The sequence below is a fragment of the Nipponia nippon genome, unplaced genomic scaffold (genome assembly GCF_047370975.1).
Source record: "Nipponia nippon isolate SJK-2023a ecotype South Korea unplaced genomic scaffold, ASM4737097v1 scaffold_8, whole genome shotgun sequence".
NCBI classification, from domain to species: domain Eukaryota; kingdom Metazoa; phylum Chordata; class Aves; order Pelecaniformes; family Threskiornithidae; genus Nipponia; species Nipponia nippon.
The window spans coordinates 38232781-38295019 of record NW_028262402.1 but is presented as its reverse complement, the minus strand read 5'-3'; the positions used below and the strand labels follow the sequence as shown (position 1 = coordinate 38295019).

The 62239-nt window shown below is 39.3% G+C and overlaps 3 protein-coding genes across 10 annotated transcripts; 2 read left to right on the top strand and 1 right to left on the bottom strand.

Moving 5' to 3' along the window:
- Positions 1-7095: 7095 nt before the first annotated feature.
- Positions 7096-28135, bottom strand: OSTF1 (osteoclast stimulating factor 1). The gene is made up of 10 exons (XM_087741359.1): positions 27954-28135; positions 17757-17803; positions 17065-17115; positions 16918-16981; positions 13918-13971; positions 13354-13461; positions 12809-12858; positions 12615-12693; positions 12054-12152; positions 7096-9158 (listed from the first exon to the last, which is right to left on the bottom strand). Exons 1-10 carry the CDS (start codon positions 27985-27987, stop codon positions 9100-9102), a joined length of 645 nt encoding a protein of 214 aa, XP_087597485.1. The 5' UTR covers positions 27988-28135; the 3' UTR covers positions 7096-9099.
- On the top strand, positions 27889-36679 carry NMRK1 (nicotinamide riboside kinase 1). Of its 5 annotated transcripts, none has more exons than XM_087741362.1 (9): positions 27889-27903; positions 30435-30494; positions 30912-31002; positions 31667-31715; positions 33164-33335; positions 33414-33485; positions 34502-34608; positions 35583-35672; positions 36028-36679. In XM_087741362.1, the coding sequence occupies exons 2-9, from the start codon at positions 30466-30468 to the stop codon at positions 36042-36044; spliced, it is 627 nt and encodes a 208-aa protein (XP_087597488.1). In that variant the 5' UTR covers positions 27889-27903; positions 30435-30465; the 3' UTR covers positions 36045-36679. The 5 variants fall into 5 exon arrangements, with proteins under 5 accessions (XP_087597488.1, XP_087597487.1, XP_087597486.1 ...); XM_087741361.1 differs by lacking the exon at positions 27889-27903 and adding an exon at positions 28155-28485; XM_087741360.1 differs by lacking the exon at positions 27889-27903 and adding an exon at positions 28155-28485 and having other exon boundaries at positions 30406-30494.
- Positions 36680-41253: 4574 nt separating this feature from the next.
- Positions 41254-61529, top strand: CARNMT1 (carnosine N-methyltransferase 1). 4 transcript variants are annotated; one of them, XR_015700922.1, is made up of 10 exons: positions 41254-41701; positions 44460-44655; positions 45649-45812; positions 52974-53114; positions 57831-58009; positions 59216-59297; positions 59710-59819; positions 60346-60501; positions 60738-60841; positions 61122-61136. XR_015700922.1 is itself a non-coding variant. In XM_009463628.2 (8 exons), exons 1-8 carry the CDS (start codon positions 41352-41354, stop codon positions 61227-61229), a joined length of 1356 nt encoding a protein of 451 aa, XP_009461903.2. In that variant the 5' UTR covers positions 41254-41351; the 3' UTR covers positions 61230-61529. The 4 variants fall into 4 exon arrangements, 2 of the variants coding, with proteins under 2 accessions (XP_009461903.2, XP_087597484.1); XR_015700921.1 differs by lacking the exons at positions 59216-59297; positions 60346-60501 and having other exon boundaries at positions 61122-61529; XM_009463628.2 differs by lacking the exons at positions 59216-59297; positions 60346-60501 and having other exon boundaries at positions 59710-59823; positions 61122-61529.
- Positions 61530-62239: the final 710 nt, after the last annotated feature.

Below are 62239 nucleotides of genomic sequence, written 5' to 3'. Positions count from 1 at the left end.
TTTACACTGCTGCCCTTTATTGGTGAACTCCATTGTATCAAATTTCTGCAGGCTTACTGCAGCTGTGCTGCTTTTGCTTCCTGTGTATGGATACAACATTAGTTTTCTTCTGTCTGCCTGGAATTTTCTAGTATTCAGGGTTATGCTTCAGCTTTAAATACTCATCCTTAACAATGGTAATAATAGTCTTTCATACTAAGGAACTGGAAAATATTTCTTCGTGATATATATTAATGGATGATAACATTAATGAATTATAATATTCATATTATCATTCTTCCTTTATTAACTCTCCTGGTTTTCCTGCATCTTGTGCTGTGCTTACTCTAAGCCAGCCAACCTTGATATGGTTCCTTAGAACAATTCACATTTGCCGTGGTCTACTCTCTTTCTTGAAAGACCTCTGGATGAGAATACAAATATTGACATGACCTTAAGAGAAGTACAGCAGATAGGAATGTTTTTTCTAGACCTGTGGTGGAGCATAGCTGTGTATTACATCATGTGAAGGGGATGTCTGTGTGCATCGTCCTGACGGTGGGTAAGCAGAAGAGTGCATGTAGAACCTATATGGCCTGCCCTTATCAGATTTTTGATGCCTGAAAAAGAAATCAGCCAAACTCTCCTTTTCACTTAGTCCTATTACAATCTCTATTTATCCACTCTAGTGTAGAATTGAACATGATAACTGTCTGCTGCATTAGGTCTGTGGCAAACGGTTGCATTTGCAAAAGCAAATAAAATAAAGGTAACTGAGAATGCAGTGACTTGGCTTGCCTATAAATTATATTTGTTCTGCCTTTAAAAGTGAGAATTAAGCCATCTTTCCAAGTAATTGGTAGAAGGCTCGGAAATTAAATTAACAGAAAAAACATTTTTAAGGGGACAGATACAGCATATTTTGAAGTGCAGGGGAGCAGGAAATGACTAACCACAAACCTAAGCAAGCCTTGGCTGTTCCCTCTCCTTTCTCTTTCCTTCTTCATCCCCCAGGCTAAACAGAAAGGTATTTATATATAACATTATATACTTTAAGAAAAAATAAAGAAAGAATCATGAATGAAACTGGAGGTTAAGTCCACCAGCTGAAAACTGGTGCAAATATGCTGCAGGAATGAGAATTTTACAGTAGAATTCACACATTAATACTTAAACAGGGAAACCATCCTGAAGCCAGAGTTGTCTGCATGTATATCCATGCATCCTTTCTATTAAAAAAATATATATATATTTAATGCTGATTCAGCTAACTTTCCTTTGGATGATCCCTCGCACTCCCAGATGGCCTAATCCCAGCTTCTGGATGTAGTTCCATGACAGCCAATTTCGAGAGTCTTCCTCACTGCAAAACAGCTGAAAATAGCTGTTTCAGAAGAGTAGTAGAAACACTACGATTGACTTCAGATCACGTCTAGACTTCCGTTTTGAGCCTGGAAGTCTTGTGATTGTTAATACACTTAGTTACACATCCTGCTCTGCACCCACTACAAGTTTAGTTCACAGGAATACTACTCAACTAGGCAAAAGAAATATTTGCCTGTCTAGTGAAATGAAAGTAAACTACTGAAGGATTGGGTAACAGAGTTTTGCAAAGTGCCAGGATTTTTTGATCAAAATCAACAAGTTTTACTGCAATCACAGGGTAAGCATTCATGTAAACTGAGACGATTATGTTTAATAAACTGCTCAATACAGGAAAATTTTCCATGTGTTTTTATCAGGAGAACTAATCAGAATGTTCTACAAATCAGGCTTTGTTCTCTAATACATAAATATAGCTCTCATTTTTACATAAGAGAGTTACAAAAAATTCAAGTCAAATAATTCACTCAGTTTATATTAAGTAGTATTTTTGTGCTATCTTATGCTGCATCCATTAACCAGAAATCAAGAGACTGGGCACAGTTCTTTAGCTTCAGTTTGCTTGACTGCAAGTGCAGCTGCATTTTGCAGTCTGTCTGTGTAGTAACCTTGTGCAGACACTAAGTTTGTTTGTACAGCATAATGATTAGGATCTGGTCAACACAGAAAACAGAATTGCATAGAGGATGTAATGAGGTCTGCAGACGTTATACTTCTGATATGGAAAGCAAAAGAATTCAGCTTTGCTCTTTAAACCTAAATGGGAGAACCACTTAGCTCATTAGCAAAGTCCACTTGATAAAGTAATGAAAGTGATGTATTTGGGTCCACCAAGCCATGTATGTGATCAGTTTTCAGAGTGCAGTATGCAGGAAATCATTAGTTTACATAACATTATTTAAAGTAAAATCAAAATGATTGATTGATAATAAAGCTCTGATATACAGGAGCAAAAATCAGTAATACATTAACATACCAGAGTCTGGGTCAAACTGTCTTTTAACCCAAGCGGCAAGAACTTCAGAATTAGTCAATGCTTAGTGGCTCTTAATTACTTTGTAAAAAGCAGAATTTTTCAACTTGTTTCTTAATACATGAAGTATTAAACAGATTTTTTCAACTCATGTCTCAAGGCTTTAAGTCATAGGTATATAAAAACACCAAACATGCGAAAAATATTTTTGATTTCTTTCACGTGAGATTGAAATTCCCCCTTCTGAATTAAGGCCAAAGCAAATGCTTCCTGGAAACCAGAAACTGAGTTTTGACAAATGATCATTTGATCTTAAGAAAGCCCCAAATCAAGCCATAGATATGTGCACACTTTAATTACACAATCAGGTAACAGTAGTTTCAGACTGCCTGCATGGATTTACATAAAAATAATGCTATTATGTTGGTGTGCAGGTACTTAGGTAGCTGGTCTTTCTACCACGTATGCAAAGAGATGCTATACTGCACTAATTCTTACCTTTTCGCATCTGACATGACACAGGAGTTATCACTAACCCATAGGTCAACAAAAATATTAGATATAAAGTCCATGTGCTAGGTTTAGGGTTTTTTTCCTATTCTTTAACTTTCAAGATACATAAAACTGTTGAAGGAAATCCAGTTACTGAGGTAAAGCGAGGGCTACAGTGCACTTTAGTCAATCAACCTGTTTGAGTAACTGGAAAACTAAGACTAGCACAAGAATATCAAACTTCTTTTAAACAGTACCTAGGCTGCAGGCAACTGGTGTCACTAGGAAAAGTGCAAAGCCAGAGCTTAGCTAATAGCCTGTAAAATGGCAATGTAACACTAAACTGGAATTTTCCTAAAATAATATGAGTAAAACTGGAATCTTTTAAGTGGTGAGAAAACTGCTGAAGCTGTGTCTGGTGTAGCCTGGCTTTGAGTAAAACTAGTGGAAATGACTCCTTGTTAAATACAAGCATCACCAGACCCTTTCAACTTATTTTCTCCTATGTAATAATGGCTTTTCATTTCAAACTCATTAACGACCTTGTCACACCTACTGAAGTAATTCAAGCATTTTCAGCACCAGTTAGAAGCAGCATATGTAACCCGTTTGTCTTCAGAGATCTTCCTACTGATGAGAACCTATTTGCAGTGGTGCAGCCGCTGCAGTGGTTCATGCTTTTGAATTATTCTCGTCTGACTAGAGAGCACTTTATAGTGTTTTAACAGGATGAAATTTGGAAGCATTTTGATTACTCCATGTCTTTCCACTGCTGTAACTCCATGTGGAAACTATTTTTTAGAAAAGTACTTACAGCATTATAACTGAATTGGCCATCTTCTCTGATTAGATGAAGTTGTTAAAACCAAAGTAAACACTAGCTCAGGGCTTTAATCAATCTATGTAAGTTTCTCTTAAGTACAATGCTTGCTACTCAACCTGCCTCTTGCACAACTTTTTCATTAACAAAATGCTTACTGCTCTTCCTTTCAGCATAACTGCATGTAGTCCAGACACATTTTTTCTTTGTTCCTCTTCCGTTTTAAACTCATAGCTAGGCAGTAGAATGTCAGATCTCCATGGGATTTTCTAGCAAAATAGCTTGAACAGAAATCTTAGGGAAAAGCATAAATTAGCTTTTGTAGAGAAGTAAAAATTGACAGACTCAGAAAGAAATGTACTATTCTTTTATGAATTTCAGATTATGTGAAATGTGTCATAACTTTACCTACATTAGGGAAATCATATTAAAGATAAAATTAAAACCTTCAGTTAAAAAAGCCTGAGGTAAATTACTAACACTCTGGAACTACTTGTGTTATAAAAGTCTGCTGAACAGGAAAGAAACATTAAAATTTGATGTAAATTTTGAGGATTTAATTCTAATTTTATGTTGAACATCTCTGAAAAGGGTTAAGGACTAATTTCAGTATGTCCTTGCAGACAAGAAGTCATTTGGAGGTGTGACTGCAGTAAAGCTGTGAGCAAAAATATATTATATTAAGCAACACAAATCAAGAAAACAAAAAGACGCTTGTGCTGAGCTTAAAGACAGAGGTCCTCCATTTCCCATGTATCTTCACTGGTTTCCAGACACTTGCTTCAGACCTTCAAATCAGAAATATTATTATAGTATACTTTTAAATGTCCAATTTGCTTGTGGTACTTTACATCTTCACACCTGTTTTATGTTAAATCTCACTAAAGTCCTTTAAGTTAACAGTCAACTTTCAGAGAGAAGAAGAAGAATGAATATGGATTTTCATGCTAAAGAAATAGCATATATTCCAAATAACCCATCTCTGTAAGAAAAAGCAATGGTGGAAAAAAAGTGATGGTGGAAAACAGATACAGGTTCTCTGATGTGTGCTTCAGGATTTCAGTGAAAATTTTAACTTTCAAGGGAACAAGGACCCTTATGGAGCCTTTCCTGGCTGCATTAGCTTAACGCACGTGGAACAGCCAAGCACTGGTACCCTGCCAGGATCTGTGCTGTTCCACGTGCACTAAAAAAAACCCATCTCAATTACCGTCACCTTTGCAACAGACTCCCTCAGCCTCTGACCTCAGGAGTTGCTCACAAACATGGGAAACTGCCCCTGCTTCCATAACTGGGAGGGTGAATGTTGGCTGGACCACACTGATTTTTCCAGTGATGTTGTTTGTGGGCCAGTTGAAGATTGTCTCACAGAAATCTCTCCTCCAGCAGAGTTCTCTGGTGTGCTACAGACCTGCTCTATGGAGCCCAAAGGAAGGCCGCTAAGCTTGGTAGAAGGATAAAGTAGGGATGCAGCTTTCCAGGAAAGGCTGCAGGCTGGACACATCACCTTCAGCACCAATTATCAGCTGGGAAACAGCAGGCATGAGGTAAATTGGTACGTGGTAGTTTTTTCCCTGCCAGAGGCAGGCACTACCACCAGTCCAAATTCTGCCCCAGAACTTCAATGTAAAGTTACATTTTTCTGAACCGCTTTTGTGCTGTTGGCTTATTTTTAGCTTCTCCACCTTTTTTTAATTGTGTAGCTTTTAAAAATCCCAACTGTTGCCTTTTTATATGTTTAGTAAATGAGGATACTGATTTTGCATCAAATTAATTTGGTATAAATTTCTTCTGAAGAATCCTGTTTCCAGTTCTTCAAAACCACTTCTGCTTCCGTCTCCTGATATGATCAAAGTACAGTACAACTAACGTTGTCCTGAAACACTTTTTGTAACTTCAGCTTATGTCTGCCTCAAGAAACATCAGACTGATGGCCCGTTACTTTTTACTCTGCTCTGTGTTCTGTTTCAATGGCTTCATTAGAAGGTGTCAACGGCTGAAAACAAATATTTAATTCAGTGATGTATGCTGCATGCTCAAACACCTGACTTGGTAGCACATAACTGAAATGACCACAAGCTCAGGCTAACTTACTTCCAGCAATCTTCGGTCCTTGATATAAAATTCAAACACAAGAAACACGATGCCGTCTTCAGAAATTAGGATTCAGAGGGCAGGGAGGGTTCAAAACTGGAGAGTGTGTTAGAAAACAGGCCACCAAGTTTAAACATTTAATGTGACCTTAACAGTTTTAAGCAAATTACATTTCAGGTGATGGGACATGCAAGAGCTGAATTCAGTAAGGTGGGTTTCGTCTTAGTAAAACAGCATAATAACTTGAAGATTATCCACATGGACTGCCTAAGAACTATACTAAAGACAGTTGAAGAAATGTCCCATTTTCTTTTCTAGAAAACAGGGTTTAAGCATTTGATTTTTGACAAAGCAGACAGAAAATTTGCTCGTTTAGTTTGAAAAAGCCTCAAATAAATCAGAACAATTTCTATCCCCTAACAGCACAGCACTTCTCACTGGAACATAGCTGGAAAGATGCACACGTAATTCAACCAGAAGCACAAAAGACAGAATATCCTTCAATGTGAAGTTAGGAGACACCATGAGCTTGACAACTTTTATTTTGCTGCTCTTCTTAAAAACCTGTTTTTCTTATTGTTACAAACCTGAATGCAGCTGTCCTTGGAAAGTATTTTAAATTTAACCAAGAGCCTGTAGTGACACATACATTGTAGAAAAGTAAGGGGATAAGCAGGTTTGCATAACTAGTAAGGTATTGTATCATCTTACACCAGCTGTAATTCCTTCTAGCTGTAAGACTTTTGCTCTGTTTTGATTTTTTTTTTGTTTTTTTGTTTTTTTAAATCAAAACTTAACTGCTAGAATTAGGCAGAAAGTATTTATTGCCTGGAAGTTTTCACAGTGATTCGTATTTCACAAGATGAGTGGACAGTTGCATGAGGAAAAACAAAGTTATGGAAAAAAAACCCAACAGTAATTTTGGTCCTAGAAACAAACTACAGCACTAGCTAGCTGCCTCGCGATGTAAATGTGCCTCCTTCAGGACACTCCAGTAAGGACTTCACAGGCAATCTCTGCGCCCAACTTGTACTGCCGTCACCATTCTTCCCTTGCAGCACCTAGATCTGTCTGCAGAAGAACACGGAGTCTTCTGGCAGCAGCTAATACCACAGACATGGTCATATCATTAAATTTTTAAATTTAATGCTGCAATTAACTTGTAGGATATTGAATCCATGGCAGCAGAAGACATCACATTAAGAGTTATTTATGAATACAAACTCTGCCTCCAAAGCTTGACAGAGAAAACGGTGACTTGGAAAGAGCCACTCTCTCCACATCCTGTGACGCTGAAGAATTTTAACCTTGTGAGCTTCATTTAAGCAGGAAAAAGACTCATGTAACAAATACATTAATCTTCTTGCTTCTCTAGTCTTTTACTACAGGTCCTTTTTTGCTTACAGTGTGAAATTGCATCATGTTAATCGACAGCATGCAGCAAAACATGTGGTCTGACTGTGGTAAAAATCTGAGCTAGCAAAAATAGCTGGCTGATACAATGAGAAGCAGGACAGTCTCTGGCTATTATGATACATGTTCAACAATTGTTCTAATGAAAGCTAGAGAGAAAAATTTGGTGGCTTTGGTTTTTATTTCTTCCCCTCTAGGATCTTCCAGTTCACACAAAATAAAACATCACTGTTCAGTTGACCACAGTATTTCATAGGGCTAAAACATTTGTTCTATGATTTTAACACTTTAGAATTAACAGTTTAGAATTATATCTGCAGATGACTATTTGTGCAATGCATCTATCTTACACAGTCCTGGTCAACCAAGCGCTGCCTTCTTTGGTAAGTGCTCATTTAACAAGCTTTACTTGTAGCTAGTTCTTTCCAGGATAATACAAAAACCTGGTTCAATATATTTTTAAAAGTGGGATGTTAAGAGTGCTCTAGACTTCTTTTTACCTGTAAAATACTTAGTGGGATTTTCATTTATCCCCAGTCTTTTGCAAGAGCTTTTCATTTATCCCCAATCTTTCACAAGAGCTTTTCATTTATCCCCAATCTTTCACAAGAGCTTTTCATTTATCCCCAATCTTTCACACAAGCTTTTTTTTTTTTCCTTTTTTTTTTTCCTTTTTTTTTCCTTTTTTTTTTTTTAAGTATCACAGGCTGCTGTGTTAGACTGAATCTGTCAAAGTTGCTAATATGGAAGTTAGCAACAAAAATTGAAAATGAGATTGTATCTCAACTACTTGTAAAATTTTCTTACCATCACAATAAGGAAGTATCCCTCAGTAGGGTATAATATTTGGCTGCAGCTATTTGAGCAATCTGAAGGAAGTACTTAATTTTTAACTCTGCAGGGAAGCTTGAAAGTGGCTCGATTTATTTTTTAGTTCTTTCATTCACATGAAGAAGCAACACATTTAAAAAATGTTTATTCAGCTTCAGATACCTCTTCTAAAGATAGCTGTGGTATATTCGATATACATCTTCCCTCATTCCTTCAAATACACTTAAGCTTTGAGGTAATTTAGGACAAAATATAAGAACACTTTTAAAAAATAAAAGCAAGAGATCAGTAAAAAAATTTTAGGCAGGATAAATAGAAAAATATGCTGTCTTCCTTTCACTACAAATAGTTTCAGCATAATGCACTTCAAAAAGCAAAATAATCAAGTCACTAAGTCCAAAATTAAGTGGATTTCTCAAGCAAAACTGACTTAAGCAAGCATTTCACCTGAGTTTACATTTCAGGGATTGGGCCCATAGCAATAGAGAAGACAAAGCATCCAGAGGGAGATTGTCCCATGTCATTCTACCCCTTACTTAGAGGGGGACAGGAAGGAATGGGATGAAAAAAAATGTCTTAAAAAAAAAATATCAAACCTTGTCTTGCTGGCTCCATGTGGGCAAAAGATGGTTACTACTCTTTATAGCAGCATCTCCATTCATGCCTTTTGGCCCGTACTGACTCTGCCAATATTATTTTATCTGCACAATGGAACGTATATCCAGGGAGATTTTGGGAAATGTCAGCAATGGTGTCCTGCTGTCTCAGAGGGACCTTTCAGTTTCAGGAGTGTATTCCAGAAATCCAAGGCACTTGCTGGGAAGGCCTGCGATGAAACCTGTGAGTTTAGAAGATGGTCCTCTGCCCATTGAATGATAAGGGTATGCCACACTTTCTCTGTGAGACAATTCCAAAGGAATTCTGATTTAAAATGTGGCATCTTCTGGCACACATGAAGATTATTCCTTTGGAAAGCATGATTTCACCCTCTCATTTATACGCTACATTGGAAGACTGGAATACTCTAAGTAAGATATTTTTACAGTTGTAAAGATATGTTTTGGGAATGACATAGGTAACGTAAGTTATAGTACTTTAGGCTGAATGAAAAAAGCTAATCGGAGTCTTCATCATCGAGGTATTCCTCCGCATTACTTAATGTTCGGACTGTACCTGGAAAGAAACAAAACTCTCTCTTAATCCAGGATAAAATCAGAAAAAGCCTCACATTTGCAATGCTTGCAAACCAGCACCTGAGAAACCTGATTCCTCTATCATTTAGAAATGTCAGGGCTACACAGATGGGGCTGTAGGTCTGGATCTCAAGGGTAAGGGCTAAGCCACTCATCACATCTCCTACATATGACATTTAGTCTGTTCATGACCTTCAAGAGCCATCTTCTGGCTCCTTGGAACCTGTACAGCAGAGCTGGAACTCTTTAATTCTATTTTCTGTGTATATTACCTTTAAATCGCAACGGAAAGGACAGCTGAGTTGGTGGAAGAGCCTCTATGGTTTTATTCTGAGTGCCTAGGTAGCTGCCATTATCTGCTTAAAATCGAACGCATTCTATCTATTCTCCCCCCTCCCTCTTTTCTCACCTAGGTTTTTTCCTGAATAAATATTTCTTAGACCTACTTATGAGCTTTTGCTTTTGAAGGATAGTAAGTGGAAAACAGAAGTATTAAAGCATATTCACCAGATGTGCAGCAGTGCCTGGAGAACTACATCTACCTCTGGGACTGTACAAAGAAAAATAGCATGGGCTTTTTGTGATAGATGTTTATTTGTCTACAGATTTTCAAATATATGGGAATAGGAATATGGATTATATATCATGTATATTATATTGTACTAGTGAGAGCCAGGAACCACAAGATGCTAGTCAGTCACACCTTTGCAATAACGTATTAAAACGAAGTATTAGAAATACCAGGTGCAGACATAACAAGACTGATATATCACAGAAGTGATAACCATGTTATCCTATCCTAGAAGAAGAAAAATGAATAAATTTAAAACTGACCTGCTCAACTGTTTTGATAAAAGAAATCTAAGAGGAATTTTTTTTTTTTACTTTTTTTACTTTTTGAGGAGAAGCAGCAGCAAAGGAAGAAAGGAAAGAAAAGACAGAAATTGTAGAGCCCTGTGCTCAAGGGGCCATACTTCAAGAAAGGACAAATCCAATTTCTTCTGTATAACAATTGTTCCCTTGTTCAGGAGCACAAATGACAGAATCTTTTTGCATTTCTATGACAGGATTTTAATAACTTCCATTTCGTAGAATATAATTCAGCAATCATGACATTTGAATATGTGTGTACACACGTAAAACACAAAACTGAACATTTAAGTGGAGGCAAAGTAAGCTTCCTTGGATAAAATAAAGTATTTTATAGACCGACATGAGAGAAGCCATATCTAAACAGGAACAGATTTGAAACTGGGGACAGGAAGACTACTGATATAGGACTGCATCTCTGAAAAAGAACAATTGTTTCACTCACAGACATTGGAAATACTGAAATGTAGACACAGAAGAAAGAAATGAATAAAAGTAACCAAGAAAACACAAAATACAAAAAAAGTATACAGTTCAGTGGTGTCACAGAGATTATAAAAGGCCAAATTAAGACAGAAAAACAAACAAGTAAGCTAATACTGAAATTGCAGTTAGACTGAGAACATCAGCTCTTATATCAAAGTAAACAAGACAATATAGTGTGTGAGAGTACCAGACAGGTGACAGATGAAGTGACTAAGGATGAAAAACCAGTCAGCCATAAAACAAAATTAATTTAGAGGGTGTGAAGCAAATGTACCAGAAATAGAAGATAAGTTACCTAGTATCAGAAAATGAAACATTAATACAATTATTAGGGACATTAGAACAGAGAATACTTCTCTGCTAGGCACCTACAATTGACAGGATAAAGATGAAATAGGTGGTCCTAACAGGGATTAACTTACAACAGAAAAAAATAAGGAAATGGAAGAAATTCTGCCCTTTGTTACAACTCCTTTCTTCAGAGTCAAAACTGATGGAAATAATTTGTCAAGGTTTTCTGCGAAATCCTGATATTACATCTATCAAAAAGCTGGACAGAATTCTGCTGCAACTGCTCCTCTTCGCCTTCTAAAGCTGCAGTCAGCTATTCCACCATTTAATTCCCATAACCACTAACCACCCACAGGTTAGCATTCCCTCTGTTCTCACTAGCCCCGTGACGATACAGTTGCTATACTGCATATACCACTGATACAAGCTGTAACTCTGCCTGTGTTTTTAAGTAATTTCTCATTTCACTTGTAATTCACCTAGGGTTTCCACCCTAACTTCAGCCTCCTGAAACCTGCAGGTAACATTCTTTATGCGATACTGAACAATTCAGTCTTTGTTCAGCTTTTTAAAATAGCCTTGTATCTCTTTAACTATTTTGTACATGGACACTGTGCTATTAGGAGAGATGAATGCAAGTGGGAGGCAGTGAGACTATTTTGATAAATACCTGAAAGCATTCTTTCTTTGTTTCTCTATTACAGACTAACTCAGGGAGACATAGGAATAAGAAATTTTAATAAAATGAACAATAAGAAAATAAAAGAGGAGCGTCTGTTGGGGTTTGTTTGGCTTGGTTTGTTTGGAGGAACAGACAGGCGTAAGGGGGAACATACCACATCGTTTTACTCTCATACCCTGTCTCTTGCGGTATACTTCTTTTAAAGTAGTTTCCATCCTTGCTTTTTGTCTGTCTCTCCACTCTTAAGTGCCTGTCTTCCATTTCCTTCCCTTTCCTTACTACTTCCACATCTTCTGAACTCTTTTGCCTCTTGCTGACACAAGATGGCATTCTGTGTGGAGTCAGCAACAGTGAATATGATAAACCACACATCTCTATCATAGGTCTGCAGAACTAACCCTCTCAAGTGAACCCTTCCAAACACAACTCCTAGACCATGTAGCTCCCCACTGTTTTTTATGTTTATAAACATTTTGATATTTGGTCAAAATATTAAGTGTCCTCTAAAAAGGAAAAAACATATCAGAATAACAAAATCAGAAATACCTGCACTCTGTTTCTTCTTAAGCAGTGAAGCACAAGCTGCATTGGTTGCCATGTCTAAAGCCAGTTTCTTCTCATTGTTCTTCAGATCTGTTCTTGCCCCTTTATAATAGAAAATTTTCATCATGAATCACCATCCCAGCTATTTCTTGAACAATGGTATTATGATACAAGTTTCAGTAGCATGGGTAGAACAGTAAGGGAATCTCATCTGTGGACTGCTCTGAAGCAGACTAAAAAGCTATGGATGCTCTTCCATAAGCTACAGTTGGCTAGGGAACTCGCTGGCTGCTCTCCCTTTCCAGGAAGCAGATGCCATTGCTGTTCTGGGGTTAAGTGCCTAATTTTGTCTGCAAAGCAGGATGAAATTTATCTTGAGCAGGTGAGATGTCTACTTTCCAAACAGCTGCCAGAATTTTCTGCAAGGCTTATAAAGTCAGGCAGGTAAGCTGGCTAAGGACTGTACCTGGGTTATAGGAAAACAGTTAAAAAAATACAGATTAATAAACGTTCGGGAATCTAGTCTGCCACACAGATTGTTGAAACCTTGGTGAAGATCTTTACCCTTTGCCAGCAGCATCTCTACAATATCTGCATAACCTTTCCATGCAGCAGCATGCAAAGCTGTGTCTCCCAATTTGTTCTGTGGAGTTAGAGGGAAAAGCAACAGGATTAAATTACAGCAAAAAAACTTCCAGCTTGTACCAAGGATGAAAAACATCACACCTCTACTGTAAGGGTCTGTTGGTTTAACCTACCTGTTGGTTTAACTCTAGGTTTGCCTGGGTAAACAGAACATCCACTATATCTGCAGAAAACGGGGGGGGGGGGGGGGGGAGGGCGTGGTGTGTAGAAATAAAGAGAATAATTTAGTGGAAACAAAATAGGCTTTTTTACATTCATAGTATAAATTTTGGTTAAGGTTCAATGAAAGAGCGATCCAATCAGCTAATGAAAATCCATAACAGTCAGACTGCATTGACCAAATAACCATTAGTCACAAAGAAATGCGACTGCTTAAAATACCCAAAACAATACAACACTTCTTTTTGGTCTGTCCTTCTTCCCACTCTGCTTCTAACAGTTACACTGATTAAAATGTGTGCTTCAACAGCAACAACAAAACACACAGCATTTGATGGAGCTGAACCTCCCTTCTAGCTTTTAACTTTTCTTCTAAAAAAAATAGAATGACATTAAAAAAGTCCTGGCTTTATTATTTAGTACTGCAATTTTAGCAATCAGTCTAACAAGCAAATCAAGAAAACCAGAGAACAGTCATTTCAAATTAATTCTCTGATACCTTTGTGGCCTCCATGGCATGCCCAGTATAGAGCTGTGTTTCCAGCTTTGTCTAAGCCATTGACCCCAACTCGATTATCCAAACACTCTCTCAACCAGCTTAGGTTGCCTGAAAGACACACATTCAGTTTTGATGATTTATTTTTTTCTTTGAAGATTTAACAGAACCATTAAAGGCATGTAGTTCTCTCTGAAAGGTGTCAGTCCTCCTATGAACTTATGAGGAGAAAAAGCGATTAGCAGCAACACTTATTATTCACAAAACAACCAGTCCAAGTCATACCAAACATCTTTTCTTCCACTCCCAGAAGACCTTTAGATCCCTATGTAGTTAAATGGATGGTACCAAACTCTTCTTCTATGTATACAATCACAGAGTGGCAATTCTACCAGGCTGTAAAGCAGCTCAGCTTCTGAAAGCTGCAAAACTTCCCAGATAACTTGTTCAAGATACCAGACAACCAAAAGAGACAGGACATCTTCACTCTAAATATATTATTATTTCGGCAGAAAACAAACAAATCATCCTTTAGCATTACACAACTAAAACCCAAATCACACTTACCACGTTTGGCAGCTTCATGCAGTGGGTTATCAATAGACTCAGCTTGCTCTGCCACTGAAATGGAACAGAGGGCAAATTCTAACTACATCTGAAACAGAACAGATATTTGACACCTGTGTGGAAATAAAACTTGTATTTATTCTAGAAGAACCAGTAATACATACTTGATTCTACTGTGAAAGGGGATTTGTGAGTGATGGACTAGTTGCTCAACTACGCACTTCAACTTCCTGTGTACAGGAAAGCAATTCAGAGAAGAGCTTGTGAAAACTTCAAAGAACAGCATCAAATTGATCAGCGGTTGCAAGCCATTGGGAATCTGGCAATATTTCATCTCGGTTGTTTCTTCTCTTTCTACACTTGTAAGATTGTTTTGAACAGTTGCATGAGGCTAGGCTTTCAACCTACAGTTTGCTACCTGTAGCTACAAGTGAATTATTTCTGTCTGTGAAGGGTAACTAAGAAAAATCCAGTGTCAACAGGCTTCCCATTTGTTTTACAGACATTTTTTATTTTCCCTGGAACACTTGCAGGAGGTCTGCAAATCAAAACTGCTTAAACAATGAATGTAGTGACAGGCAGATTGAAGTTCTGGCTTCTGTAGACCTTTTCTTCATCTCACAAGCTTTAGGTTTTACTAGAGAGGAGCAGCAGTCAGTTCCTGGTCACTGTGCTGTTGCAACGGCAAAAAGATACTGAACAGTTAGAAGTGGGACCATGGTCTGGAAACTCTTTTTTAAAAACTTCTTTTTTTAGGTGGAAAACTCTGTGACTACTAAGGGTACAGGCAAGTAGGACAGTGTACAATCTGAGATGAGTAGGTTCTCTAAGCCCTTGCACTGTGGCTTGTTACAGGAGGCAGGGAGAACGTGAAAGGGCGTTCCTCAGATCAAGCTGTTACTGTAATCAGATGCAATGCAGGCCAATATGACGTATGTCAGTTACCAGAAATAAAAGTCTCAAGACTGTTGTGGCCTATCCAAATCTTTTCTTACTTTGATGTGTAGTCTTCCCATAATGATTGTAACTGCAAGATTTCACATGCTTATATCTCTAGCTGTGAGTAAAATAAAATGCAAATGCTAGATTCTGATATTTCAGTTTAAAAAAATTTGTGCCAACAGTGAACAGAATCCTAAAGCAGAGTGGGAGAAGCCAGTCCCAGAGCAGACAGCCATTACACAAGCAGAACATGCTAGTCATACTGAGCAACGCTTGTTGTGCACAGCAGAAAGCATTAACACTAGCAATACTGTCTCAAAAGCCTAAAAATAACTTTGTCTTCAGAAATTCTTGTCAGAAGTTCAGTAATAAGTATTTTTAATGTAGATAACACTGATTCTGTCTTCATCAGATTTTCCATTCAGTCTTTTCAAATGTGCTCCTTCAAGCCCAGCAGATGGAGCACTAGACCCCACCAGAGACTCAGTAGTTTCAGGTCTGTCTCCACCTTTTGCAAAAAGGTTGTAGGAGAGTACAGGAGATCAGTGTTCCAATGGTTAAGACTGAACCCAGGCAGTCCTAATGGTGGTAATTAGCAGAAGCAGGCCTTTGGGGATTTTGCACAGTTTGTCTAAATCAGAAGACATGTTCCTGGTACTCTTTGTTCTTGGGATGTGCAGAGGCTTCTGTTCTGCTTACACATGAAATTTTTGCAAATGTGCAGACAGAGACACCACCACCTCACAGCCCTCTGTCCCACCTAAAATGGAAGTTAAACTGTTGCTCAGGTAACTTTTCAGTAAAGCACTCTGGAAACAACTTTTCCAAATGGTCTCAATGGGAACACAAACTGAATTAGTAAATTGTTGGTTTTATTTTAAATATAACACACTTCAACGTTCAAAATAAATTTGAGTGTAGGTAAACATGTGTAAACTATTCTTCTTGTATAGAACGGCGACCACATCTGGCGGATGGGAAGAGTAGATTCAGTCTGGAAGTCACAAACATAAGTGAAATTTGATGCCATGGTCTCAATAACTGCACCACAGGCTTCTATTCATGTATTTCTACCAACTACAAGTCAGCGCAGGGAATCTTAGCATTGCTAACATAATGTCTCCTAGTGAAGAAGGGACAATATGAAGTAACCACAGTCGCCACGTATTAGCAATTTTGACGCAATCTGTCATGTGACACTGCTACTCTGCCTACTTTTCCTGGGAGGACTTGGAAGGGTTGTGCTGTGTTATCTGTACTCACGGCTTTTCAAAGTTATTTTAGTTGAATCTGAAAAAGCAATTTCTATTCAGTCCAAACAGGTATGGGATATTTAATGTGGTGCAATCCCCAAGAAAGCAATGTCTTCTGTGGCTCAATATATTCATTAAAATGCAACAATGGTAAACAAAACAGCCCTGTTTCTTAAGGGGGAGGGGGGAATCAAAGGAGGTATACAGAATTGCTCACAATCTGCTTTAGCTTCCTGTCCATATGCAGGTTTACTTAACAATTCCAGTATTGATTATCTATCTCTGTAAGAAGCCACCCCATGCTGCATCAGACTTCTTGATCTCAGAGCTAAAGGCTGCGGCTGTCCATCCTTAGGTCTACTTAAAAAAAAGGCAGTGCACAGACTGTAGGAATATAGCCAAGATACTGCTAATGAGAAGATCTTGAAAACTGCAATATGTTCACTGAGAGTAACAAGAATACAAGCTTAACAGTTTCTTGTGCTGTCTGTAAAACCATCCTTTAGATCCAAGTGTTCTTCCCCTCAAAACTGAGAACATCTATTGCTGTTACCTGCACAACCAGAAACATGAACACTTGGCAAACTCAAGCTGCCTCTAGGTTATAAAAACCTAAGACAGCCCATCCACTGCTGATGTACAGTGGTGACTAATATTGCAGATGTATTCTGAAATACTCTGGTAGAGGACTGTTAAATGCCAATACTGTCATCAGCTTTTGAAAGTAAGTGTATCAGTTATTTTTATTTAGTGATTTCTTTTGATTGTGAATGGTCTTACCAAACGAAAATATTCTAGACATTACCATAGTTGCTTGGAATTAGTCCAGTTCTCCCTTTGCAAGTTCCTTTCCACCAATTTGTATCACTCTGCAGAGAAAAGTGAAAATATTTTAGAAGGGATATGCTTCATTTCAGAAGTATTCAGTCTGTATGGGATGTCTTAGACTCACCATGTCTGAAATGTAAATGATATCTCCTTCTTCAAAGTACAGTTCATCTGGCTTTAAAAAAAAAAAATTAAAAAAAGGAAGAGTAAATAAAAATCTGAAATTGTGTAAAACAAATACCTGAAGAAAGCAGAGCACATTCAGCTCTTCTTTCAAAAAATAATAACTCAAATTCTCTAGCAAGTAGACAACAGCCTGACAGTCTCTCATACCATGGTTTGACTTGCCTACAGCTAACTTTTTGGATCTGTGACCTTCCTGACAACTAAAGAAAAAGACTATGGCCTTTCCAAGAGAGCACTGTGCAACAAAAGCACTGAAATGTATCTTGTGTTTGTTAACTTCACCCCCTTTTTGGTTGATCCCAGTTAATCAAATCCCTTAGTTCTCAATTATCTTTGCGGCCTTTGGAAGAAAAGAAAACAAATTACTTAGATTGCTGGTCTTAGATTGCATGTAACTGACACTAGAAATAAAGCATACTGCTTTTAAAAAGAACTGGACTTAAAAAAGGAGAGTGATGATTAATCAGGCAGTTTTAGTCACATTAAGAACTGATATCCATCAACGGGCTTTTTCATTGAAAACACAGTACAGTAAGTTTAATAGGCCAACCCTAGCAGAACTGAAGAAATGTTATTATAGACAAGATTAAAACAAAGCTTCTCAAAACCCTAAAACCTAGATGTACTTACCGTTCTGGGCTCAAATGTATACAGGGCCCTGAACACTTTAACCTGCCCTAAAAAAACAAAAAAAAAACCAGTATCAGTATCATGCCTTCTAAACACAGCATACACATACAGCCCTCAAATCCAAATTAATTCCTTTCCTTAACCCTTAAAGCTGCTTGCTGAATGAATTTGTGCTATGCCTCTGCCAATGAAAATCATGATGAAAATACTCAACCCAGCAGCATGGGTTCTGAAGGAAATGGGCCAACTGATCAGCTAAAGGTAATCTGCCTCTTGTGCACACCTAACATGGTCTTCATAGCTCATCATGCAAGTCAACTAAAGTGTTGCCATCGATTTCTGATGCCAAGTGTAGTTTCAGTCATATACACCCCCACACACTCAGACGTGTTGTATATATTTTTATTAATAGTATCATATTTGTCAAATGATACAGAATTAAGGAAAGAAACAAAACAATGACCAACGTCTGCAACATGTTCTCATACTTACTTGTAGTTGTTAGTAATTAGGAAAACAATGCAGTAGCACAGAATCATTGCATTTAAGAAAAATGACAAATAGTCACCAAGTCCTATTTATGGAATGTACAACTGACATGGTGTTCTGTTCAGATGCTTAAAATAAGCTATAGTGTTTACAATTCCACTAAGTGGGCAACGTTTATTTTAATATGGCAGTTTTGAAGAGACTGTCAGCAGCATCCAAGCCAAGAAAAGATAACCTTAATGCAGAGAGGTACAAACTTAATTGCATAAACTGCAAAAGAGGCATCCCTATAAATGTTTTCTGAAAAATTAAATAAACGTACATTTCAAGAGCAGGAAGTATAAGATCAGTACAGAAGAAGAAACGTATCTTACATAATTTTATTAGCTGAACTGCTGAAGTCCACTGAATTCAATGGAAAAATACATTATGCAGACTGTTCTGTATTCTTTACTTTTAAATATCTGAAGTCTTAAATACGTAGGTTTGTTTACTTTTAAATACCTTAAGTATGTAGCTGTATTTCAGGTTCTTACACTATACTTTACATATTTATATCGCTTAACTTGTGATTGAAGCAGTATTTGGTCCATCAGGACAATGCATTACTTAGACCACACCTAGCTTAGGCTGTTTTGTATCTTCAGAGAAACTGATGAACCTACTACCAAAGGTTAGTACTGTACCATAAAGTTTGTGTACACAAAATCTTGTGTAGTATATTATATGGAGACAACTGAGTAATGAGAAAGTAGGCTTCCTTATGTCTCAGGAATAAGCCTTTACCTGTTTTTTGCTAGATGTAGTCTTTGTTACCCCAGTATCTAAAAGCCTACCCACAATAGTGATCTTTTTAGAAAGTTAATTTAAGGGCTTTAGAAATGTCAGTCTAGATGTACATATGCTGACAGGCTTGAGAAAGGAGGATGGTACCCATGGTACCCAACTGTATAAACTGCCACTTTGCAGGATACCCCTTAGTATGGTCTTGGGGTGGCTCTTAAAAGACATTTTCAAATACCTCTGAATATTCCCTAGCAAGAGCCATGCCACAGCATATGTTTATGAAGTGGTATTTACCAAGGCATAATGACTAAGCAAAACATTTCTGTAGTCCTCTGTCCCAGGCTTTTTTGGGGCTAAGTGTATGTAAAAGTATAACCATAAAGTCAATCTGTGTAAACTTTCTAGATTGCCAAATGCATGTAGACCCTGTATATATGATTTTTCTTCCAATTTGTAACTGTATCGCATGCTTCTCCCAGATCTTATTTTTTAATAACACCACAGAATTTCAATTTGGCTTTATTGGTTCTCTCTCTCACACAGCAGCCATTTCCTAGACATAAAAGGTCCAACACTTCTCAGACCTTTGCCTCAGAGACTAAATACCTGCACTGTGGCAACAGCTAAAAAGGATGAAACCTCTGTTCTCTTCGTTACCCATATGGAAATGATGAACAAGGACAGCAGACAGTAATGTGTCCTAGATCTAAGACCTTCAGAATGAAATGTCTGAACTGCAGCTGGGGAGAAGTCAAACAAAAAAAGAAAAGAAAACAAAAATAAAATAAGAACGAGAGATGACAAAACAGGATGGGTGACAGAGTACTGTCCCTTCTCTTTGGCTTTCTTACATAGATGACAAAAATGCAAGATAGAACTGTACACAGATGACACTGGCAACTTTAACCATCACCCACCAATTTTCAAGGTTTTATGTAAGTAAAAGGAGGAAATTGACAACAAAAGGGAAGAATAAGAAATATTAAAAGGGGAAATGAGAAGATGGCAGAGGACAGGGAAAAGCGAGAAATGTAGATTTGTGTGTGTCGTATGTGTTTCCTGTAATACTGTACCGCATCTGTGTCAACAGGTTTTCTAAAGCTATCACACCCTAAGGGGAAGAAAAGAATGGAAACACTGATGCTGATAAAAGTATTGCTGAAATGCTGTTTAAACAAAAGGCAATTTGTGGTTGGTTTTTTTGTGTTTTGTTTTGTTTTTTTTTTTAATTCTGTACAACTGAAACAGAGAGTTACTTCCCCAAATGTCAAGCTGTGGTGTCACACACAGCACAACACATTCTAAAACATTTTCCTGTGATGAAATACAAAGTAGAGACTTGCATCTATAGAACTGTAGGTCTGGTTAATGTTAATTTTACAGCACCTTGTATGGGAGCTAAACACTACTCATTACTGGCACCAATCTCTTAAATATTTCTTGATAAACAGACATTAAGCCGGGTTATGTTGCTGCATTTAAGAGCTAAGAACAACAGGCCTTTAACACTTGGCTTGGCAAATATTTGTGCCAAATTTTAATGCAAAAAATCAGTCTAGAAGATTTAAAATAGCTAAATGTAAGGATGCAAAGAGCACATTAAACTTGCATCCCTGTTCTGCAAATACCGACAAATTGTATTTTACTAGGCACATGAGCACCTGTAATCACTTGAAGTACTTTTATCTAGCAATGGCCACCCCTAGGCATGCAGACAGACTTAGAGCTTGCATTGGTGGGTGTCCCTTGGAATAAGCAAAAAGTCAGAAAGTGCCTGAGGACCTCCCATGCTCCCCCTTACTATCATCTCTCCACTATGGACCATGTTGTGAGATTCATGGCAGATGGAGAACTAGTACATTAGCACTGATTTGAACGTATTAAAGTTGACTGACTGCACCTCCCCACCATGTACTTCTAGAGGACAAAATAAGCAGAATATAGAAGATGCATGTACCTTTTTAAGATTTCAAGGCACCAGGCAAACATTAATGACTTTATTCTCAGCATGACTAATGAGGGGAGTATCCCTTTTGAAAACAAAGGAAATGGAGGCACAGCACAGTGATGTGTCTCACAATAAATCTTTTTCTAAGCGCAGGGACAAATTTAAATGGTTCTTCTTTTCAATCCCATACTTTAGCCACAAGGCTGTCTTCCCTTCTCATGGAATTTGCATTAAACATCTGCAAGACAACTACCTGACAAATAAAAAAGATAACTTATTACACATACTAAACAGACACAAATATTCTTAGCATACAAACTCCCCAAGCCACAATTTGCCAAACCCTCCCCCAGGAACACAACAGGGTAAAGGAGTCAAACTAACTATTCTCTCGAACCAGCAACATAAAACAAATGTCTTTATCAGGTTGGACTGACCTCACACCCCTCAAATTATTTTGGATAACTTCTCCTATAGACTTATCCTGCTTTTATCAAGAAAGGAAACAGGCAACTCAGATGTCTAATATGACCCTCTCCCAGCTAAGTGCATAAAAGTAAAGAAACTGAGATGCTAAACAGTAACAACATCTTAAAAATGCAGCTTTTGATATGTACTGAACTGAAACAAGGTCACTGCTGTGCTTTGTAATACAAAGTAATAAAAAAAAAGACCATTTTCTCAAAAGACTAGAAGCTTTTTATTTCCTCCTAGCCATTTTGAGGTTTATTTTTAATTAATTGCAGTATCATTAACAGAAGACTGTTTCCAAAGTGTTAAGTGTTTTCATAACAAGTAGTTACTGTTTCTCTCACAGCGATGCTTTTTTTCCCACTTCCTTTCTGTTCTTTTACCCCAGCTTCTCTATACCACCACAGACACTAGCATTAAAATCCCCTCTTTTACTTAACTTGCCACCAAGGCATTCTCTGCTTTCCTCTTGTTTGCTTTCACCCGATAAAGAAATAAAAGAAAGGGAAAAGGGGGGGGGGGGGGGGGGGCGGAGAAAAAAAGGAAAAAAAGAAAAAAGAAAAAAAAAGAGAAAAAAAAAGGAGAAAAAAAGGAGGGGGGCGGGGACATCCATCCCTGCATGGCATTACTTGTTTAGATATTTGAGTTAGGCTGAACTTCCAGCACCAAAGGGGAGGGAAAGCAATTTCATTAGCTGTCAATTTATCTTACTTCCTCAACCAAAAAAAGTACTTAGTGCAAGAGCCACTTATTTTAGTTAAGACAATAATCATGGCAGTAAGCCAATGCTCACAGGAGCTACCGAGGCTTGGCCCCAGCGGACTGATGAGTCTTTTGTTAGCATTTCACACCCTGCTTCGCCTGCCATAGACAGACACAATCAAATCTCATTGATGCAAACAAGGTTCTACAAATCAGATATTCATCCTGATGCAGCATCTTTTCAATAGCTATATTTAGAGTGAGCAGCTCTAGACTACCATAAAAATCAGAATAATTCACTTACTTTAGATAAACAGACTCACTGGGTATCACAAAACACTACCAGTGCCTATAACTCAGAGAAAGGGATAATCTCTGTGCTCTAGAAAATTGGCCATGGTCATCTACAGATACATTAGAAAACTTCAAGTCTATCAACTCCTATAAGGGTTCAAGCTAATCCTGGGTTAATCGTCATCAGCAATCCTCCTCCTTGCTCCCATAAGGCTGCAGAGCAGCAGTTGAGAATCAGGTACTCTATCTAGCACCAACCGGATTGAAAGCAACTGATTTGAATCCCCATCTGTAACAAACAGACCAGAAAGAGAAAATATGCATAAGATCTGGGATGTGGGGAAGAAAAAGGACAGTTTGCATGTTCCATGGCCTATGCTGGTTTTAGAGTCTCCTCTACATGTATAACTGGGAATACGAATTTTGATACATGTTCAAATGAATTTCTCTGAAATAAGTGAGAGGCATCTTCTGCCTGACCTCGCAGAAAGCGCGGTGGCAAAAGGACAGTGTGTTTGTTTCCTCAACATTAGCCTACAAACCTGAAAAGGAATTACACAACCTGGCAACAAAAGCAATTCGAAGTCGCAATCTTTTGGTCAAGTGACAATATCAAAGGTAAGCTGCAGATCAGAATAATTTGTGATATGCTTGCAGTTTGCTTTAGTAAGCAAAGACATGTTCACATTATTATCTGCATGTCTCTTAGGCGATGCACAATTTTATTAGAAGGACATTACGGCCAGACTGAAACATTTTTTTTTGCTTCTTAGGAACTGGAAAATAAGGTGCTTTACACGCAGACCTTCAAGCAGGAATAAAAGTAGTGGAAATATGTTTTACAGGAGTGCAGCTTGTATTTTGGCATTTTGCTCACAGGATCTTGCACAGAGACACAACAGAGTACAACACAGCATTTAAGGATTGCCACCACTGAGACAGAAAAAAGCGGAGTCCCCACTGGTTAGAGAACCATCTTCCACTTCTAAGTAGTGCTTGTTAGAAAGGGGAAGTGAACACAGGGCATACAAATCAGAGGAAAGGAAGGGGGGAGGGTGTATTAAACAAACAAACAAAAAAGCCTAGGAATCTGTTCAGGGACATGTTGAAAAGAATGCAAAGAGTAGACTGGTGCCAGTGTAGATGACAAACTGGGGTAGTTCAGGAACAATCATGGACCGCACCAGTCAGCACCTGGAGTGGAAGGAACAAATGGCATTTGTTTACAGAAAATCAGTATTAAGAATATTCGCATGGAAGATGTATGTGAACACAATTTCACAAATCAATTTTGACTGGCACAGTTTGATGCTGAAATCTTCTACTTCTTACCATTTTTATTTCTGCAAATATACAGAATGCTTTCACTTGTAGGAAGCTTGTTTACGGCCCCAGCAGCTTGCAGTAAGAAGAGAGTGTGGGGTCAGAAATGAAAGTTTAAAATTCTTGTTGAAATCAGACTTGGAACTGTTTAATTGTTCCTCTGATGTTTTTCTCCCCTTAGAGCTGATGATCGCAGAGTAACTCCCCACATTCACATGCTCACATCCCCCTGGTTAACAGAAACTTTTCTTTGACTACAGAAGGAACCCAAACCATCACTACCTAAACTGAATTTAAGCCTCCTGCTAAGACCTTAGGCATGTGACTTAATGTAGGTCTTCTGCTCCTGTGAATGCTGTCACAGCTCCTACTTTACATAAGAATTCAGGTGAAGTGAACCTGACTGTGATTCAAACTAAATATTTATGTTCAGAATCCTGTTTTAACTGTGACAGCTACTAGTGGCTGCAAAGTCAACAGACCTGCTCTGAGGTAGTAATCCTTTATGTTACATATGTTATGTTTCCTCCTGCCTCCCTTCCTCTAAACTGGAATTTAAAACTGTAATTTCCTTGTGACAGACTGGTCTTTCTCCATAAAATGTGAATGTTGTGTGGACTCTAGGTCAGGATCAACAAACCTTCCTCTACCTGGAGAATATGAAAGTAAAGTTTCTTTAAAATATTAACATACCACTTCCATCTCCCCAAAAGCTGTTGCTGCACACTATGTAAGGCTCTAATCAAAAATGAGTAATAGACAGAGAGCATTGTTCTGGGATACAACTAGCAGAAGCCAGTATAGCTTGTCAAGTTCAAAGGACATAATAAGTGACTTTTATAGATAGGATTAACATCAGACACAGTATTTTTAAGAGGTGTATGAACTCTGCAAAGAATAATGTAGTTTGAGACATCAATAGAATTTTCGAAAGATGGAAGGGAAACACTACCCTTGCATAATGCTGACAGAGAAGAAAGTTTCTGCTATTTTCAGAATATCCTTTGTATCTTCAATAGCAAGTCTAAATAGCAAATACAGCTAGAAAACAATAATACAGAGCCTCAAGAAAGCAAAGCTAGGCACTTGTATAAAAAAAGGTCTCAAAACACCAGAAATTAAAAGCCTTCTAAAGCCTCTAAAAACAATCATGACCCCTTACTCAAGCGCTAACCACAGACCCCAAAATACTAGCTCAAGTGTTGACAAACATATGAGATGATTGTCTAAAATATATTGATGCCAAAACCATCTCTCTGTAACTGAAATCTTAATGTGCTATGCATGCCGCAGGATTAATAGAAGAGCCTTCTGTCAGATAAAATGCTCACACGTACTGAAGAAAATCACACTTAATACTATAGCTTAGTTAGTTTTTCTCCCTTTGCACCTCCTTTTTTTCCCCACATTTTTAAAGCACTATCTAGCCATCCAACTCTAATGTCCAACACTCCTGTGATGAACAGTGAACACTCACCATTTTAAAAAGGATGAATATTTATTTTACTAAATATTTTTCACTTCCCTGCCACCTGCTATATCTCCTTCCATCTCTATCTAGCCTGCACTTTTTTTTTTTTCCTGAACACGGAAGAAAGGACCACAGCAACCAATGTCTTGTTTTCTCTTCTATCTGTCTTGAATTGTAACAATTCAGCAGCAAGGCAAGCAGGTTTGCTGTTCCCTGACACAGGTTATAGCCCAGCTGACAGACTGGACACCTGATAATAGTCAGTGAAGAAAAATTAACACAGCTGGATCAAATGCACTAAGACATTCCACCAGCTGCAGTCCAAAAGCCACCAAAAGAAACACCATTACACTGCTGTAACAACTATTTCACCACATGCAGTTCCTATATTTATCTGTCTTTAATTAGCACATTTTAACATCTATAACCCTGAGAGATTCAATGACAGTACCATAGGCATAACTGATATTATAGACAGAACAAAGCCAGACTTAACAACTACAGAAATACTTTGGAGTATGCTAGAAGACAGTCCATTCTTGAAAATGCCTTGGAAAAAAATTAACGCAATAGCCTCCGTAAGACCTTCTCTCTTCAAAAATTAGGGATTTGGCAAAATTAATCTCATTACCCTTAATCAGCTCTGAAAGCCACTACCAAGAGAGTCTTACTCTCTTCCTCTTCCTTCTTCAGCCATTTATTTCTACCCATTTCCTTTTGCTGCATCAAGCACTCATGTGGTAAACCAGCTCAGCAAGTTCATTAGACATAAAAATAACCTAACATAAAAAGTCAGAGCACCGATCCAGCTTGTCATGTCACTAAGTGGAATGGAAAGGGGATGGGGGGGGGAGTAGAGGGGGTAGGGAACCTGTCCTTTTAAGGGCAGCCTGCCTTTTACCAGGTCAAGCGCAGCACAAAACCGCACCCCAGCAAACTAGTGAGAAACAACTAGTATTAGACATAACACGTCTGAGTTAGTCTGGTAGTTCCTGCAGGTTAGGTAGGGCTAGAGCCTTTAACTCCTTAAGAATCTTAGGTTAAATTTAACTCACCTTTTTTTCCAAATCAGAAAACTGAGTTATCAACTTCCTTGGAAAAATCTACTCTTCTTACATATCTGGCTGTTAAGAGCAACACCACACCCTTTCAGAAGCCCACAGATTTCCTCAGTACAGGTTTGCAGTGAGAGTCCACAACAGCAATGCTTACATCAGTCTTTTTCATTTCAAGTAAGCTGTTTTCAAAGAGACTTAGCAAACTGAAGGGCAGAAGAAATTCTTCCAAGGATGAAGCTCTACATTCAGAGAGCTTTAACAGATTTTGCTTCTGTACGTAGGTCGAGACTGATGGTGTAAATGGTCTAAACCAGGTTTGCACTTACTTGACTTCATATTAAAAAGTTGTTTTATAAGCTGCCTAGTTAAAATACTCAATTAGGTTATGCATTTAGTTATTTTTAAGAAACATCAGTATTTCCAATACTATTCTAAATGTGAAAAATATTGAAATTCAGATGTATTTAGGGATCAGATAATCGTATTTTGGGAGACATCAACTAGTCTTATTTACTTAATTATGTTCACAATGAATTTTTAACTTTAAAGTAAGAATTTAACTGGGAGATGATATGCAAACATGATAAACAGCAATTGCATTTTCCAGATCAATTCCTTATTTAAATAAACAAAACCCTAAACCTAATGGCTTAAATTTTGACAGAATAATGTATGTTTACCTGAAGGATGCCATTTCTATTCAAAGGTTTAAAACCGTGCAACCTCCAATGGTTTTTCAACATATTTTTAGGAAAATCTGTGACTGGCATTGATTTTTTGAAACTAAGTTTGCACTAAATTTATCTGACAAGGGTGCAGGAATAAAAATCTATGCTTCGACGACTAAATGCACGGGAAGGGGTGACACACACACATTTGCACCAGAATGTCAAAGGACACATTGAGAGTCTGGCCGCTGGGAGTCCTACAAAGGAAAGCAGCGGATGCCACGGACCAAGAATGTAGCATGGGTCTATACTGTAAAACCGCTTCCACGCACGAATGCATTGCTAACCCACGCAACCACGGGGCAAACCCGAGAGCATTTCAACGCCTGTTTCCGAACAGGTGAAGAGGCCTCCCGTGCAGCCCAGCCTAGGCCAGCCGCCCCTCGACTGCCGGCGCTGGCTCGGCCACCGGCACCGCGGCTGCGGCCCTGGGCCGCGCCGCGCCTGGGACGAGGGCGGCCGGTGCGAGGGTGCTCTGCGCCAGCCCGGAGTGGGGTGGGGGGTGTGTGTGTGTGGGGGGGGGTGTCCCCGCCTGATGGCTCTGCCCCGGGGGGAAACTCTCGAACCTTCTCCCGAGCCGGAGCGGGCGCGGCATCCCGCCCAGACACGACGCCTGCGGGCCGAGGGCAGCTCCACGACCGCTTCCAGCGGGGCCGCTGGCGCCAGGGCCGCGGGAGGGGCTGCCCCCGCCGCCGCCACCCAGCAAGCGGTACGGAGGTTAATGGCGGCGGAGCGGGGAAAGGACGGGGTAGGCGGCCCTACCCCCCTCCCCCCGGGCCGGGCTCCCGGCTCTGACAGCCCAGACCCGACTCCCAAGCCGCCCACGTGTCAGCAGGCAGCGGGCGGCTCCGCGCCCCGCACCGGCTTCGCGCGGCCGGTGAGGCGGCCGGGGGGGCGGCGGGTCGGGCCGCCGGGCCCCTCCCTTACCTGGCTTGGCCGGTTTAGGTGGCGGCTTGGACATGGCTGGGGCCGGCCCGAGCGCGGACGGGGAAGCAGCGGGGCGGCGATCGGCTGCCTGCGAGCGGGCGGTGCCGGGCGGGGCGGGGCGGGCGGCGGCGCAAGCCCTCGCCGGGCTCCCGGGAGCGGTGCGCGGCGGGCGGCGGCGGCGGCAGGAGGAGGAAGGAAGGGCGGGGGGAGGGGGGCGGGTGCCGTGGGCAGCGCCCCCCGCTGGCGGCCGCAGGCGGCTCCCCGGCCCCGGGCGGGGCCCAGCCAATCCCCGCGCGCGCCGAGGCCCCGCCCCTCCTCTCCCCTCTCTCTCCCCCTCCCCTCGCGATTGCCGGAGGGGAGGGAGAACGGCACGAGGAGGCGGCCAATGGGGGCTCGCGGCTGGGGCGGGGAAGCGGCGGGGCGCGTGAAGCGGCGGAGCTCGAGGAGCGCGGGCAGGCAGGGCGGCAGTGGCGGGTGGTGAGGTGCCGCGTCCCGGGCGTGTGACAGGAGCCGCGCCGCCCCGCCCCGCCCGGTAAGGCGCCTTGGACAGCTCCGTAACTGGCCGTAAGGGGTGGGGGCTCCGCCTGCGCGGGAGCCCTGCGGCCGGGAGGGTTTCTTCCCGCTGCCTTTAAGCAGTGCTTAAGGTTGCGTGTTAACCTCGGGGAGGCTGGAGCGTTGGGAGAGGTGTGGGGCTCCGCGGCGCGCCCCGCCGGCAGCCCAGGCCCGTGGGTCTGGTGCCGGGCAGAGACGCCTGCTGCCGCGGTGTGGTGGTGCCTGGAAGGAAGCAGGCCGCGGCTCTCGCCGCCCGCCGGCGCTCTCTCACGCCGTGCCCTTAAAAACAGGGTGATAGCAGCTCTATGTTAGGGTTGTAATGGGTTTGTGTTCTGTTTAAAGATGCTAAACCGCGCCCAGGTAGAGTAATTTAGGATTTCTGTGTTGCAACATCGGTGACAAATTTGCCTTTGCAGTTTGTGTCATACATTACTCCATGGGGAGGAAGAGTTGGAGGTTTTTTCCATCCTGCTGTTTTTTGCCTTAAGCTGGGATTAACTTTCATATAGACAATGACGTAAATTAAGAGTCCAAAGCTCAGCATGTGTGTCCAGATGTTATTTAGTTTGTTACATAGCATTTTTTTGGGACAAAGGTGAATCTGCTGGAACACAAACCTTACTGATGATTTTTAGAAAAGAGCATCAGGGTTTGGGTTGTTTGTTTTTTTTTTTTTTAATGCACTGAGTATTGCAACTTCCTGAGAACAGATTATCTGTTTGCAGTCTTTGAAAAGATAGCTGACACCGTAAGCGTGCGATGTATCATTGAACTTGAGATTTATAATATTCTTAGAAAACCTTCACATGCTAACTTATAAAATTTGCCACTGCCAACTACTGTAGCACCATTGTAGAGCAATGGCTACCATACTGGCGATGTCTCTTGGACTAATCACTATGTCTTCTTTTTTTTTTTTCATTTTTAGTCCTAACAGAAAAAAATATAAAAAGCAACCGTGCAAAGACCGCATCACAGACCTCTGAAACAGTTGAACTTCTAGTTGTTGCACCAAATGCAAAAGGATATTATTATTTCAGACTCTGTGTATCTCTAGAACTGATTTTAACAGCAATAGTGTGGATTTATTTTCATAGTGATGCCCTGTAACAGTTTTTTTCTAGTATGGTACAGATACTTGTTTGTTGGGGAGGGGAGGTGGTGTTACCTGCTCAGTCCTTTCAGGTCTTAGGTGTCATAGGCCTTACCTCCCTAAGTGTTACCTAGGAGGACAGAGCAGGTGAAAACCAGGATGTTTGTGTGTGGTTAAATAGTTATTAATTGGTGTGTGCTCTTGGAAAGCAATGTTTGACAAATGTTAAACTGGTTTGACGAGCTCTAGGTTAGTGCTGCTGCCACGAGAAGCAGCCCCATTACTACCTGTCCTTCTACACCATACCTTTGCAGGCACAGGTAACTGGATGGTAAACTGCAGGGAATTCTCAGCTGAAAACTAACATTCTTCCCCTTGCTCCTCCTCTTCGTTACAACCTTTAATGAAAATTTTAAAACATCTTTCTCCTCAGCACATCACTGAGTTCTTTTTTTAAGGTTTTTTTTTGTTTTGCCACCACAGCTTCTGTTTACCTCATCATTTTTATACCACTAATGCTTGAGCTAGTGATTGTGCTTTTCTTTAGGGACTTCTGTGGTATTAATAGTGATAGAACTGCATCTCTCAAAGTTTTCCCCAGATGATTATAATACTGTCTAAGGTAAAACACATTGAAATCTGTGATGTGGCATGTATGTTGCAGGTTTTTTGTTAGCATTAGAAGAAGCAGTTGAGGTTCTGACAGTAGCTTTGCAAAAAGGAGGGAAAAAAAAAGGACATAAAATAAGTCTTATCTGTAATTGGTATTTCTTAATGCAATAGCTGCTTTCTGTGTTGCTGAATTAGGAGTTTTCACTGGCTACTATCTTTGACAGTGAAAAGGAAGAACTGACGAGAAAACAAACTATGAAAGTATTGGTTATTGGCCTTGGAGGGTAAGTATTAGCAAATTAAATTTCCTCTACAGCTCCAGACTGGTCTTCCTTTCAGAATGAAGTGATGTCATTTCTATTTACAAATGGATATTTTTTGAAAATAGATTACAAATGCAATGTATAATTGTCTCATTTTGTGACATGTAACTCTTAAGAAATTGTTCTTTGTTGTAGACCTCCGGTACCACCTCTTTCTAACCTATTTATTGGCACTGCTAGATTTACTGTCTGAAAGCTGTTGGAACCTGCCAGAAAATTTCTAGATGTAGAGAGTATTTAATGTGAATAAACTTTGGGAGTTTTTTAGATTGTTTCTTTGTGGTTTACGCTAACTATATAGAAATGTGTGTGTGAGCTTGTACATATGTTTAAAAGATTTTTGTCTTGATGCAGTTTTTACTATGTTTTCTAACTCAGTGTAACAAATGGGGGGAAAACAACGCTGGCAGAAAAGCTTAAGAAAATGCTTCCCAACTGTGATATAATCTCTCAAGATGACTTCTTTAAGGTAACAGTATTGATGGAAAGACCTGATAGGTAAAAGTAGGCTTGAGTAGGTTTTAATATCATTTCTTCTCTTTTCAGTTCTCCTATTGATACACTTTTAAAATTGATGCTGCTTAAAATAATTGTAACTTCATGAGAAAGAGAAATAAAATGAGCACTGGGTAATTGAACTTTCAGTGGCCTAAACCACTGAGTATACTCAGCAAAAAGAAGTTTACTGTCTTCTTTGATACCCTTTTCAAATAAGGAACAGGTGTATGTTGATGCATTTTCAAGATACTTTGTGCTAATGGAATTAAAGATATTGTTGTGTTAAGCCTACACCCATACAGCAATAGGTAGTTCTTTGTTTCCCAAATCAAAACAGAAAAACAACTTTTGCATTGACATTGGAATTGTTTGTTAAGGAGGGTAAAGCAGTTCTTATTTCTGAAGTAAAGCTCTAGTGAACTTAAGAAGTATGATTTGGAGAATTTGTTGTTCTAGATTAAATAAAGTGTTTGTATTGTATTTTAATAGTTGTATACAGCAGTCTAATTTTGAAGATAAATTTAATCAGTTGGGATACAAAAGTGTATAAGCCTTATGTTTGTATCTGAAGAGTATATATCTGTGAAAGTGGTCATAAAAGCAGCCTTGAAAATATTTTTTTTTTTTCCCTTCAGCCAGAGTCTGAAGTAGAAACAGATGAACGTGGATTTAAGCTATATGATGGTCAGTAACTTTGATGTGTTGCTTTTGAACATTGTACTCAAACTCTGTTGTGCTGAGCTTCAACACTTCTTCCCCTCCACCCTCTGCCCCTCTTCCCATCTGAACAAGGCAGTAAACAAACGGTTGTTAAAGAGCAATCCTTTGCTCGGTTTCTCTCAGGTCACTGAGATAAATAAGACGACTTGCTGAACTAGTAAGTAGCTCAAGCTAGTGTTTGACCCTTCCTTTTCTCTTTTTAATCTTTTCCTCTATTTCTACAATTGTACCTGGTGCAGTAGCAAATGGTACTCTTCAGTGGAAAGTCTTGGCTTGCAGCACTGGCATAAGCTTAACCTCATCACTTTCTAAGTAATGATTTTTTTTGGTTTTGTTTTGTTTTGTTTTTTTCACTTTGATAATGATCTCATCGGATATCACCATTGAGGCTCTTTCATTGTCATATTCCAAATCGGTCAAAACTTGGGTCTGATCCTGACACCTTTATTTCATGTCAGATCTGGCATACAGACCAAGTGTTTTGAAGCTTATGGTTAATGTGCCAATTTAGTCTTACAGAATCCTAGATCCAGATCCGCTTTAGGGCAATGCTTTGGTTCAGGTCATATCAAGTTAGGAACAGTTGAATATTAGCTAATCTCTGTTGATACTCAGTGATCGCAAAATGTATTACTCAGCAACATTGGCCAGAACCTTAAACCATATCTGAAAACTGACTGTTTATCAGCTATGCAGTCTTTGGCTCAACTTCTAGAGTTAATGAAACTGGAGTGTGAAACTGCAGGACTGTTGGACATTCTGGTTCAAATATCTGGGTTTAATGCTGCTTTTAAAAGTACCTCTTATGTTATCCAAAGGCTGCCTTCTCTCTACCATTCAGTACTTACTTGATATGTTCTTACATGTCTACAGACAAGAACAGGTGCTACACTGTGCTGTTTTGCTTTGTATGCCATCCTCCTTTCAATCTAATACATACATCCCCACCCTCCAAATAGCTGAAACCCAATAAAAACCCAAAGCAAAGAATTTTGAGCGCCCCTCCCTTCACCTGTGTCAGTGACAACTGACAGAAGGGTGGAAGTCTCAGGGTAAGTAAGTTTTTACAAGTTTTGTGGAATAGGAGAACTGTCTCTGCAGTTTCTGTTGTCAAGGGAAAGGCTGTGAAGTGAGTTCACACACTTTTTGATGCCACAGAGTTCAGAGAGACTACACTCACCAGAAACACCCCAATCCTGGGGAGAACTTTAGTTTCAGGGTATCATCAGTTGCAAACATGGAACTACTTACATCCGTTGAGAGAGAATTTTTGGGGTAATCCCATTCCCTTTCATTTAGACGGGTATGTAGATTATTTGATTCTTACTGATTAACCTAGGGGTACTTAAAGGTTCTTTATTTTTCTTTATTCTCTATTTTTAAGAGGTGCCTAACTTTCTGTTTGCATCTAGTACTTGATGCCCTCTATATGGATGAAATGGTGAAAAGTATTCGCAAATGGATGAAAAGCCCAGCAAGTTCAGGTGTTGTTACAGAAGAGCCGCCGAATACATGTGACAATCTGAAAAATACAGAAGATGTTTATATTTTGATTGTTGAAGGCTTTCTGCTATACAATTATGAGTAAGCAGTAATATGTAACCTGGTATATTAAAAGTTGCGCTAAAAAGGAAGAGGGAACTAAATATATTATTATCTTAGGCCGCTTAATGAACTATGGAATAGAAGATATTTTTTAACCCTTCCCTATGAGGAGTGCAAAAGGAGAAGGAGGTAAGATCATTCAGTTATTGCTCACAGAGGGTCACCGTAACCCCTAACCTGAAGTGGTTCTTTTGTACTAGCTTTTCCTCAGTGCTTGCCAAATGTCAGCTATTAAGATCATCTGTCCTCTGTGATTCCCAGGGAAGACTGTGTGGGTATTTAACCAACATTAACAAAAGTATGCAGAGATTGGTGGGGGTGGGGCTTGCATTTTAGAGCACAGGGATATTAAAATGTTATGTGTTTTACAAACACTGAAAAGAGAATTTGTTGTCCAGATAAATTATTTATATTGACTGCATATTGGAGTTAAACCATGTTTAAAATGAGAAACAGTTAACAAAATACTAAGCAGTCTTATCCTTGGTTGAATACAGCTACATGATGATTATTGTTAAAGTAACAATGTTCATGTGTGGTTTCAGTGTACACTTTGTTTAGACTGTGCATTTGTTATACCGTATATCTGATTTAGATTAGTGAGCCAGTGTCTGACTTGTCTCCAAATTTGGAGCAATACTGCGTGCTTGGAGCAATACATGTGCACGAAGTCAGAATCTGCTGGCTGACTGAAGAAATCCTGTATTCAAGTGGCTTTTGTTGATTCCACTTTCTTGGTTTTTCATTAGACTCACTTTTAAAGGACTTTAGTGTCCAGGCTGGAAGTGACTAGACAAAACCGCTAGTCATTTAAAACTTGAGAAATCTCTATACCCAATAAAAAAAGAAAAAAAGTAATTTGTCCTGGTAACACTTTCAGTACAGCTTAATTTATACGTAACACCTTTTTCGATTAAAAAAAAAATCATTTTACGTTGTCTTAAATGTAATTTGAATGGCAGAAATAGGTAAGTTAGCAAGAGTTCATATCACAAATTTTATTAAAACAAAGGAACCTCCTTTGCTTGAACAGTTATGCAGCCTGCCAGCCTGTTTTTATTTTGGATAGATGCTCTTATTAAACCAGCTGATGCTAGGGGAAAAATGTAAAACTTGCATGGGAAAGCAAATATATTTTTGTGTAGCACCAGAGTCTATCAGCCAGCAGATACACCGGGGTACTTCGATGGACACGTGTGGCCCATGTATGTGAAATATAAAAATGAATTGGAAGAGAATGCAAGTAACGTTGGTATGGTATCCTTAATTTTAAACTTATAAAATGCTTAAGTGTGGCACTTGCGCAGTTTTTGTTGGCTTGTGGGTTTTTTGTATGGGACAGTGTTTTCTTCAAATATTTTTGTGGCACTTGGGCAGTAGGTTTGGACCTTTCGTTGGTTCATTTTTCAAGTCTATGGGGTTTTGTTTTATTTTTTTAATAATGAAAATTATGAAGTTAAAAATAGAAATGTTCTGATTACTAAGTCCATTTAACAAGCTAGTTTGTGTGTGCATGTGCCCATACATGCGTATGGCTAAATAGGGAGCTTCTGAGATGACAGCTGATGGACTGGCAGAATTCTTCAGAACAGAATTAAATTCCTGGTTGAAGTCCTATAATAAGCTGAAGATACTTCCTAGGTGCTTTTTGTACACAGTACAGTAACCAGTCTTGCATGAGCAGTGTCAAAGCTGAGCCAGTTGATGGGGCGCTGCCATGAGCTTGTGTGATGTTCACACTTGTAGAGCTCTTGGAGTGCCTGCTCCTGGGGTGGGGGCCAGAGGAAAGAGAAGTCAGGTGGCTGCTTCATCAGCACAAAGACTGGGGCACCGCTTCTTCCTGTGCAGTGAGAGCGGGAACCACAGTGCCCTGCCCTGACTTGCTCAGACTCTGGAGCTGAGGAAGAACCTGAGATCTTCCACTGCATAGGAACCTTTCTGCTGAATTATTGCATTTCTTTAGCATCCTAGTGTTATTACAACTGCCCTTATGGAGACTTTTATACCACAACAATTTGTAAATTAATTCTTAACTAGAATATTTTTCCATTATGTTATTTTTTTAACATATAAAATGAATTTGGGAAAGACTAAAAGGGAGGTACTGTTCTTGCTTTTTATTTTTTCATCTCTTCTTATTGCACCCATAGGAATACTGAAAACTTTGCCAACTGCTATTACAGATAACTGGTGTAGAACTCATGAAAACTTTTTCTTTTGTCTTAGTTTATTTGGATGGAACAAAATCCCAAGAGGAGCTTTTATCCTGTGTGTATAGTGATATAATACAGGAATTAAAAAAGCTGAGGGAAGGAAGTAAGTAATTTTACTGGAAATTGAATCTGCTTATCCCATTCCAAGTTAACAAGAAGCAAATCCTTTTATATGAAAGTACTGCAAGAATTATATAGATCTGTATCTCCCCATATATATGTATTACAGTCCTTATACATGTTTGCCCCTTACTCTAAGTCATCATAAGCTGTAACTGATGTTCTGGAAGAATTGGTGAATCCACTGTTATCTAATGATAAAATAATTAAAAAAAGGAATATGGGGCAAAACATCAATGAACGCAGACGTGTTGGTGGTATTAGTTTCTAATATAAAATGATGTCATGTGCAAACAGAGAAATGATACTACAGGTTAAATGTGTACTTCTTATTTTAGATCAGCAGGTAATGTAGAACGCCTGGGTTCCATTTGGTACGAATTGAAAACCCCAAGACTGTCATACTTGGCAAGCCAAGCAACTGAGCAGATGTTATGTGTACGCCCATAATAGTAGTTCATACAACACAAGTGGATTTGTAGTGACTATTAACTCTGTAAGCCTCAGATATTGTTGAGTAGTATCAACAGTGCATTATGCTTTAGAATTTCTTCAATAAGTCATGCTTTGGCTGATCTGTAAATCTGATTGATTTTAAAGAACATAAACATTTTAAAGAATACATTTTAAAGAAGATAAACATTTTTGTGTACAAACCTATAAAGATGCAGCTCTGTTGGATTAATAAGCATATTTGAACATGGATGAATGCAATTTGAAATGTTCATACAGGAATGACAGTGATTACCTCTAACATTTTTATGAGCTTCTAATCACTGATAAACATGGTTATAGGAACTAGCTATATGCTGTGGCAATAGTAAGTTTGAGATTGTATAAGCTGTTACACCGCTTATTCAAGTAACTGAAGCTGTTACTGAACACATCATAACTGCACTTTACTTAGACTTGCTAAATACCTCTGTGGTGTTGTCAAGTAATTTGTATGTTGTGTATTGTTTGGAGCAGTTGGGAATAGATATTTAAAAAACCACAGCCTTGGCTTCGGGAAATTTAATTTAATTTATTGCCAGTTAACACCACAGTAGGAAAATGAGAAATAAGAACAAATCTTAAACCACTTTCCCCCCACTCTTCCCTTCTTACCGGGCTCAACTTCACTTCCGAATTCTCCACGTCCCCCCCACCAGTGGCACAGGGGGACAGGGAATGGGGGTTGTGATCAGTTCGTCATGCATTGTCTCTGCTGCTCCTTTCTCCTCACTCTCTTCCTCTCCTCCAGTGTGGGGGTCCCTCCCACGGGAGACGGTCCTCCACAAACTTCTCTAACTTGAGTCCTTTCCACGTGCTGCAGTTCTTCATGAACTGCTCCAGCCTGGGTCCTTTCCACATGCCTTTTGCACGGGGCACAGCCCATCAGGAACAGACTGCTCCAGTGGGGGTCCCCCATGGGGTCGCAAGTCCTGCCAGCAAACCTGCTCCAGCGTGGGCTCCTCTCTCTCCACGGGTCCACAGGTCCTGCCAGCAGCCTGCTCCAGCGTGGGCTCTCCATGGGGTCACAGCCTCCTTCAGGGCACGTCCAACTGCTCTGGCGTGGGGTCCCCCATGGGCTGCAGGTGGATACCTACTCTACTGTGGACCTCCACGGGCTGCAGGGGGACAGCCTGCTTCACCATGTGTAGGGCATGAGAAGACTTTGTTACAGTAACCCAAGACAGTTTGCCTCCCCCATCCGAATATGTAGAGTCCTGAGCACATCTTATCGCCTTGTTACGGTGAGCTGAGGTAGTTCACTCCCCCTGCAGCTGCACATACCCCTGCACGGGCACCAACGTGACGGCCAGCTGCAGATCTCGGAATTTGTACAGCAGCACCTGCGTTACATCAGCGAGTTCGCTAATGAGCAAAACAGGATGTTGCGTATGTATGGCATGTTAATCAGTGCAAGTTTTGTTATCCACCTCCGTGGTGCTTTCTCTTGAGCTTCACTCCTGAGCAGGGCTCCACTGCATCGGGTCGCCATTTGATCAGCGCCGCTGTCCTGGAGCTCCCACCATGGTAACACTATGCTTTCCATAAAGCCAGAGCTTTCACTTGCTGAGTGTTGTGCCTCATCCCTGAGGGCTCTGCACTTGCTTTTCACTCATAACACCATGGTCTTCACCACGGGCTGCAGGGGAATCTCTGCTCTGGCACCTGGAGCACCTCCTCCCCCTCCTTCTTCACTGACCTGGGGGTCTGCAGGGCTGTTGCTCTCACACATTCTCACTCCTGTCTCCCAGCTGCTGTTGTGCAGCAGTTTTTCCCCCTTCTCAAATACATTATCACAGAGCTACTATCAGTGTTGCTGATGGGCTTGGGCTTGGCCAGCGGTGGGTCCGTCTTGAAGCCAGCTGGCATTGGCTCTGTCGGACATGGGGGAAGCTTCTGGCAGCTTCTCACAGAAGCCACCTCTGTAGCCCCCTTCCGTGCTACCAAAACCTGGCCACACAAACTCAATCCAATGGTGAAGGGAAGAAATTTTTTGTTGTTGCTTTTCCCATCCCTGTATGAAACTTGTAGGCTTACGGTGTCCCTTCAATAAACTTTTGAAGTATTTCCTTACATGGAGAAATGCATGAGTACAACTTGAAATGATACGTTGGTTCCAGAGGAACATAAGGGATCCTTTTATGAATTGTGAAGGACAGGAAGTGAAGGGTTAAGACTTCATGGGCTCCTCTCAGGAGGAGGAAGAATTTCAGTATTGGCAGTCCCCGAATGATTTTATTCAGCAAGTTTTGCTGTGATTGGAGGGAATGAACAACGAAATCACCCAAGTTTGCAGATGATACCGAGATTTCTCAAGTAGTCCAACATTGGTCCAGTGGCAAGGAGCTCAGTTTTGTGAGATCCTTCCATGGGCAAAAGGGGTAAATGAGCTCCAGTATGGATTTACGCATTTGTGGTGTAAATCATTCATCAAAATATCCATGGTACTGAACTTGCAGTTCACGAACTTGTAGTTACAGCTCAGGGCAGAGATCTTTGACAATTCTTCTGAAACCATCACCACAGTGTGGAGCTGCATCAAAACATTAGGTAGACATCTCATGGAAGGGTATTGCGAACCAGACAGGTGGTGCTACTTTGTTCTTGTGTATAACCAGTGGACCCACATTTCCAGCATTGGGTAGTTCCAGTTTCTGCATCTGGAGAGAGTCCATAGTGGAGTTAAAAGAAGGGCAACTAACGTGATCAATGGAATGGAGCAGCCGCTTTATGAGGAGAGACTAAAAATGCTGGGACTCTTCATTCGGGAGAGGAGAAGACTGAGGGCAAAAAAGGTGAAGGTTTACAAAACCTTGGAAGTTGTGAGTCAAGTGGATGCAGAACTAGTATGCACTGAGTTGTACAAATACTAGTTCAGGGGGCACTCCTCCTTCACTTAAAACAGATTGACCAACTATATTAATGTGATATTTCACACAGATGAGGGTGGTATTTCACACAGCAGACAGTGAGCTTCTGAGTTTTATTGCTGTAGGAGGCAGACAGTACCAGCAGGTTCAAAAGGGATTGGGAAGATTGATTCACACCACGCCCATAAAAAGTAGTAAAAGGAGCAGGCAGTGCTATACCATGGATCGCCTGTAGAAACTGGTCAGGCTCACCTGTGGTTCCAAAATTGCGTGTCCTCTTGCCAGTTGCTACAGCAACTCACCTTAGCGGGGAAAAGACAATAAACTCTTCTGAGTCTCTTTGGGAGATAAAGTATTTCAGGTGCTGTTATAAAAGCTTACAGGCTTCCCCTGCAACATGCTTTGAACGTGGTACAGCCCCTGACAGGAAAAACCTAGTTTGCTGCTGGTAGATGCCTTTTGACTGCCAGGGCTGTGCTAGCTGTTAAGTGGTTGCAGAGCTGCAGGACAGAAGTCTGTCGTTCTTTTTGTGAAGGATGTTTTTTTGGAACTTGTGTCACATTCTGCTGGCTGCAGCTTCAGGCTGCCGTGGCCGAAGGAAACCTTGCTAAGTGTCTTGCAAATGTTTAGAAACATGGTGATGATAGAAATGTTGTTTTACAGAAGGCTAGTGGCTTACATATAAGAACCACAGAAATGCAACTACAGGATTAGTTTGACATCATGAAGGTGATTTCTTAATCTTCATGATGTCAAAATAATAGAAAGAACATGACAATGTAGTAGTCATAAACACTGATGTAGTAGGAACAAACTTTTTTACCTCGCAGAGGTATTGCTCCCTCTCTAATCGTCAAAGTGAAGTCTAAAAGCTGAATTTCTAACTGTTTACACTGTATATCATTGACTCAGATGTTGGTTTTGTCACATACATGCTGTTTTCTACAGCATTTTACCCCTTAAGGTGCCCTTGGGAACAATGATTCTTTTGTCCATCCAACTGGCAATAATGTCTGTGCTTTCTCTCTGGCACTGCTACTGAACACCTTTGTAGTCAAAACTGTCCAGGCAGTTAACTAACAGTAGTTGCAAGAGAGTAAGAGTAGTGTGGGAGTAAAGGAAACTGCAAAAAAATCAAGAGTAAAGTGAGAGAGTTTCCGTTAGGAGGCTGATGTTCTCGTTTCCACAGGGAGAAGGTCGATGTGCCAAAAAACTTCTCTCTCCTGTTCCATTGTTACATTATGTGGTTTACTAAAAGACTACCACTTCCTGCATGTCTTTAGACAGAAGAGTGATGTGGGACAGTACTCCTCAGGTTCTCAAACTGAGAAGGGGATGGGCCCTTACAAAGGAGGCCCTCTGGTAAGAGTGGAAAGGAGCATAGTGACTTGGTGCAGGACACAGAGAGAGTCAGCGCCCAGTCAAACAAGTTTTGTCAGGTGGAGGAGGATGTGCTCAACTGTCGTCAGGGTGAAAGTGTGTTATTGGGGGGGGGAATCTCCTATATAGTGACTCATGCGTTGCTAGACATGGCTTAACTTGCCTCCTTGCTTTTCTCTCTGTACAGCTGGTCCCCGTGCTTGTTTTCAGGAAGCATAATCTGGCTTCAGTCTGGTGCAGAGGTGCTTGAAGAGCTCCTTTTGTGGCTCCTGCCTTTTGTCAGCACAGCTACCTCACTGCTGGTGGCCAGCTGCTGCAGGGGGCTGGCGGCCTACCTTACGGCAACTTGGAGCGGCCAGCCAGGCGGAGGCCTGCGGCCTGCAGAGTGAGAGCGGGCGTTCGTTAATTGCTGAACTCGTACTTTTAATTTTTGTGTGAGGAGTCCAGAGGAGCTAGGCAGGCACGCATCCTCTTCAGGTACACGCCAAAGGTGTTTCAGCGTCACTGCCGCCATCAGCCCCGGACTGCCGTTTTTCACAGGCAGGGACTAGCAGCGAGTTTTTTCTCCCTCCTTGTGAGAGCTAACGGGTGGGTACGGAGTGCTGCGCAAGGGCACGGACCTGAACGATTATGCGGGCGGCTGCCTCTGCCCTACGTTGGGCGCTCTACCGTTACCCCGGCCACCTCGCCCTTACAGAGATGAGCCGGGACCCGGCCCACTCCGGCCCCGCCCGGCGTCCCCGCCCCGCCCCGCCCCCGCCTGCCGCCGGCAGCAGCGCGCAGGCGCCGGCCGCCTTCTCGCGGTACTCGCCGCCCGCCCGGACAGCCTGGGCCGCCTGGGGCGGCCGCCCGCCCCGTGCCGGAAGTGAGGCAGGGAGCCTGCGCGCCGGGCGCGACCGTTGGCGGCGGCCGTTGGAGAGATGTCAGCCACGTGCGCCGTGTCCCGTAAAGCGCAGCCGCCGCCGCTGCCGCCGCGTCCCCCGGGGGAGAGGGATCCGCCGGCCAAGGCGATGCGCAGGGGGCTGCGGCGGGGCCACGAGGAGGAGCGGGAGCAGCTGCCGTGGCCGGGAGAGAGTGCGGCCGGCGGGAGCTGCGAGCCCGAGGCGGAGCAGGCGGCCTCGCCGAGCGACGAGCGGCGGCGGCGGCAGCGGCAGCCGCAAGAGCCGAGGGCGCTGGCGGCGGCGGCAGCCAGGGGGCAGGAGGAGGCGGAGGAAGAGCGTCTGGAGCGGGAGCATTTCCGGAGGATCATCAACGCCTTCCGATACTACGGGTAACGGGGACCTGCCGCCGTGTCTGTGGGGTTCTGCCAGGGTCCGCTCCCTCCCGCGGCGCCCTCCTCTCGCCGGGCTGCCTCCGCAGGGCTCAGGAGCTGGCCGTCCACGCTGCTAGGGCTCTTGGCTCTTCCCTGCGTGTCGTGTGGCCGCCTCCCTCGGTCAGTGCTCCGTGGGGAGCGCTGTGCCTTTAGCAGGCTGCAGAAGCCTGAGTCAGGAAGGGACCTCTTCTCCCCTTTGCTTTCTGGATACGCACGAAGTCACCTCGATGTCTTTGTCAGTTAGAAAGCATAAAAGAAAAAAAAAAAGCAAACATCTCAAAGTACGACACACCTGAAAAGGATGTAAAAGATTTCTTTTTATAAAATAAAATGCTTTAAGGCGCTGTAAAGTACTCAAAACAATAGCAGCGCCTGCTGGCAAAGAAATGCAAACGATGTTTCGATTATTGGGGAAATTTTTGAAAGATGTGTTAATTTGCATAAGAGATAAGACCTGTTGATAGGGCTAATGGATGCCATTTTGTTAGAACTTTAGTTTTCTAGACGTTTGTTGAGTCAGAAAAGGGCTTGATGGCCCTCGGGAATGAGAGTGCAGGCGGCCCGACTTTATATCTGAATCCATTGAACGGAAGAGGAAACAAAAGTTATTCAAATAGCGGGGTGGGGGGGACTAGCTGAAAAAGTCCAGTCCTCAACGGTATTTTGGTAAACTGTCTTCTGTTTTGCTAGATCTAGGAAGCATATTTGGGATGCAGCAACACTACATATTTTATACTTCAGTTGACAAACCCCCGTTATGTGAATCATTATTATGTGCTAGAACATTTTTGTCCATGTAATACAAGCATAATTTTTACATGACAGGTTCTTGGAAGGAGTGGGTGATATTTAGAGTGTTTATTTTGTTTACCATTTTTATATCTTGGGTTGTTTTGCTTTCTAGGACTAGTATTTGAGCGGGAGGTTGGTCTAGGTAACACTTCGATGTCTCTTCCAAACCGAATTCTCCAATTCGGTTTGGCCATACCAAAGACTTTATGTTAGTTGTTACTATTAGCACAATAGCCAACTGTAATTTACTTATATTAGTGATGTAATTGTATCCTCAGGCCTTAGAAGCTGGAAACATCTTTCTCAGCCTCGTGCTCCACTGTGACTCTGGGTTGCTTTTGAATACTTCAGTTTCGGTAAACACATAACAAAAGGATATGACTCAAATTTCCAGTACAGAAATTGAATTAAATTGCCTCTGCCTCAAAGAAATAGCTCCGAGTTTAAGTGAAATTACATATCTTGGTAGTTAAAAATAATTTAATTCGAAACATCTGTACGAGTAAGGGAATAACACACTTTCAGCTGAGTCCAGATTAAAGTTCTTGTCTTCTGGAGACATATGGACTTAACTTCATTCTTAGTTCTTCTGATTTCAGTGAATTATTCATTCTGCTAGGAGGTTGCAGTTCAGTATGAAAGGTTGGAGGATCATGGTTCAAAGAATTTTTCTGACAAAACTTTCAGACGGTGATATTAAGCTAAGCTGATGTGCTTTATATAGAGGATCAGTTTATTTTTCTTATTGTTCCTTCTCTGTTTTTTATTCTTAAATGTTATTTTAAACCAGTGTAGCTATTGCAAGGAACGTGCCCTTCTCCGTAGCACGTATGTAACGTTGGAGATGTTAACTGGTCAAATTTCCAGACTGAGGTTGCAACTAAAATTGCAGCAATTGCACCTTACTCTCTTTGATGGCCAGTTTTCAACTCTGTGCTGCTGTATGCTTACACAAGAGTTTGAGAAACTGCAGTAAGACTTGACCTGATAAAATGATTTGCTGCTGCCAAAAGGGACAATATCCCTTGTCCTGGCTTTATGACCTGGAGTCCTTATAACTGTGCTCAGCCAACTTGACTTGGTAAACTGAAAGAAATCAAATCTAGCAAAATCTATACAGGTCCCTTCAGGGCTAGTGAGTTAAACGAGCTTTGTGGCAGGCCTGGTGAATGCTAGAACAAGGTGGAGGGCGGAACTGTTCTGGGTGAGGAGAAGGAAGAGGAAGAAAAAAACCTCAGACTTCTTTCTCTTGGCAGTAGATTCACCTTTTTTATGGAACTTTTATTTTGGGGAAATGGAAGAGTTACTTTTAGCTTGGATGAGTTACATGGTCAAATTCACGGTACTCGTACTTGAGGGGCATATGCTGTTAAAAGAAGATGGTTTAGTATCTTAGTATGGCTGCCAGAGCTCTGGTATGGTCCAGCTGTGACTTACAGTTCTTTCAGAAGCAATTGAGTTTTAGGATCCCTATTCCCACTCCACATTGTATTACTTCTGTAGCCAAAGTTTACTACAGCATTCAGCTATTCATTCAATTTAAATTGGATTTTTGAAACAGTCTGGCTGATTTTGAGTTTGGGGGCTGATTGTTCATTAAATTTTGTAGATCCATGTATTAAGGTAGTGATCACCTGTGCTGGAAATGAGTGGCTGATCATGAAACTGCAAGAAGAAAACAATAGCCCTCTTAAACTGCAACATGTTAAAAAGACTGGTAATGTAGAACTAGAGCTTAAACCAAACATTTTGCCTAAAAAATTCTTGAAAACTTATTCTCTGGTAAGGAATTAAAAAGTCTGAATACTTTCTGTGTCTAAAGAAATGAATAATTGTAATTGGAGTAGCTTAGAGTGAATTATTTATATTTAGTGTGTGTATTGCTTCTATAATGTCTAAAGACCTTAAACTTTTTGCTTTTTAGAACGAATATGCATGAACGAGTGAACAGAACAGAAAGGCAGTTTAAATCTCTTCCAGCTAACCAACAGAGTCTTCTTCCTCAATTCCTTCCTCACCTTGACAAGATTCGGAAGTGCATTGATCATAATCAAGAGATACTACAGACCATTGTGAATGACTGCGCTCATATGTTTGAAAATAAAGAATATGGAGATGATGTATGTTAAAATGGACTTTTTCATACTTCAAAATTAAATTCTGTACACTTTGGGATTTTCTGCATTTGTTTTTCAAACCTTTAGGCCTCCAGCTTTCTTTCCTTTGGCTTTCTTCCTTTTCTCCTTTCTTACTTCCTGTTTGCTTACATTTTCTCACGCTTGGCTTTCATATCTTGTAGAGCTGGTGTTTAATAAGACTATTTGTTGTTAGTCCTTGTAGTTACACTTAGGAAAACTAATTGTGAATCTGGCAAATGACAGTAATCACTTACTGTAAAAAAGCAGTTTTTTGCTTCAGAGTTCTACCCTGGTTACACTTTAAAATTATTTTTTCAGTTAACTACATAGAACGTAAATGGTATTGTCTGTCTTACTGTAGGTTATTATATGTTATGGCATTCTAAATCAGTTACAATTTTAGATAGGCCAAGTATTTTTAATGTTATCATCTGTAAAAACTTTTCCACCACTTACCTGCTTTTTCAGTGTGGCATCTCTATCAAAAAAATTGCACTCAGACTTAAAAGACTGGCAGAGATGGAAACTGAAGTCCTTTTTTGGTATCTGCAGGCAAGGTACAGTAATGGGCAGCTCTAATGTGAGCTTCTCAGTGTTGCCTCATCAGTACCTAAAGGGGATCCTCTTCTTAGGGTAAGCAGTTCAGCCTCTGCACTAGCTCAGCCCTGGTCCTTCCCTGAATAAGGACTACCAATTGTGCTCTGCTATGCCATACTATATATGGTTTCGTGATGATGTGGAACCTGGTGTCTTGGGTGCGGAACTGAGACCAGCAAACTCAGTTTGTTTAGGATTCTAGGTTAGATTTGGGCCCTTGTCCCAGGAGTGAAAGGCAAGTGCTTTGTCAGCTGAAACTCCCAACAGCCCTTACAGCATGGCTTTTGTTGGTTTGTAATATTTTTTTTTTTTTCCGCGAGACTACAGATACTTGGTGTATTTTCCACTGACTTTTTCTTTTCCTTCCACTTTAATCAGGGAAGAGGGAAGATTACACCAGCTTCAACATTTGACATGGATAAATTAAAATCAACTTTGAAACAATTTGTGAGAGACTGGAGTGAAGAGGGAAAGCCTGAGCGAGATTCCTGCTACCAGCCAATCATTAATGAAATTGTAAAGAACTTTCCAAAAGAAAGATGGTAATAGTGTTTTAAGACTTATTTTTATGTGGGCATACGCTGTTGCACAACTGTAACAGTTTTTATGGAGTAATGAAAAGCTTGGATTTTAAAATACAGACATTACTGTGAATGCAGTGGAATTTATTTTTTAATCAAGAAAGTTTTTGTTTCTAATACAAGGTGTTGAAAAAGAGCATAATCATAAACTTCAAAAAGGAATACCAGGTAAACCAGGAATAATACTTTTTTTTTTTCTGCAGCTTGATGTAACAGGATATCTGTTAACTTTTCAAGTAGGAGACCTCAGGAGGTTGTGAAGTTAACTTAGTTGTGCTCAGTTGAGGTAAAGTTTGCAGGTTAGCAGATTCTCAGAGTGCGTGTGCTGCAGAAAAAGAGAAGGACCCTTGTGACAGCAGCAAGTGTGAGTATTGTCCTTAATGGTGGAAGGAGGGAAGAAGACTCTTAACCTCTAGCGCAGTTTTATTGCACTGAGAATTTACCCTGCAAATACTTAATTCTAGCCTTGCTTTCAGACAGATGTTACGAGGCAAGTCTTAAAAAAGCTTTCCTGCATGTGTGAGGGTAGCTTTGTAAGTGCATTGGCTTAACACCACCAAAATAGTAATCAGTGTGCAATTTTTTTAGGTGACTTTAAGTAGAAGTATACTGGTAGAATCTCAGAACATACTACTGCTGTAAGAATTCCATGTTTAATGGATCTGCCATTTAGTCAGCCCAATCATCAATAAAGTACATTTCAGTTTAAACTTACCAGTCTTATAATGGGAAAATTTATGAACTTTGTGCTGGTAAATATAACAGGTCAGAACTTAGGTTTGATATAGCTGGGTGTTACTGTGGGTTTTCCTCTTTCTCAGTAATTGCTAATAATGCGCTTGTACCCCTTTGAAAATACCTTCCAGTAGCCATCTGTTAATTTTCATTAGTAAAGACTGTTAGTGGTGGCAGAACTTGCAGTGGATATAGTTCGTTGGTTTCTCTTGCCTTGGGCTAACTTATCTCAAGGTGGATGCACCACTAAAGATGTTTAATCTGAAGGTGAACTTTCTGTGATGTTTTTAGTGCTTATAGTGCCCTACATAACATAAACATGAATTAAATGCTGTAGGTTACCTGATATACGTCTGATGTGCAGATCTGTAGGAAAAGTCACAGCTAGTTTTGAAAGCAGTTATTCTAATCCTCAAGGTATCAGTTCACCTTTTTCGCTGTATGCTAGCTTTTAAAGCATTTTGGTTATGGGAGAGGTAACTTATGTCAAATTTTAAGACATATGTGACTGAAGTTGGCAAGTGTTGACTTTAACATTTATTGTCAATGAACTCTATTTCAAAACCTCCAGTTTGGATTAGGAAGCAACATGTGGCAACAGATCGGGTGAATATGAAGTTGATAGCTTTGTGCTTCTTTACCAGGAATTCTGGTGGTGGTGGTTGTTGTCAAACACAACTAATGTGACAATGATTCTGTCCCTGTTGTGATGGCTCTGAAATACCAGTTGGGTTTTTTGTTTTTTGTCTCTACAGAATTCTCAAAACATCACTGTATGGATCAAACATCTCTACTACCAGTTAGAGTTTGTCGAACGAAACTTTTTTTTTTATTATAAAATATGTATTTCATACATACCTATTTAAAAGTTTAATATTAATGATCATTATGGAGCTGTCGCAGCACTTACGTAAAACCTTTTCTCTGTTCATGTATTGTTACTTAGTGCCGTCAGCTCGCGCTTTTTCCTAGTACACTTGGGTGTGCTTACCTTTTTGAGGCAAGAAGCAGAAGGGCCTGTTCTCTTTGTATTACCAGGCTTAACTGGCAGTGCCATCTCACCCTTGTGCAAAAAGTAACTTCCCTGGCAGGGCAGGCCGGCTGGTCAGTCTGGTTCCTTTTTTGCAGTTTTGGAGGGGAGCAGTTATTTCAGTTTGAAGGGATGGACAAGGCCTGAACTAACCATGGTGAAGTTATTCTGGCTGTTGTGTATAGTGGGTGCGAAGTCCCTTTCCTCTGGAGAGGACTGGCTGTGGGCACTAATGCAGGAAGACGGCCTGTAGATGAAACCTCAGAGTGCAGCTTTGCATTTCTTTAGAGTTCCCTTTTGTAGCACAGAGTGTGGAAGTCTCCTGAGATGATGAAATCAAAGTGCTACAGAAAAAGTGTGTTCTTGGCACTGGGTGATGAAAACAGCTTTGTCTAGATGTACTTTGCATTGAAAAAGATGGAGAAACAAATATTTTAACACCGTCAGTACGACTCACCTTTTACTTTTTAATGGATTCAGTGGAATTGTACATTCTGTTTCTAGTTAACGTTATTTTTTAACGTCATTGATTCCATGCATTTGAATCATGTGAAAAGGGAGTTTAAATTTTTGAAACTATTCAAGTATGTTTGCTCCATGCATGCACATTGTTGCTGCTCTTTGCAAGACTGGCCTGTATTGGTTCAGTTGGTATGCAAAGAACAGGAAAAGAAGTGAAGTGCTTGCTCTTCTGGGAAGCAGACGAGATACAAGCAGTGGTTGAAAGCAGCTGTAAATTAGAACAGTCTTGTGAGTAGGTGCTGCTGTTATCTTGTGTTTCAGTCCAGTATTCTGACAAGACTGTAATCTAAAAATAAAGTAAATGTCAAAAGCTGTTTGTGCCTCCCATTCCTCTTCAGAAATAAGTCCTTCTTTCTGCTTAGCACCTTAGCACAGGATATGTTAGTAGGATCAACAAAGCAGTTTTAAGTGAAGTCCTGTGAGATAAAGTCCTCCAGAAGAACTTGTAGATTTCCTGTATTATTCATGCTGGAATTTAATTGTGTTTCAGCTCACAGGGTCTCTATAGTATTGTCTACCTCTTGATGAAGGCATTTGGATTTCTCGGATTTCTTGGATCTGAATGAACCATGATCACTGCTTTCTGTAGGAGAAAAATAGTAAAACATAGATACATTTTTATTTCTTGATGGAATGTGTTTGTTAAAGCATTTTTGTGGGGCAACGTTGTTGAAAATCTAAAATAAGCATACCGATACTTTTTTTTTTTCAAATTCCCCTTTTCTTTTGTCATCTTTATTTTCTTTCACTTCTACTGTTGCCCTTCCTACTTATGTGAAACGATGTAAAGATCATCAGCTTCTTGTCTAAAGGAACCAAAGAAATAGTTCACCTTTTAGTTAATTATCATTCCATGGCCAAGAACAGTAAACTTGGGTATTTTCTCCAATGTTTTCTTTTATTCATTAGCTTGGCCTTTGGAACCCCCTATAACTTGAAATTTAAATCTATCATACTGTCCAGCAATTGATTGCATTTTCCAAGATACTGCCAGGACAGCCCAAAAGAAGTCACCAGTGCTTAGTTTCCTTTTTATATTTGAAAGACATAACTTATTAGTCCTAAGGCCAAGCTTGGCTATACTTCTTGTATGCGCTGAGTCACATTTATGGTGACGATAAAATTTCTACTTTCTATGAATTTTATTTGACTTTTATATAAAATACATCTGTCCTTGCAGGGTTTTTAATCTTGTCAAAATTTTTGTTTAGCCTAAACTTTGCTTTAAACACTGGACTTCAGTGCAAACTACGTCTTCAGTGGTATTGCAGTCCACTGAAGACCTTGCAGGTCTTAACATGCAAGTATATAAACCTCAGCTGCTGAATTTGGAGAATTGCTCTTCAAATGATTGTGCTTTTTAGCTACCTTCATTATTTTATTTGAAAAGTAGTTGTCTTTTAAAAAAAAAAAGTCTGAAAATACTATTACAGTAAAATAATGAAAAATACTCTACTGAGAACTGGATCTGTTCAGTATCTAAACTTAGAGACATTGCAGAGATAAGACATCAGGAAAGAAGGAATCCCCGCAGTGTGAGTCTGTGCTGATGTTTCTACTCATCTTCTGTGTATGGGCTGTATATTTCTTATCACTTATCATTAGCTGACATGGAATTGCAGTGTTTAGTTTACGAAAATGAGGCTTGTGTTTGATCACACACACTAATTTTTCTTTTGCTGACCTTCAGTTTACCCCTTCAGCACAATCATTTTTCTGTTAAAGCACAATAGGGATAAAATAAGAAGCCTCTATTTTTATCATGTATATTTTTTCCCTTAAAGAAAGGACGCCAAGTTAAAGTCACCATTAATGGCATTAAACTTCTAAAAGCTGAAAATATATCACACTGCAAAAAGCACTACAATCATGGCATGACAGATTTTAGTTGTTTCTGATATTTCTCCACTGTCTTTTTAAGAGACTGCAGCAGTTTCAATAGTTGAGCCAAACATTACCATGCAGCCCTCTTCCCTGCTCTTTGGCCAGCCTCCTCTCCCCACACGTGCCAGCGTAATAGGCCAATGTTTCTTCCCTATTCCCACACAGGTTTTTAATGGGTACTTGTTGGATACCCATTTATGTTCCTAACCAATGCTAGATATTTGTCATAGAAATCCTGCTGCTGCTGGCTAGTTCAAGGCTAGTTTCACTGTGGATAGTCTTGGATTATCAGTTATCACAGTTTGGGATTTTTTTTTTATTTGTCTTTGCTACTGCTGCAATTACATATCCACCAAAGGAATACAGGTTTTTCTAGCCTCCTAAATTATCTTATGACTGTTTAGCCATTAAAAAAGCAGTTTCTGTGCAATTAAAATTTTTTAGCTGTTCTAGTGATTCAAAAATTAGCATAATATAGTGCTCCCACTACCACTGTTTTTTTACCTTAATGTTTTTGAAATTCATCAACAGTTTGTCACCAACAATTCCTTTTGGGTCTTGGAAAGGAAAATGTGTTTCAGCATTTTTTTTGCTAACAGGACACTGTCAACAGTTACTACTTGTTATACAGTCACTTTGCCACATACTTAATTTCTCTGATTATAGATTAAAAGAATGCTCTTGAACCATCTTGGAAGGCTAGTGTCAATGTTAGTGGACTCAGATTTGGTTCTATTGTATTCTATTAGCTGTGCTCTGTATGCTGAAATGAAGTTGGTGGCCAGCACCAGTCCCTAGCAACTGATACGTAGAGTATAGATAGAAATGGAATTGCTAACAAGTTTCCAGACAGACTTCAATCCCTTAATAAAGGTGCAAAGGAAAGTGCAGTTAAAATCAACTATTTTCTAAGAGACAATTGGGAAAATTAGCTCAGAGACACAAAAGCTTTATATTGTGGATAAAAAGATACATGACAATTACATGCAATTTAAAATCAACTCACTCGCCTGTTAGAGGCTTTATTGTGTTTTAGAATGAATAAAGTTGCAGATTTCAAAATGTGATTACACCTGCATAGCTCCTTGTTATTAGGTTGTTTTAAGAAAGGGGTCTTTTTCCAATCAATGTATGATAATCTTGGAAGTGGTATAAGGCTTTTCTACCCACTCATTGTAGAAATGTCCACGTGAGGGTGTAAAAATCTGTGTAGAGCTAGTTTAAATATTTCATAAATAAAGTTAAATTGTAAGGAAATGAAGAAATAAATTAGGTTAGAAATACATTTGGAATAACTGAATAGATATACCACTACAATAAGAAAAAGTTGTAAGATTGAGGTTTTTCTAGCTTCTCCCAGAAAGTGGATTTTCTTCCTCCTCCTTCTGGGTACCTATTCTCAAAAATTTTGTTTTGAGCAAGTGGTTTTCCCCTGAATTAATCTTTCTTTTTTCAGTAAGACTTCCTGGCTAGCTTTCTTCTGGCTTTCCTTGTAGAAAAGAGGTAAGGTGAACTGTTGCTTCACAGGAGTGCTCTTAAGTAATAGCAAAGTCTTCATTTCCTGCTTCTTGTTAATCAGAAAACAAAGAATCTGAAAGTATAATGGAATGGAAATGAAAATCAGGAATGAGAAGTACTTTGGTTTTTCATTTGGGAGGCTTCACTAGTTACATGATTAAGCCACAAACCAAAAGGCACTGTTAAAACTGCATTGTTAGTTTGTGTGGCCTTTAGAAGAGAATAATGCTTTCTTCTGGTTTTGGGTAGTAGTCTTCAGAAATGTACTGCTATTCAGAATTTGCATAACTCCCTCACTCATCTTCATGCTTATGCAGCATACTAACTCTTTTGAACCCTTTTTGGCATCCTGAATTTTTATGCAATCAAAGGCTTTGCATTTTCCTTTGTTTCGTCATATGTTTGGACGTGCTGATTGTGGCTTCCTTCCTTTAGTTGCATACAAATTGATATATGTATGTTTTGTCTTTGAAGGTGACATGCAAAAGGGAGGGTAGTCTGAGTGTTCACACTTGGTTTTTTTGGTGTATGAAATTACGAAGTCTTGTTCATGACTGGAAACTGGAAAACTATTTCTTTTTAGATGAAGTAGCTCTTCAGTTTGGCATGGGAGTGTTTTTTGTTTTATGAGTGAAGGATTGATTGCATTGTGATGGAAGTCTAATAGTTAGAATATGTATATATTGCCTTTTCTGCCTGAAAGAGGAGAAAATTTTGAGATTCTTAGTTCTCTTTATTAGTTGCTGAACTTGTAAGATGGGAGAGGTTTTTCTAGGTATCTCAGTAAACACAGTGCTAGATGTCTTCTGGTCATCTTCAACTTGATGTCTAGTTATGGGAAGTGAAGGGTTCAAGAGCTGCAATGTACTTTGGTTTAGGAAATCTTATGTCACTTTACGTGCTTTAGTGAAGTTGGTGAACAGCGTATTTAAAACCCACAGTTGCTGAGAAGGTAACTACTATAAGGTTTTTACAGTCTGAATTTGTCATCAGCTTATGGAAGTTTTGTTTGCTTTGTGTTTCTCATGTCAAAATACTTGTTTATTTTTCATGCAATGTAACCAAGAAGATTTCTAGAATATTTACTAGTTATCAATGCGCCTCATAGAAAAATAAATGGTTCTATATGATAATGTTCTTTTGTCAATTCACTTAAGAGATTTTTCAGGAAAAAAAAATTGTTTTGTAATTATGATCTGTATTCTGAATGAGGGTTGTATATGTTCTTTTGAGTCATTTTCTGTGAATTATTTTGACTGTACAATTAACCAATCTGATCAGAACTGGCTCAGTTTGCATTTAAAAAGTAAAATCATACAGGAAATACATTTTAATATATAAGAATATGGGGAAAAAATGTTTGACTGGCCCTCTGTAAGTTTTGTTAAGAGGTATCAGATAAAGACTTAACTATTATTTTTGTTCTGTTGCAGGGATTTCTCCAAAGTTAATATCCTGGTACCTGGTGCTGGGCTAGGTAGATTGGCGTGGGAAATAGCTATGCTCGGTTATGCTTGCCAAGGAAATGAATGGAGCCTCTTTATGCTCTTTTCTTCTAACTTTGTACTCAACAGGTACATAGCTTATGTTTTACTTGCTGATTGAAACCTAGGGAGGCAAAATGATAAATGATAAAAACTTGAATAAATAAAACTCACAAGAATAGATTTGTAAGTCCTAACACAGGACACTCATAACCATGTTTTAGAATGTTTTGATGAAAAAAAAATCAGTGGGATAAATGGGGGAGGGAAGCATTGTATCTCAGTCATTAAAATTATAGCAGGAAGCATGACTTCTAAGGTATGAGACTTAAAATGTCTAGATTGTACCACAGATTTTTTGCATAACCTTGAATAGGTTTTATGATTTATTTCACATCTGTTTCTGTAAAATGCACACCTATCTCACCAGTGTCAAATATGGACTAGTTAATATGTGCATGGTACTCAGTGGTGGTGATTAGTAACAGAGGAAGCTTGTTACAGGAAGTGTTGCATTCCATACCAAAACTTTAGACACTGTTTCGACATGAAAAACAACCACTGAAGCACACTGAAGCACTTCTTAAGCAAGTGCTGTTGCTGAGTAACAGCTAAAATAATGTAGTTAATGGTTCTACAATTACACTGAGGTACTAAACCTGAATGTACTAAATGTCACTTATTGTTTTAATTTAGAGTGACATTTCTGTATTTGGTCTTCTGTGACTTGCACTGGAAATTACTGGGTTCATAATGAACTTGTTAGAGAGGAAAGAAGGCAGCAAATGCAACTGTTCTTTTAAGGAGGGTGGGAAGACTATGGGTGGACGAGCATGAAAGACATCTAGGGGGTGTTTTGTTTTTTGGAGGAGTTGGTGCCAAATTCAGAGAGACAGAATTTGCCAGTTTGCTCATTGTTCAATCTGAAATGATACACCTTTGCTGAAAACACCTAAACTATTGGCTTGTATTCTATATTATCATGGTGTTTTGCACCCTGTTTGTAGACTGATGGTCCACAGCAGACTGTGATGATCTTAAATCTGTTATAGCTTACTGTTCAAAACAACAAGGGAAAAACACTTTATTATGGCTGTTGCGTGTCTGTTTAAAATAGTAGTGGTCAATGTGATGAAAATAGGTATTTGCTAGAGGTTTACTTGTTCTTTTTCTTACATTTAAGAATAATGACTGTCATCTGGTGGTGAAATTGCATGGTACAGTTGAGCTGATCTAATACCTTGCAGCTACTGAAAGAAGGTCACGTTCTTCTCGTCCTTAGATATACAGCCCTGCTGGCTCTTATGCTCTTTGGAACTTTTGAAATTATTCAAAGCAGCATAAAAGTATCCATTTCCCATCTTTGGGAGCACAGATCAGCTGTCATAGTTGTTCAAATCTGACAGTTAACTTCACCCCTAATTACTGCTGCTGACATGTTTTTTTATCTTCCTTAAATAATGAGTCTTTGGCCTATATGTGGAATTCTTCTGAAGATCCATACTTAGCTTACAATAGTAATCATTCTTAGCATCTAATGCTCATGTGGTGTTTCCTATTTATATAAGATATTTAGCAAAGAGGTGTATACGCATTAGATTTGCTAACAGTATTAGATTTTAGACAGCAAAATCGAGTGTTGCTCAGCTGCTGTAATCTTCATCTTTGCTGGGCAAGTTTTCAGTTCCAAGTTCCCTTGTTAGCATGGAGAATACTGCTAACTTGAGTCTACTCTAAATTTCAGTCAGTTCAGTTGAAGTCCAAGTATTCCTTTCTGCCAGGTCTAATTGTGGGCTTGAGATGTCTATTAAGAAGGTTTTAGGGACTTCTGGGATCTTTCATTTTAGTCTTAAGTGGCTGTTCCCAGTTAGCCTTCTGAAATGAGCATGTTTGCCTTCCCGGAACTGGAAGAAACACCAATGATCAATATGAGCTGAAGATACCAGTTAAGGAAGAGTGGTAAGAAAGAAGGATTTTGCAAATTAGTTTTTAACTACAGTCTTAATTTAATTAATTTTTGTTTTCAGTTGATAAAAGCATGAGTATTTTGCTAACGTGTGCTTACAGTTTGGATCCACCTTCTTTCTCTGACCTTGGTTTATTTTTAGGAAGACAAATTAGTATATTAAGTATCAAGGCAACTACTGCAGTGGGCTCCTAGATGGGGTACAGTGACTTAAGTCTTCTGTATACAACGTGGTATCTGCTGATTTTTATGCGTGTAAAAAACCTTAATTCTCTTAAACTGTGAACTCCTGTTATTGTGCATAAAGTTGCATAGTGTGTTGTGTAGGGAGGGCGTCAAGGTGTAACTGTTGTCACTATAAGTATTTAAAATTAGAGTGCATTATTTCATTGAAGAAGCTCTAATTTGAAAATAAAGTGACCCTGGAGTAGTTAAGCTACAGTGGCTCCAATGCTGCTGCAGTCCTTGTATGGGAAGTTTTGTTTCTTCTGGTATGGGTAACATTCTTGTTGCTGGTGTGTTTTTCTAGTGTTGAGATGAGTTCTGGATATAATGAGAGATAGCAGAGGAGATCATTGGTGATGTACAGACACTTACCTGTTTTGGAAGAGCAAAAACTGTGAAAAGCATAATCTGTTTTCCTGCCTCTGGAAAGCATACCAAAATTTTCAGGTAGTCTAGAGCCACAGGACACACTTGACTTCCCTTAGACATCTGACAGAAGGGGAAACAACACTGGGGTGGTATCTGTGTGGAGGAGGCAGGAGCAGCTGATTGCTGACTTGCTGTTTCCTGCAGCTGGAGATTCAGAGCACAGCGTTGGTAACTTCAGTCCAACAGCCCTGCAGTAGCAGTAGTCCCACTTATGAATATTTGACAAAGTTCAGTTGATGTAATATAAAATCACTTTGTACCCAAGTCAGAGGAGAGTTAATTTAAAAAAGCTTTAATTAATACCAGTAGAATTCATGCTAATAATTGGCTAATCTTTACTTTCTGGAAAAAATGTAATTTTAATTAAATCTTGGTACTTTGAGGAGGCTGCTTAATTGTATTTGTTTCATGTCCATGAATGCCGTAGGATGAAAACAGTTAAACATTTTATCATTAAATCAGTGGTCGGAAGTAAGATTTGACCTACCCATCTTTTCCAGAACCGTCTGTTGGACTCAATGTTGAACAGTAAATGTCCTGTCCTTATGGAAAAAAGTGAAGTGCGTCACACTTACAGATGTTATATTTTTATAACATAACTTACATCATACATCTTTTGTTGGAAGGATGGAATTGTAAAGGACCGCAGTATTTAGTTATGAAATATAAATTACTGAACCTGGAAAGGGAGGTTTTCAAGCTTGAATATGGAGAGGGATTGGTCTTTAATATAAAATTGGGAATTCCCTTTGGAACTGTTCAAAAGTGCATGAATATACTTTGTGCTGGGGAAAAAAAAATACAGGGAGGTGTGTGTTACCTTATAGCTCAGAAAAAAAATCCTTTCTAATCTACTCAGATGTCTTATTTTCTTTACCTTGCTTTTGGGCAAATTGTCATTGTTAAAGAAGAATGCTCTGAGGATAATTGGGAGCATATGGAGAATGCTAGAATGGTTAACACAACTTTTGTTGGCCAATGTGGGGTTTTTTGGTGCTTTTTTTTTTGTTGTTGCTTGGTTATTTTTTTTCTTTTTTTAAGCAAAATAGAGATTCCTTTCATGAAGAAAATGATGCCCCTGTTATCAGGGCTTTTTCCTCCTTTTTTTCCTTTGACTGACTGCATATATCTGATATTTATTCATTATATATGGAGACAGTTGATGAGTGCAGTATACTGCTGCTCTAATGGAGGTTTTTTGTATTGTTTTTTTTACTGATAAAATTAAATATAACATGAAGAAGGTAAAAAATGTTGTTTCAAAGACTTTGTGCAGATGTTTTCTATCCACCAGCCAAAAGAGTGCACTTTCTATAACCTGGTAGATTGCTTGTAGTTCATGAAGTGTTTGATGATACATGTTTTATGGGACAGATGTGTCCTCTGTTGTCTCTAAAAGAAAATTACTTCATTTTTTAATTACAAACTGATTTTACAAGACTGTGGAAAGCTGCTTTTTATACTTGAATGCTATTTTTTATCACTTTTTAAAATAAGAGTTGATTTAGTTGGTCATGTCAACCCACGAATTTTATTTTACAAAGACGTGTTTACTTGGCATAATTGCAACACTCCAGATGTTACTAACTTAAAATGGCATCTAGTGCAAAACTGCTATGCTTTGCAAAATGGAATTTATTTGTTTTTTGAAATCTAAAAGCATCCTTTCAGTTAGCATCTGAAAAATGCTTTTGTTCTGCTGTGCTTCAGACCCCCTATGATTATGGTTCAGAAAAGACAGGAAGGTCTAGAATGAGAACAAATGTTTCCAGTAAAATTCATGGATCTGATGAAATGATCCAGAAAGGCTTAGCTTTACTGAATATACTAAATAACAAATTCCATTGATCTTAAAAAAGAATCCTTGCATTTTCTTTTCAGTGGAGAAATAAGTCAGGGAAAATGGTAAAAAGTGGGAAAAGAAAATTTTAAAATGAAAAAAGGCAGTTATTTTGTGGTGATAATTTGTGTGTCAGAGTAAAATTGTTTTTTTCATCAGTTCATGAATAGATGGGCAGTCTGAAGTTTTATGAACTAGATAAAAGTCCTTTAAAAAACGTGTAGCTTTTCCAAGAACTTTATCAACAAAACAGTGGATGTTTGTGAAAGTCTTTGACTCCTACATTTCTAGATAATAGATAAGCAATTAGTTGAAACTGACATGTGCCGATTTCCATATTTTGCAGATGCTCTGAAATTAACTCATGTAAGCTTTATCCCTGGATTCATCAGTTTAGCAACAACAGAAGATCTGCTGATCAGATACGTCCAATTTATTTCCCTGATGTTGATCCTCACAGTCTTCCTTCTGGTTCAAACTTCTCTATGACAGCAGGGGATTTTCAAGAAATTTACTCTGAGTGCAGTGAGTAAATGCAAACGAGTAAATGCAAACTTCTAGGCTATCCATGTAACTGTATCTTCAGAGTATTTGTTACAGGACAGTTAATGATTACAAGTGGAAGGGAACTGTATCTACAAGCATTGAGCAAAAAGGACTAACTGTAGCAAGATTTTCATATTGCACATCAGCTTTTTATTTCTTCTTAGTTAAAAAAAAAATATGGACACCTCCTTGCCTAACAGATCTTCGCTGCCATATTCTCTTTGAGAATAAGACAGCATAGTAGTAGTATGGAAAGGTTTACTTGATTTAGAAAAGTGATGTTACAAAGGGAACGATGTAACTTAGTCACTTCTCTTCTTTAGTGTAAAAAATAGAAATACGAGTATTTTTTTGTTGATTAATTTTCTGTTGTAAAAGCAAAGCAAACTGTTTCAGTAGTAGTAAATTATAAGTGAAACAAACATATACTTATTGACTGTCAATAGTAAATATTTCAGAGGCATGTTATGGAGATGATAATTATCAAAGATTGAAACTTCTGTCATACAAATAACCGTATTTTTTCTTTTGATATCAGGTTAGTTGTGCTGTCCTCATTGCAGCAATGAAGTAATGTTTTATGACTAACCTAAAGTTGAATTAACCTGCAGAGGACGATCTTTAGTGCCTGCTCTCCCAATTACACATTCAGGATTTGATTAAGGGTAGCACTTGCCCAGTTCTTTTATATGTAGTCTAATGTTCTAATATATGCCTATTTAGAAGTCACTATTTTTTCTTTACGCAGCATTGGATTATCACCATTTTGTGTTTCCAGCTTTCTGTCCCTATTAGACCCATAGCAATTTTTCACCAGGATTATATAGCTATTGATCTGCCCTTTATTGTGCAGCTAGACTTCCAGATATTTTCTTGTGGGAGCCTTCCTTATAGTTGCTTAATTTTCTGAAGGTTCCGTCTTAACATTAGAACATCTGATACTGGCATAAATTGAGACTTTTAATTTTTTTTATTTACAGAACTTAAAACTTTTGCAATTTCAAGGATACATGTTTAGTGAAAAACAGGGAGACTCATGTTTTAAAAGGTAGACTTTGAAAGATCCTGCTTGTTAAATTCACTAGTAAAAAATGGCTGGAGAAATATTCAGATACTGAGTAAAATGTTTTAAAGCTGTGTGATTTGTGAAAGTATACTTTAGTGTACAGACTTCTATTGTTCCAGATACTAACTAGAGAGGCCCAAATCACTGGGTATTTTTGCAGTTGTATTTCTAACAGTTGTGGTAATGAAGTTCATAGGACAGGTGAGTAGTAGCATACTTGGGCCTTCATTTATATAAAATGTGTTATAATATTTACATTTTACAGTATATAATACAAATATATCTCATTTTATATAACATGTACGAACAATTTTATAAAATGCATAAATAATAAATATGTATAATATTTTAGAGTGTGTATGTGTATATATACACACGCTTTTATATATATATATTATATATATATATATAAAAAAAGTCACATGAACCCAAACTTAACTGTTAATATAAACCAAAATATTTTATTTACTCGTAAATGAAATGAAGAGCCTTCAGTTGTTGTTATTTGAAGGTAATGCTGAGTGTATAAACAAATATTGGGGTTAAATGATGAACTTTTACAGGGGTAGAAACATTGAAACTAATCTGTGTATAATTTGCTCTTTTTATGCAGATACATGGGACTGCATAGCAACTTGCTTTTTCATAGATACAGCACATAACGTTATTGATTACATTGATACTATATGGAAAATACTAAAGCCTGGAGGAATATGGATAAATGTAGGCAAGTGTGACCAACCTCTCTTCCTGCTAGCCCTGACTTATGTTTGATCATGTAACAGGCATCTAGTCCTTCAAAAGAGTTGTGGGGATGAATGTGTCTCTGCTGAAAACTCTGTGAAGCTAGAAACATCTAGGGCTTGGAAATTACCTCAGATATATTCAGAATATATCCAGATATTTGCTAGTTACAATCACATCAACACCATGTGATTTTTAAATAGAGAAGTAAATCTTCCCAGTGGTAGGTTCTGCATTCATGCATCAAACATCTGTTATTTGACAAATGTAGCGTCCTGTATTCTTTTTTTGATGTTTTTCTAAGGAAGTAGAACTTGTTCTCTGTGTAAATACATCCTTGCATTTTTTTTTATTAATCTGTTGTCTCATTTGTACTGTGCTTCTAAGCAGAAGTTTTGGGAATGAGATTTATCTATGCTTTGGCTCAAAAGAAGAGACACTTAATTTAAGTCTCCCATGGTGAAGGAATGGCAGATAAAACTCAGGAGTTAAACATTTTGTATAGGAGAAACTGGTCGGTCAGTTACTACACCAGTCCTGGGCAGTCACAGAATGCAAGCAGAGCTCCTGAGTAGACCCCAGCATGTCCTGCCTTCTGTTCTATGGAGACAGCAGTGATGCTAGACTGAAGAAATTTTAAAGATAGAGAAAACACAATCTGGTAGGAAATGACACTTCATTGTTGAATAAGCAGCTAAACTAAGTTGTTTTCATTTTACACTGATTCTGAAATTTGTTATAAAAATCATATTCAAGTGATAGAAATATGTTCTTTTGTCTGTATTTGAATATATGAGTCTGGATATAAGCATTCTTTGCACTTTCAGTATGTGCTTTTAATTTTTAAAACATTTTTGTCTTTTTAATAGCCATCTCCATTGTATCTTTGTACTCCAGGTCCTCTCCTTTACCACTTTGAAAACTTGGGAAATGAACTTTCTATAGAATTAAGCTACGAGGATATAAGAAATGTTATACTGCAATATGGATTCCATATAGAGGTAAGAAGATGCTGTGGTTTGCAGTGAGTAATACTGGTACAAACCAGACAAACTCCTTTGAATAAACCTTTACCTTAAATTTAGTTCAACATAATGGCATATACTAGTAACTTCTAGAATTAAATGTTTGTGTGTTTCAAATTATTTGCTTTTCTCATGTTTTAAAAAGTGCAGAGATGGACCTTGAAATCTAGTAAGTATATAGCAATTTCTTATTAAGAGAAACTTGCATAGTTCTTGTAGAGAAGGTGTTTTGAAAACTGCTGCTTTTTTTTTTCAGGTAGAGAAAGAATCCGTACTGTCAACTTACACTGTGAATGAACTCTCCATGATGAAATACTACTATGAATGCGTGTTGTTTGTGGTGAGAAAACCAGAAGTGGTCTGAATAGGTCAATCAGAAAAAAATGTTGTCTTGAAAGCTAGAAATGAGACTAAAATGGACTGGGTGATGTCTGGACACAACCTCAAATCAGTGGTGCCTTCTTATTCCTAATAGGATTTAGATAGTGTCTATTTTCTTAATATCTCTCTTGCTATCCAGACATGTACTACGCCATGCATATTTGTAATATACTTGTGAAAATGGAGGAGGAAATGTTCACATACACTGTCTTTGTGCTTTGGAATGCATCAAAAGTAAAAGCAAAAACGTTTTCTTGAGAATAAAATTTAATGTTTGCCATAACCAGGCTAATTATCTGCATACGCTGCCTCATTTTTCATAGACTTACAATGATTTTCTTTTTTCTACTTTCTGATGTTAGGAATGCATAGAGGTGCTTACTGTACTAGCTGTGTCATATTTAGAGAAATATTTCTGAACATATACTTAAATTATGAAGTCTGAAATTGTTGGAAAGTGATAAAATTATTCTTGATAGATACAGTAGCCATCAGAACTCTTACAGTATTTTCTGTTGAACTGAAATGAAGTAGATTATTATACAAACTCTAATCTTTGACTGTACCGCTTAACAATTCAATCAAAACACAGAACCTATAGGCAATTTGAAATACTTTGTGAAAGCAGAGTACCGAGTGAAGAAAAAGCAGCATGTCACAGAGAAGCAGTATGTTAACCTCAGTTCAGGAGTAACAGCAATTTTGATTAATCTCTTAGTGTTGAAACTGAAGTAGTAGATTTTTTGCCATCTTCAAATACATTGATTTTGAGTCACCTGCTTACTGCTTAAGCCAAAACAGTGAAGCAGTATTGTTTGTTAAACATAATTAACAGAAAGTCACGTTATACCTTGAGCTCTTTTCTTTTTTTAAAGTTGGTAATATTGCTGAGTTATACATGCAACAAAAAAATCCCTGTTTCTCAAGGCGAGGGGGGTTGGGGGAAGTTACATGGAAATAATATATGCTATAACCTAACTGTCTCTACCTGAG

Coding starts and splice junctions, on each gene's coding strand:
- OSTF1 (XM_087741359.1), bottom strand. CDS start 27,987: ATGTCCAAGCCGCCACCTAAACCGGCCAAGCCAG. Junction 13,462..13,917: donor GCATGAAGCTGCCAAACGTG/GTAAGTGTGATT, acceptor TGTGTCTTTCAG/GCAACCTAAGCTGGTTGAGA. Junction 12,153..12,614: donor AGAGATGCTGCTGGCAAAGG/GTAAAGATCTTC, acceptor TCTATTATAAAG/GGGCAAGAACAGATCTGAAG.
- NMRK1 (XM_087741362.1), top strand. CDS start 30,466: ATGAAAGTATTGGTTATTGGCCTTGGAGG. Junction 30,495..30,911: donor TTGGTTATTGGCCTTGGAGG/GTAAGTATTAGC, acceptor TTTCTAACTCAG/TGTAACAAATGGGGGGAAAA. Junction 34,609..35,582: donor AGAGAATGCAAGTAACGTTG/GTATGGTATCCT, acceptor CTTTTGTCTTAG/TTTATTTGGATGGAACAAAA.
- CARNMT1 (XM_009463628.2), top strand. CDS start 41,352: ATGTCAGCCACGTGCGCCGTGTCCCGTAAAGCGCAGCCGCCGCCGCTG. Junction 41,702..44,459: donor AACGCCTTCCGATACTACGG/GTAACGGGGACC, acceptor TTTGCTTTTTAG/AACGAATATGCATGAACGAG. Junction 59,824..60,737: donor AGGAATATGGATAAATGTAG/GCAAGTGTGACC, acceptor TTTGTACTCCAG/GTCCTCTCCTTTACCACTTT.